Genomic DNA, 72,089 nt, shown 5'->3' on the forward strand with positions numbered 1-72,089 from the left:
ATTGGCAAATAGTTAATAGGCAAGTTTTTTTCCACTGTATCCTCCTGGTTTGAAAGGCAATGCCCAACTCTTGGATCTGCTTACCCTTGTTCTCTAATTAGACAAGGCTCCTACCCTAATGAGTAATTAGAGAATAATAGTTGCTCCTACCCTAATGGGGAATAATGGTTGGAAAAGGAGGGTCGAATTCGAGGCCATCCTTACTAATTTGTCCGGCCACTCAAAATAGCTAGATATAAAATAGTCAACATAGATCAGGGACAGAACTTTACCTTGAGCTATGTTAAATGATTTCTTCTCTTTTCTCTGCTCTGGTAAGGAAAAGAGTGATATTCTAATCAAATTTATGAAATTTTCTTCTTCACTACTTCATTTTCCCTCTCGGTTTTGGTTCCTCCTCACCCTCATTTTTTGGAAAGCAATCCTTCCAAGAAATAAATTTTCTAATATCAATGGAAATTTCTGTTAAGTTCTAGAATAATGATGGAAGGTGGTTATCGATATATGATAGGCTCCTAGATTAAATTGTTTTCAAATTTGAATATGCTTATGCCATGATCAAATCATGGACTCTTAGGTAGGACTCTTATGGAATTATTACATATAGCTCTTGCCCTCAGAGACAAAAGATATTCATGTTTATTCTTCTCAACCACTGAAATCAAGTATGCAGAATAAAGCAAATTATTAAGCAAGGAATGGTAAGCAGCATAATGCTTTTGAATCTTTGAATCAATGTTGCTAGAATAATTCTAAGAAATCAAAGCTAGAGCGAGACGCATTGCACAAAAATATTAAATAGCTCCTATATACATTCAATCAATGGCATTATGGCATTTGAGATGATAAACAATTTGTACACACATATGTATAAACATTCTCCCTAAACTGTAGTTGAAGGGACAAAATGTCGTATTTCTATCACAAGTATATCAAGACATTATTTAACTCCAAAAAAAAAAAAAAAAAGCTACTAACAGTGATGATTTCATGTGCTTGGAGACCTAATGCTCCCACAAAATTATTTTCCAGTGACCTTGGCTTGCAGATTTCTCTGCAAGTCCTCATTGCTGTTAATACCCACTATCTATTATCTATTAGGCCTGTGAAAACTTAAACATTCCAAACCAGGACTAGTTTATCAGCGCTAAAGACAGACCTTAAATTAAATTATAATATATAACCTGCTCACAAAACTTTAGCCCTGTGAATCACCAAAACCTGTGGAAACTTAAACATTCCAAACTAGGACTAATTTATCATCCGTAAAGACAGACCTTAAATTAAATTATAATATATAACCTGCTCACAAAACTTTAGCCCTGTGAATCACCAAAACCCTAGAAAATTGGGCCATGGGCTAGTTTGAGATTAGACCTTGCTTCCATCCCATTGTTATATGCCATATTATCACAGGCAGCTTTGGCAAGTGTTAGGTCCCTATAGTACTAGTGTAACCTCTTATTGTTATTAGTACAACCCCTTATTATATTGTTGTACCCATGTAGTCCCCATATTGTTATTATTGTGCCCCATAGAAACCTACTATTGTTATTTTTTTCCTAAGTAATATTATTCTATTGATCTGAAACAAAATAAAAATGCAGCGAAGCGCCGACGTCTACAGTGCTGAACAGAGTTTTGTCAAAAAATATCACAAGCCTAAACGTGACTACCCAATGAGGGGAGAAACCAGTCCGAGTGAACACAAGAAAAAGCCCACGCAGGGGTCTCGAGTTTTAACATAAAAATGCCCGCACAGGGGTCCTAGATTAAAAGAAAGCAGAACATACCAGAAGGAATGATAAAAAAACAAAAACATGAGAAAAACCTTAGACAACAGCTCTTGAAACCTTCAGCGAGCGGCAAAGCGACCCCTCGCAGCCAGGTCATCAGTCAGGATGGACCCCCTGGATGTCGTCTGGAGTGGGCTCTTCTACAATGCGACACGCGTACTCGTATCAGTCATCATCCTCTGCTGACGTGCCGCAAGATGCCACTAACTATTTGTATGCCTGCTGAGCTGCCATTGGCTGCATGCTTGCCTGACGTGTCGCCCAGGTCGCCACCAATTGCCTTCGTGCCACCCGCTCTATCGTCGGTGGCATGCTTGCTTCCAGCCAGCTCCTCGCCATGCAGAGTGCCAATTTTCTATACCATCTATTGTTTGCCTGGGTCTCGATCATCCTTGTTCCGCTGAGCGGCCCTTTGCTGCTCGTCGTTGTTCCTTGTCTGAGCTTCCTGCGGGTTGATTTCCTCGGCCCTTTGCTGCTCGTCGCTATTCCTTGTCTGAGCTTCCTGCGGGTTGATTTCCTCACTGAAGGTAATGGTAACAATGGCTATGATGACTGGCCGAGGCAGAGAACTATGGAAGCGGAATTGGGCCGTATGTTGAGAGGGATGAGGGGGGAGGGGAAGATTGGCAGTTTGGGTAGCAACATTCATTCTGCGGGCACCATGGGCCTGTGACTGTCCTCTGCCACTGCGAGTATCGAGGTATCTTCCAGAGAAGGGACCATGGGAATGAGTAGTAGAAGGGGAAGAGGAAGGAGAAGCAGGTTCAAGGCTGGGCGTAGCGGGGGGGCAAATGCTTCCGCCACGACTACCCCCTCTTCTGCTGCGCATTCGGTGGCGAGTGCACGCCATGACTGTATTAATTTCAGAGTTATCAATTGGGGAGGCAGATGTATTTCTCGGACTGGAGTGGTTGTTCAGAGGGAAAACAGAGGGATTCTAAGTGCAATTCAACTCACAATGAGTTGTTTTGGAGAAGTGATAACCATTTCCCAAATCCACATAGTTGAGTATCCAACAACGTCTGCCAGTGATGGTGCGAGAGCTCGGCTCCGCAGCTTGAGGGGGGCATGAGTAGTTTGGCAGGGGAGGGAAGGATGAATTGTGGCTTGTGAGGCTATAGCCTTATGCTTGCTGCAAATTTCTCAACTTGAGCACCAGAGTAATGGTCCCTGCAAGTCGACAATAATTTGCCATAAATTGGTCTGGAAGGGGATGCGGGTGGCCATGTGGCCAAGCCGCCTATCGTCCTTCAGTCTAATCTTCATTAATTGCATCATGATCACCCGCATCCGGGTGTGCCTCTTCACTCTGTACCAATTCATTGTAATCCTGTATCTGGGAAGTGGTGGCAATAGTGTTGAGCGAACCTGTATGTAGAGTCCATTCACTATCAACCCCTATATTAGCCAAGAGATCAGCCACTTTGTTGCCATCTCTTCGGATATGTTTGAAGGTGACTGCTCTGTTGGTGGAGAGCCATTGTTCGATGAGCTCTAATCTTTCTGCCAATCTCCAGCTGCTGACCACTTTGTATGTCGGGGTCCCCTGCAGAATCTGATTAACCATGTTAATGAGAATCTGAGAGTCGCCTTCAATTATTAGGGGGAAGAAACTGTGATGTTGAGCTAAAAGAAGCCCCTGCCATAGCCCTTCTAGCTCTACAGAATTGTTTGTATCCCAACCAATTGAGCCTAGGAAAATTAAAAGAGGTTTGCCTGTATGATCCCTGAATGCTCCTCTGTAGCCTGCTTTGCCTGGGTTACCTTTGGAAGCTCCATTGAAGTTTAATTGGATTACATTATGGGGCGGAGGGAGCCATTTTTTTGGTATATTGTGGTGTAAATAGAATTTACTATGTTTTGCCTGTACCTGGTTCAATCGAAGATTCCAGTTTGTCCATATGTTCTGCTCCTATGGAAGGGAAGGAAAGTCCTCTTCATACCAAGTTAGGAGCGTTAATGTTTCCTGAAGATTTTTGTAAACATTGTTGCATAGGACTTCTAATGGTGTAGATTGGCCTTTGAAGATGCAGCGGTTTCTTTCTTTCCACATAGTCCACATGAGAAGACCTAGGATGATTTTCCATAAAGAGTTTAACAGTTTACTCTTATACGGATTGATTGCCCAACTACGTATGATGTTGGTAATGTCCTCCTTAATTCTTCCTTCTTTTTGGCATCTAAAACTTGCTTTTTCCCAGAGTCTGTTTGCCAAAGCGCAGGAGTTCATGAAATGCAAAATGGTTTCTTCATGTTGTTTACAGTTGGGGCAAATGGAGGGCCTGTGGAAACTTCTTTTCCTTAGATTGTCCCAAGTGAGTATTTTGTTTTGACATAACAACCAGAGGAAAGTAGAGACTTTTGGCCATATGTTGGGGGACCATACTTTGTCCCATAGAGGATCCTTGATTGTTTGATTGCCAATTATTAGTTTCTAAGCCTCTTGAGTGGTGAAAATTCCTCGTGCATTATAACCCCATCGTATTATATCCTTCTTATCAGAAAAACGAATTTTTCTATTAAGAAGCTCTGCCTCCAAATTTTTTTGAATGGACTCTGTGCCTTGCATGATGATGTGGGTCGTGTTTATCCATTGTCGGTATCCCTGCATGAGAGTAGGCATCTAGTGCTTGCTAACCTTATCCATCTTATGCTCTTCCCATTCCTATATTTGGTGGGGTCTGATCAGCTCCCTCAGCTTGGGTCTTCGCTGCCATGATTCATCCCAAAAACGTGCATTGTTTCCATCCCTTATTTCCCAGAAACTATGTTGTTGGATTATATCTTTGTGCTGACTAACCGCATTCCAAATTAAGGACCCTTTGCCTACTTCTGTGAGTCGAATTAACTCACAGAAGGGATTTTATTTTGAGGGCTTCTTGAACCGAGGGATGGCCAAACAGCATGTTATCATCCACAAATTGTTGGTAGGTAAAAGCAGGGGTGTTGGGGAAGGAGAGACCTCTGAGCTACTCGGATTGAAGAGCTTTTTTGATACTTCGTCCAAGCCCTTCTGCCATTAAAACAAACAGAAAGGGGGAAAGAGGATCTCCTTGTCTAATTCCTCTAGAAGGATGAAAAGGAGTGGAAGGGATGCCATTGACCAGAATGGATAAAAAAGTGGAGGATATAAGACTCGTAACCCATCTAACCCAAGGAGGGGAGAATCCAAAGGCTATGAGCATCTTTTGAATGCAAGTCCAGCTTAATTTATCGACAGATTTTGAAAGGTCAATTTTTAGGAGCATACCTACTTTTTTGCGCTGCTTCAGGGAATGTATAATCTCATGGGTGAAAATGATGCCATCCGTGATTTTCCGACCTTCCACATACCCTGATTGCTCTGACGAGATGAGTAAAGGTAGCAACGACTTCAATCGAGAGGCAATAACTTTAGATATGACTTTGTAAATGACATTACAAAGAGCGATAGGTCTGAATTTGTCCGGAGTCAGAGAATGCGCTTCTTTGGGGATACGGGCAATAAAAGTCGCGTTCAGAGAGGGAAGCATCCATCGAGTAGTCCGATATTCCTCAATAACCTGCCAGACCTCCTCTTTAATGAGATCCTAGTAGTTGTGGAATAAATTAGAGGTAAAACCATCAGAGCCAGGCGCCTTTCCTTCCTTGAGTTATCGAATAGCATACTTGAAATTTCCTATAAAGATATCGGGCGAGGGAGGAGCTGATTGTGTTCTTCTGTTATGGTTTTCGGAATGTTCTTTATGATCTTCTCTATAGCTGGCTGTCGATCAACTTGTGGTTCTTGGTGCACCTGTTTGAAGTAAGTAAGAAGCTCTTGTTCTACGTCCTCATGGTTTTCCAAGCGTTCTCCTTGTTGATTATGAATGTAAGTGATGTTGTTGTGTATTCTTCTCTGTATAGTAGTGCGATGAAAAAAATTTGTATTTCTTTCTCCCTCCTTAAGCCATCCGACTCTGGATTTTTGTTTCCAGAGTATTTCCTCTTGCTTTTCTCTTTCTACTATTTGTGTCTGAAGGAGATTTTCCTGCTCTGAGAGTGCTTCGGTTCTTCCCTCAGTAATGATCCTCTGCTGGATTCTTTTCATTTCCTGATCTAGAGTGTTCTGAGCTTGGAAGATATTGCCAAAGGTCATTTGATTCCACTGCTTGATGTTCTTTTTGAGATGTTTGAGTTTTTGTTGGAATTGGTACATTTTTGAACCTTCCGGGGGGTTGAAGCTTTTCCAAACTGTATTTATCAGGTTGTTGAAGTCTGGATGCATCAACCAGAAAGCTTCGAAGCGAAAGGGTCTCCGTGTGTTGCTCCCGGGTCTTTGCCATTGGAGTGAGATAGGCCAGTGATATGAGCCTGTAAGAGGTAAGATCGAGGCAGAGAGATCTCCTCCAAGATGGATGGCATTGTCTGAAAGCAGAAATCTATCCAGTCGAGAGGCAATTTGTTGGGTGCCAGCTCTTCTGTTATTCCAAGTATAGATTCCATTATTGAATGGCATATCTATAAGCCAATTATTTTGGATGAAATTCTTTAAATGGATGCTTTCACTATCCAGTTTATTCCTGCCTCCGCTTTTTTCTTCCAGTTTTGTAATCATATTGAAGTCTCCTCCTATGATCCAGAGTGGATGTGTTCTGGTGGAGTTGATCAGAGATAATGTATTCATAATGTATATCTTATGCATTGCCTCCTGGGGAAAGTATACATTGGTTTGGTGACCATGCACATTTGTCCCTATTATATGAAAGGTGGCTTGAATGAAATGCTTACTCGCATGGATATTAGTAAGCGTGATAGCTCGTTCATCCCAGGCTATTGCTAGTCCTCCTGAAGCTCCTAAGGCATCCACTGCTATTGCTTGACTGCCTGGCCATGCTTTTGCAAAGGTTTGACCAAGTGTGGTAGAGTTACATTTTGCTTCTTGCATGAAGAAGATTTGGGGTTTCTCCTGCTGAATCATGTTTTTTATCATTCTGTATTTCCCAGGGTTGTTTAGCCTCTTATATTCCAAGATGTGAGCTTCATGTTTCATTATTGGGTAGGGGACTGTAATATTTTGTAAGCTTGGAATATCTTCCTGATTCCACCAGCATTTCCCCAATACGGATGGTTCTTTGGAGGTCTATTTTCCTCCCCCGTTTTTTATTGTCTTTAGGAATGTTTTTGCCATCCCATTGACTTCTGGGTTGAATGCCTAAAGATCTTTGTTGTTGTGCTCTGGAAAGGATGACTTTCAAGTTTTCCAGCTATCTTTCTGGGATCTTGTCAAATTCTTTTTTCCTGCAAGCTTGTTCCAATCCTAATATGTCCAGATCTCCTATGTCTATACTTTCAGGCTCTTCTTCCATATGCTTGGCCTCGCTACTTTCCTTTGCGAAGTCTGTTGCAACGGTGGTTTCTTGCTGCAAAATGTCTATATCCATGCCATGAGATTTCCAAATCGGTATTAGACTAGGTGAGGAAGTGGTTAGATCTATGGATTGCGAATGCTTTTGGGTTTTCCCTGAGCCTGAGGGGTTGAATTTGGATGGTGCCTTGAGAGGATCCTCAGAGGGTAAGGGGAACTCCTTGGTGGTCGACTCCGGTTGAGCTAAGATCTCAAAGCTATTACTGGTGGATGGCATTGAAGTGTTGGAAGAAGGTTTTTTAGGGTTTGATGGAGGTTTTTTGTGGTTCTTTTTGCGATTGTTAACCTTGGTGAAACCTTCATAATCAAGTTTTTTTGAGGAGGTATAAGTCGGGGGTTTCAGATTTAACGGACAATCACAAAAGAGATGGCCAAGGGCATGACATTTTCTGCATCGAAATGGGACATGTTCATAATCTATTCACTAAATCCACTCAAAATCATCATGATATAAACTTACCGCATCCGGAAGAGCTTTGCTTAGATGCATATAGACACAAATGCAGGCGTAGGAAGTATATCTTCTAAGTTTTGTCTCCTCCGCAATTTTAATGAACTCCCCCAATCCATTTCCAATATCTTTCAGTGAATCTTCATCCAATACTCCAATGGAAGGGAATAAAGACGAATCCATACTGGTGCCCAGCTTAGGTCTTCTTTGTCCGGGTTGAATCTCTCAATCCAGTCTCTCAGGTAAAGACCAGTTGCATTGAAGAAGTATGGTCCTCCGTCGATGACCCTATTTCGGTCTTCTATACAGTTGAAAACTGTCGTGAAAAAGCCCTTTGGTCCTAGCTGCAAGGTGATGTGCCCTTTTGGTTTCCATTTGGCTATGATCCAACCATACAAGGCTTTATTTGTGGGCCAGAAGCCGATAAATTTCCCTATTAAAGCATGATCCTTCATGTATTGGATTTGAGAGTTGATTTTTTGACTTGGTAGCTCAATCTTAGGTCTTTCAGCTGCAACAGGTTTATAGGTGGCCGATGTTGCTTTGGGAACCTCATTTCTTCCTGTATTATCTGTCTGTGCAAAAGGAATCCTTTCCGCCTCTCCCTGGGGCTTTTTCCCATCATTTTCCGTGTGCATCTGAGTATTTTCTTGATCATTGGGGGGAGGCGCTGTGTCTTACCCCTGGAGGTTATCCATGACTTGTACTCTATTCTTTGTCGTGTATCACTGCTCGTATCGCTGGAGAGTTGTTACAGTGATGTCGTGGTCTGTGCAGGTCTGTCGTTGCAAGGTCTAACAAAAACCCTATACCGCCATCGTTTCCTCTGCGATGAACCAAGATGCACCACTAGATTATCCTCAACCCACTATTGTTATTATTGTGCCCTTACATTATTATTGTTATGTAGACTCTGATTATATTATGACCCCTTAGACTCCTATATATAGAAAGGAGGTCTGTCATTTGTATCATCCAAGAATTTTTCATTTGTGTAATGTAAAGGACGTTTGCCCCTTGAAGAGGCTGAATTCTAAGGCGTTGATCTATCTTTTCTATCTTTTTGTGAGCTGGTTTCATAACATTTGGTATTAGAGCTTTGGATTCTAGGGTTTTGCTGCTCCAAACAGGTCATCGTGGAATTTTCGCTTCCCTTTTTTCTGTGACGTTTCAGACGCTGAAATAAAAACAAATTTGAGCCGAAATCGTTCTCAACCTCAGTTTGGAATTTCAGAGCTTGTCGCGCTATATTTTCGGAGATATGTTCCGAGGAAGTTAGGGTTTTGCAGACTCCCGAATTACATTCCAAACAAGTGACCTCAGGAAAATCGTCATAAATTTTGTTCTAAGCATCAGATTGAAATTTTGTAAGAAGTTTCAAAAAAAGGACGACCTGTAGTTTTCTCTATATCCGTTTCAGGGACTAAGGTCAAAACAGTGACACGTGGCACTTCATACACTTCGCTCTACTGAACTAGTCTATAATCAGGTCACCATGGGAGATTTGGCATAAATCTTCCTTGGAGAATCCAATCTTGATCAGACTTGTGGGGTTAGATAGAGGACTCAAAGGGCTACTGCAGGAAACGATTTTAGATATTCGATATCTACAGTTACAGAGATGCAACATATTCAATATCGAGCTCTTACAAAGTGAAAGACAAAAATGTGTAGTTTTTTTTAAATTTTGCATAAGGTTGGTTTGAAAAATTAGTTTGAAGGAATTCAAAGGGAATAATGAAGAATTATTAGCATTAATTGATGCCCTGAAGAAAGAAAATGGAAACATCTAGTAAACAACCTGAAAGTTCTAGCATAAATCGTGAAGAAGAGGAAGAAATGCAACATGATATATCAAAATTACAAGACCAAGTACAATAAATTTCACTCTCACAAAAGGTAACTGAAACCAAGATCAATGGCGTGGAAGCTAATATGAATGGCGTGCAAGTTAATATGGATGTCATGGAAGCTAAGATGGATGGCATGGATGCTAAGATGAATGGCATGGATGCTAAGATGGAAGAATTGAATATACATTTGAATAAGTTGTTACAAGAAATGGTTACTAATGGTGAAAGGGTAGTAAAGGAAACTCATGATGATAACAAAAGAAATGTTAATCATGATTTCATAGACTCTAATGTTGGATTGAAAACCCACCATGTTCCAAAAATCGATATGAGGAAGTTTGATGGCAAGGATCCCGGAACATGGATACTACAAATGGAGCAATGTTTCAATCTCCATAACGTGCAAAACACACAAAAGGTACGTATTGAAACTTTATATTTGGAACCAAATCAGTTTGTATGGTATCAATGGTTTTGCTCTCGTAAAAAAATTGTCACTTGGGCAATTTTTACGGAAGAAATGATAGCACATTATGAGGATACAAAAAGAAACACCTTTTTTAGCCAATTGATAAATCTCAAACAAAAGGGTTCAATGATGGAGCACATTTAGGACTTCCAAAAATTGAACACAAGAGTAAAAGATATTCTAAAGGATCATAGGATTGATGTGTTCATAAGGACTTTAAAGGATAATATCCAACATGAGGTTCACCTTTGTGAACCTGATTCATTAGAGCAGGCATTCAGGTTAGCAAGAAAAATGGAAAGCAAAATTATGGCAACGAGGAAGCCTACCACTCACAACTATAAAGATGGAAGTGTTGTTTCCCCTGGCCTTCCACAACCCACAAGGTTGACACCACAAAAATTAGAAGAAAAAAGAGCAAAAGGGCTTTGTTACAGCGGTGATAGAAAATACACTAAAGGTCATAAGTGTGTTGAGAAGAAATTATTCTACATAGATTGTGAAGAGGATATACTCCAGAAATGGAAGATAAGGAACAGGAAATGTCAAAAGAAGAGGATATACTCCAGGAACAAACCCTAGATAAAGAAGAAATGAATCCGACCATATCTTGTACTGCATTTGCTAGAATTTCCACTCCTCAAACTATCAAGATAGAAGGACATATCAAGAAGAAAAAGGTAATAGTGTTGATTGATTCGGGAAGTACCCATAATTTTATTGATTGTAAGATAGCCAAGGAATTGAATTTCTTCCTATATCCAGCACCAAAGTGTCAAGTGATGGTTGCAAGTGGAGGAACCATAAATTTCTCTGGAAAGTGCAATAATATCAAGCTATCCATGGGAGAATATGTATTGAATAGCCCAATTCTTTCCATTCCAATGGGTGGTGTTGATTTTGTACTAGGAGTCCAATGGCTACAATCCTTGGGTACAATAGCTTTTAATTTTCAAGAACTTTTCATGAAATTTTGTGTGGAAGGAAAGGAAGTTGAATTAAGGGGTATCGCTGGGAAATCAAGAAAAATAATCAACTCTAACAGTATGACAAAGCTTCTAAAGAAGGAACAACGAGGCGTAATTGCACAATTATGTTCGCTAGAGGTTCCCACATCGAAATCATCTATTTCTCTAGATCTCCAAAAAGTCTTGGACAATCATTCCAAGGTATTTGAGACTCCCAAATGCCTCCCACCTATTTGTGATCATGATCATGCTATTCATTTGATTCGAGGAAGTGTTCCTCCAAACATCAGGTCGTACAGATATCCCTATGCCCAAAAGAGTGAAATTGAACGTATGGTTGCAAAAATGCTAGAAGCTGGTATAATTCAACCTAGTCAAAGTTCTTTCTCTGCTCCAGTAGTATTGGTGCACAAGAAGGATGGGTCATGGCGCATGTGTCCGGATTATAGGGAGATCAACAAGCTCACTCTTAAAGATAAATTTCCCATTCCTGTCATTGATGAATTATTGGACGAATTGCATGGATCAATTTACTTCACCAAGTTGGATCTTCGTTCAGGATATCATCAAATCAGAATGAAGATTGAAGACATTCTGAAAACAGCATTTAGAACTCATGAGGGTCATTATGAATTTTTGGTCATGCCTTTTGGCCTTACCAATGCACCTTCTACATTTCAAGGTTTGATGAATTCCATTTTCAAACCCTTCCTTAGAAAATTTGTGTTAGTATTTTTTGTGATATACTAATCTACAACAAGTCTTCGAAGGATCATGTTCAACATGTTGACATGGTGCTCAACCTATTGGAGGAGAAACAATTATATGCAAAAAGCTCCAAATGTTTCTCTGGAGTACAAGAGGTGGAAAACCTGGGTCATATTGTATCTCATAAAGGTGTTAAGGTAGACCCTAGCAAAATTAAAGCCATTAAGGAATGGAAAATCCCCACATCCATAAAGCATATGCGAGGATTTCTCGGGTTGACAAGGGTACTATCGCAAGTTTGCTAAGAATTATGGGAGAATAACAACACCTCTAACAACATTATTAAAGAAATATGCATTTTCATGGAATCCAAAAGCAACAAAGGCCTTCGAACATTTTAAAGAGGCAATGTGCCAAGCACCGGTCTTAGCTACGTCGAACTTCATAAAAAACTTTATTGTGGAATGTGATGCTTCAGGAAATGGAATTGATGTTGTTTTAATGCAAGATGAAAGACCCATTTCTTTCGAAAGTCATCCAATGAAAGGAAAGTATTTACACAAAGCTATTTATGAGAAGGAAATGTTGGAATACTACATGCACTTAAGAAATGGTGACCTTACCTAATGGGAAGACACTTCAAGGTAAAAATGGATCATGATAGTCTTAAATACTTTTTAGAACAAATATTATCTTTAGAAGAATAAAAAAAATGAGTCACAAATATGTTGGGTTATGACTTTGAAATCATCTACAAAAAGGGGAATAAAAATGTTGTTGCAGATGCACTCTCAAGAAAGGATGAGGATGTGGAAGCATTGTTTTGTGCCATTTCTATTATCCAACCAGATTGGATAAACGAAGCAAGGGATGAATGGAAGAAGGACGAAGAAGTGTGGCCACTCATTCAAAAGTTGCAGAAGACCCCAGTTCAAACAATATTTCCAGAACTTGATGAGGAAGGAAAAATCATATTGGAACCCGAAGCAGTCACAGAAACAAGAACCCAACAGCTACGAAATCGATCAATTTCAAAGTATCTCATCAAGTGGAATAACTTACCCGCTGAAGATTCCACATGGAAGGAGAAAAATTTTATATAGAAGCATCAAGAACTACTAAAGCATTGAGGACAACACGTTTTGAAGGAGAGGGGCATGTTAGGTCCCTATACTACTAGTGTAACCCCTTAATGTTATTATTACAACCCCTTATTATATTGTTGTGCCCATGTAGTCGCCATATTGTTATTATTGTGCCCCATAGAAACCCACAATTGTTATTATTGTGCCCTTACATTATTATTGTTATGTCGGCTCTGATTATATTATGACCCCTTAGACTCCTATATAAGGAAAGGAGGTCTTGTCATTTGTATCATCAAAGAATTGTTCATTTGTGTAATGTAAAGGAGGTTGCCCCCATAAAGAGGCTGAATTCTAAGGCATTGATATATCTTTTCTATCTTTTTGTGAGTTGGTTTCATAACAACAAGACCTGGAGATTGTGTTGCTGCTGGGATAAGAAGTATAAGTTATTCCTTGCAAACTGCTCTGGAGGCATTAGCATGTTTCCATAAGTCAAGGATTTCGCAGCAGGTGATCCTTCTGAATTTTCACCGAAGATGACTACACTACAATCAGTTGGATTGGTCCTCGTTAGAACATTGAAGGCTAAAGCATTGGAGATACTGGTGTAAATTCCTGCAGTGGAGCTGCTAGAATTATTACTATTATTATTGACAGCAGATCCCAAGCTGATGAGGTTGTGTAGCTCATAAGTACTACCATTGGCCTGCAACTATTTATGTTGATTAACATTGTGCAATTGCATTTGGAGATCCTGATTGTATATTGGCACCTTTTGCAGCAGATGTTGTACCTGCAATGGTTTGATTTCTGCCGAAGAGGTATAAGAGGCAGCCACTCAGTTCTAGTTGCATTGCCAATATAACTAGTTGCCTCTGTCTGTGAACTCAATATACACTCCTTGTTGATACTGAGATCATTATTCAGTCGTCCATCCACAACTGACTCGACTTCATATTTGAGACGCTTTGCAGCTCCTATGGGCAATGTGCAGCTTTCAATAGTTTTCGAGCCATATTTACTCATGTCAAAGTTTGTCACACTTGGAAGATTTTGATCTTGGACCTCACCTAGATTACTCTGAAATGTCACTAATTCACCATGGTTTAAAAAAAAAAAAAAAATTGTGAACGCCACTAACTTGGTCAAGACAGTGGGTTTCCCATTGCAATTTCTTTATTAGAACTTTCTTGTGCCTTTACAGCGACTCTCGTGGAATCAGACTGGTCTGTTGGCTACTTGTTAAGCTTTCCATTCATGTCGCCAAGCTTTTGCTCAATCCCATATTAATCCCACATAAATCCTGAATTTTGTGGGTTAGATGTGGGGTAAATCTTGGTCTATAAATACAGAGTGCAGGAAACAACTGATGGGATGTTGGGTCCATGTTTACATTCTCCCATTATGCTTCCAGTTAATAATACAGTTGGCCTCGTTAATGTTTAATATCCTCAGATTTGGGCAAACCTTTGTGCCACCTTAATTATATATTTTCACTTGTGTTTCATTTAAAAAGTACCATGGTACTTTTTCAAGGGGGACAAGATAATATTTCATATGTTATCAAAGCTAGTCAACCAAAAGGAAATTATTCTTCAATTCCTTCTTATTTGATATGGGTTTTATCCTCATCTGGTTTGATTCAGATTATCTCCTAAAATCTATTGGAAAATATGGAGACTTGGTGATTATAACTTATTTTCATTGTCTTGATAATTACTTGTGATGTTAGTTGCTCTTTTATTACTTCTTTAGATCTGCTCATCAAGCAATTACCAAATACAATGAAGATCACAAAGAGAGAGTACACAAGATATAGGCTCCAAGCCAGGGAAAAACTCCTCCAAGGGGAAAACCCAAAAAAATGGTTCTCTTCTTCTTTAGAATCTGCTTACAAAAGATACTTGCAAGACCCAAAGACCCAAGCCATGCCCCAGCAAAATCCTCCTTGAAACAGCGTCTAGAACTTTGATACTGCAACTTCGACCCCTGCAACAAAATTTCAGCCCCCGTGCAACAACTACAAAATTTTGACCTCTTGCAACTGGAAACTTCACAAACCCTAGCAAGACAAGAGAAAATATTCCTTGGCAAATTTTGACTTTTTCTCCTCCTTTTCGTCCTCCCAACTACTCTTCTTCTCCTTCACTACTGTAGATCGAACTTTCTTGAGATGAGTGACCAAATGAGTCGAATTGCACTCCTTTATATGCCTTTCTAGGGTCAAATTCCCTCCTTTTAGGCCGACTTAGTCTTGGGCTTATCCATGGATTTTCTTGATAAAATAAACATTTTTCTTTATTACAACAAGTCCAAATGGGACTATAAGTCTATAACACATGACCAAAATTATTCTCTATGAGAAAAAGACCTAGAAAGACCTAGAAGACCTAAAAACACGAAGAACATGCTTTTGACTCAAACTTGAGTATGAAACCCATACTCCAAAAATAAAACATTTTTTTTTTTTTTTCTTTATAAAGAATATACAATTTCATGATTATCAATACATCATAGTGGTGACCGAACCTAGTTACGATTTTCAACACTCCCTCTTAACTAGGGGGGTATTCATGGTACAAGGTATCTCAATCTTGAAGCATTCTCATAAGAAAAGTCAAACTAATACGCCATCTTTGTCAGGCATCTTTTTATACATATCATAATCAACATTGTCCCTAAAGGCCTTAACTGGACAAGCTCATCTGTATTCATGAGCATTATGTTAGGAGGCTTTACGTGCGCTGCCACACTACCTCTCAAGGTACATACCCCATCTGGATGTCTACAAGGTATGTCCTTTTAGGACTATTCTTATCTTGGATTCTCAAACCTAGTTCCTCAAACAATATCGTTCCTCTTCAAATATGCTTATCCTGGATGCCCTACTTCATCCTCGAAGAGTATCGGTCATCAACTTCTTTCCCTAGATTCTCTAATCCTAGTCTAGTGCTTGACCCATAAAGACAAGAACTATCTGATATCACTCACTCTCAATTAGGGAGGAGATATCCACCAAACCAAGCTTACCTCTCAATTACTCAAGCTTCTTGGTTGGTAATGCTTTACTCATTATGTATGTGACCTGTTCATCTGTATGTAGATAGTGCAACTCCACAACCCTATCTCGTATCAAGCTTTTGATGTAGCGATACTTGTTGTTTATATGCTTAGTCTTAGTATGAAACACCAGGGCCTTTTTCAATATTATGCAACTCTCATTATCACAATGTATCCATGTAGGGCTAAGTGGTCCTTCTAACAAGTTTGATAGCAACTTTCTAAGCCAAACTGCTTCCCGACAAACTTCGCTTGCAGCAACATATTCAACCTTAGCACTGCTTAAAGCAATTGTATATTGCTTTCTACTCATCCACGAAACCATGGACGACCCAAGGCTGAAGCATCCACCTATTGTGCTTTTTCCAACATTCTCACTACCACCCCAATCTGAATTTGTATATCCCACAAGTTGCATTTAATTACCAGTATACATGAGGCAGTGATGTATAGTATCTCGGAAATATCTTAGGATATGCTTTGCTGCAATTCAATGATCATGTTTTGTCTCTATTTGAAACTGATTGAGGACATTTATTGCAAAACAAATGTTTGGTCCCCTGTTTACCGTTTACATCAAGGACCCAATCAGTTGTCTGTAGCAAGTAGGATCCACCAAACTAGATTATGAAATCCTTTAACTTATTCAAATTGGAAATCATAGGAGTCATCATAAGCTTGTAATCCATCATGTCGAACTTCTAAAGCATCTTGATCACATATTTTCCTTGAGCAAGATATATTTCTTTCGGCTTTTTCCACACATCTAGTCCCAAGTAATAATGCAAATTCCAAGATCCTCCATATCAAACTCGACTACTAACTGCCTCTTGCATTCCTGAATCCGATGTTCTACATCTATGACTAGTAGATCATCTGCACACAAGTGTATAATAACAGTGTTTTCCTAGACCACCTTGATGTATAGGTTTGGATCTACATAACTCTTGGTAAAACCAAGTCTTAAGAGGTATGCATCCATTCTAGCATACTAAGCCATATAGAGCTTTCTTCAACCTGCAGACACGAGTCTCCCTTTGATTTATTTCAAATCCTTGAGGCTGCTCAATGTAAACCTCTTCATCAATAGTCTCATTCAGGAAAGTTGTCTTGACATCCATTTGATGAACATTCCATCCCATAGAAGCAACCAACAAAACCAATGACCTTATTGTTGTATACCTAGCTATGGGAGCAAAGGTTTCCTAGTAATCAATCCCTTCCTTTTGTGAGAAGCCCCTTGCTACAAACCTTGCTTTGTATTTCCCAATGCCCCCATCTGCAGTGTGCTTTATCTTATAACTCCATTTTGAAGTGACTGTAGATTTGTCACTTGGCCCATGGACAATTTCCCATACATCATTCTTCATTATGGACTGGTATTCCTCCTGCATTGCACTCCCCCACTCTTGAAGCATGGCTACATCCTCATAGGAGGAAGGTTCTGCTTCAATCAGCTTTGTTATGTATGCAACATATCCAGAATACCCCTTTGGTATTTTACTCTCCCTTGATGTCCCTAATGTTGTATGTCCTTCTGCTTCTTGAAGAGTAGTTTTCAGCTAAACGGGCCTCTTCTGACTTTCTGGAACAATTACTTGTCGAAGAGGTTCACAAAGACCATAAACATATTCTTGACCATCATTATTTCTAGAGATATCTTCAAACATCGGTATCTCTTCTTCATCAGAGTCAACCGGAACATCCTTTGATTTCTTGTAAGATATACTTTCATCAAAGATGACATCCCTACTAACTTCAATTCGACGATCCTCCTTAATATAGATTCTATATGATTTTTATGAAGCACTATATCCCACAAAGATGCCCTTTAAATTGGTAGGATCTAGCTTCTTTCTCTTGTCCTTCGGTATATCAATATACACAAGATACCCAAATATTCAAGATGATCCATGCTTGGCTTCTTTCCTCTAAATGATTCTTGTGGAGTCATGTTGTTAAGGATCCTATGAGGACTTCAATTCTACAAGTAAACAATTGTCATGCATGCCTCTCCCCATAGGAATTGAGGGGGATCTTGATCATGGAGCATAACTCTGACACATTATTCAATAGTATGGTTCTTCCTTTCTGCCACAACATTTTGCTCAGGATTATTAGGAACAATGAGCTCCACCTAACTCAAGCTCCAATGATGTAGACCCAATGCCTTTCACTAGATAGCTTTTGTTGTCTCCAAGTTCGATGGACAAGATGAATTTCCTTTACACAATGTCTAGAGTTGACTCATTCTCCCGTCATATGTCTGGAGGCTCCACTATCAATGACCCAAAAATTCTCATCTTTGAAAGTACCAAATAGAGTAGAGAACAAACTTCCTTCTTTTACTAACCTAGAGATAATCTTTAACAAGCAACCCTTGATAGATGTGGCGAGTTTCTCAAGAAACTTGAAACCCTTCTTCATGACCCTTGTCATTGTACCAACTAAATTGTGATCTCCAGTCTCCTTCTTGAACCTTAGCTCTGATACCATGTTGGAAAATATGGAGACTTGATGGTTATGACTTATTTTCCTTATCTTGATAATTACTTGTGATGTTAGTTGGTCTTTTATTACTTTAAATCTGTTCATCAAGCAATTACCAAATATAATGAAGATCACAAAGAGATTGTACACAAATTATAGGCTCCAAGCCAAAGCAAAACCCCTCCAAAGGGAAATCCCAGGAAAATTCTTCTCTTCTTCTTTAGAATCTACTTACAAAAGAGACTTCCAAGACCCAAAGACCCAAGCCAAAAAATACTCCAAGCCCCAAGCCAACCCCTAGCAAGATCTTCCTTGAAACAACTTCTAGAACTTCAAAACTGCAACTCTACCACTGCAACTTCGACCCCTGCAACAAAATTTCGGCCCCCTGCAACAACTACAAAATTTCGACCTCTTGCAACTGTCAACATCACAAACCCTAGTGGGACAAGTAAAATTATTCCTTAGAAAATTTTGAATTTTGATCCTTTTCTTTGTCCTCCCAGCTACTCTTCTTCAACTTCACTACTGTAGATCGAACTTGCTTGAGATGAGTGACCAAATGAGTCGAATTGTGCTCCTTTATACAACGTTTCTTGAGGATCGAATTCCCTCCTTTTAGGCCAACTTGATCTGCTCCTTGGGCCGACTTGATCTTGGGCTTATCCATGGCTTTTTCTTGATAAAATAAACATCTTTCTTCAATACATTGAGACCAAATGGGACTATGACACATGACTAGAATTATTCTTTATCCTAAAATGACCTAGAAATACCTAGAAGACCTAAAAGCATGAAGAACATGCTTTTGACTCAAACTTGAGTATGAAACCCATACTCTAAAAATAAAATATAATTTATTTTTCTTTCATTATAAAGAATATACAATGTCATGATTACAATTACATAATAATGAAGACCGAACCTAGTTACAATTTTCAACAAGATCTACAAAATTCCCTCCTAGCTTTGTTCCTTGTTCATCTCTGAAGTTTTAAATATTCTAAAATCTCTATCTTCTAGCTTTCTCTATCTTCTAGATTAAGTGCATGATTTGCCACCCAATCTGTTAGTCATATGGTAGTGCTTCTATTAGTTGTTTTAAAAGCTTCCAATTTTGGGGATAGCCTTGCCTTTCTGGTGTTTATGATTATCTTAGAGTCCCCTTCTACTCCAATATCTTGGAAACCAAGCTTTTGCAAACTCTTATCTCTACAATCAAGGAATTGACTTTGGCTTGCTTGTTTGTATAACCCCTAATCCTTTCATTGAGATTGTTTTGAGCTGACCCTCGTGATCCAGAAGGAAGTCTCTTCCACAGCATGCTTTCTGGGGTTCTCTTTTGTTATCCCATTCAAATTGATCTTTATCTGCCCCTCCCTTGGAGGTTTCCAAGACTCCTTGGGAGTAGGCAGCTCTCCTTCATCAAGAAGGTACAAGCATAACATACCTTTTTTGGGCATCCAGGCTTGAAGTTTGAACCTTGTCATTGGCTAAGGCAGCTTGTATTTGTTAGTAATTTGTTTTTTCCTTTTCTTTTTTAATTTTGGGTGGGTTCCCTCTTCCTTTCACTCTAATTAGTCAACAAGGAAGTGCATTTTTATTGTACCTCTACATTACATGAAACTGAATGGGTTCTGTTTGCAGTTGCTTGCCATTGTTAAGTTGAGCTCCTCAAAAGGAATGGCAGATGCAACGGGCAAATGTCACGTGGATAGGGGAGATGTGAAGATGAAGGGAAAGTCTATTATAGGGGAACTTCCTGCACAAGACAAAATGGACAGTTCGCATTAGAACTGCCTTGCGACACTAGACATCTTTGCTGGATGTGGAGTTTTGTCACATGGATTGGAACAATTAGGTACCTATGGTTTACCCGTTATTTATGCAGGTTTTGAGCACACATGATATGCAACAATAGATTCAAATCAATCTAGGTAGCGACAATAAAGACTACAAATGATTGTTGTTGCCAATGGATTAAGATGCTTAGGCATGTTTGGCTGTAAAAATTATACAAGTGAAAGGACATAGTGATATAATTTATCCTCTGATGTCAAAAAGCATAGTCATGTGTGGGAGTATGTTATCAACTATTTGAATAATTTTAGTATATTTCATGATCTGTCTTTTCATCACTATTTTACAATTCTCGTAAACTGTTCTGGACTTCATAAAATGCAGATTGTAGATGGGGTCAATAGATATCATCTTTTGGAAAAAGTCATTCATAAACAGTTCTAGACCTATTATTGACTTTATTTTGCTTTAACACTACACAGCTGAATTTTTCTATGGTATTTTGTATGAGTGAACTTCACTAAGTGGACCATTGAGTATGAAGGTCCTACTCCGAAGGCGTTTAAGCTAAACCATCCAAAAGCAGAGGTTTTCTATGGTAATTGCAATGTTATGCTGAGGCAAATTATTATTGAAGTGTTAGTCTCATGCATACAGTGACTTTGGACTTGCAAACCACTGTTTGGTATAAATATAGTTTATAGCTTGATTAATCACACCAGGAAGCATGTTCATGATACCTTTTTCCTAGATTCATCTGACAAGAACTTAAACATGGTCATTGTGTCTCTTTCATATTAAATTATTTACCTTGTTTGTTCTCATGGCCCAAGCTCTTTTAGTGTTTAATAGTTTATAGATGATCCATTGGTAGGTCCATGTTGGAAAAGGGAGGGGATGAAGAGGATTGCATTTCTACAATAGAGATTGTTAAGCTAGCTGTAAAGCTAACTGATGAGAAACCTGCCTATGCCAATAGCCAGGGAAAATGGATTTTCTCAATGGTGGACCACCTTATTGTTGATTTCTGGTAGCATCAGATGTGATCTAAGTCTCAAATTTTGCAGGGAGGCTTGGACACATGTATTCCAAAGAACCCAGAAAGATTTATGAAAAACTCCACCCAGAAACAGTTTTATTAAAATAATTAATTATTTTTAAAGGGACCCTAAGTCTAAACTTGCGAAAATAAAATAATTAAAGGGTATTAATATAAACTGTGGGTGTAACTTCTAGAAGACGATGAAGATCAAGAAGAAATGATCTTAGCCATTTATTAGCTTCTAATCTAAGCCGTTGAATGTCAACGAGGAGATTATTTAAGGAGGCTTGAGGGTCATTTCGAAAAACACACAGAGAGTTTAGAAGTTCGATTTTCTAAAGCAAAGCAGAGGAGCTGCGGGGAGAATTTCGATAGTGAGCTTTTGCAGTGAGGGGAAAGGATAGTTGGGTTGGAGTATTTTCTCCAGAGCCCAAGATACGCAACAGAGAGGCAAAGAGACACCAAGAGGAGGCAACGCAGACCCAGGAGGGGTTGATGTTGGGCCAGAGGGCCCACGCAGTGCTTGACGCAAAGCCAGAAGGGCTCACGCAGAAGCAGTGCAGTCTTCTAGCATAATTCCTTGGTTTGTCGGGGAATTGACGTCTGAGCCAAGAGGGTTGACGTTAGAAATCCAAGAGGAAAGTAGACCCAGCACAGAGTTGACACAGAGCCTTTGAGGCTGACGCAGACAGGGCCTACGTAGGGCCAGCATAGAGATAGTCAGGGGCAATTGGTTTAGCTGCCGAATCAGCCGAGAATTGCCGAGTAGAGTGACATAATCTCACTAAGTTTTTCTTCCTGTTTATTTCTCTGTAACTAGATTGCCAAAAGGGTCAGGAGGTCTAGAGATGTATTCATAAACTATTGCTTAGTAATATAAAACCCTAAGAGCTTTTGCACCGGTTTTCCCGCATTGGGTTTCTCCGAGGACATTTGTCCAAAAAATATTGTGTCCCTTGTATGTATCTTTCTATATTGTTTTGTTCTTGTTTTGGGCATATAATTTAAATGGTGTAGGCTGCATTGTGTTAGCTTCAATATTTGATGTAGGACACAGTAAATAATTTGTTTCAAAAATTAACAAATAGGAGAATTTTATTCAGTTGTTGCAGTAGTTGATTCAGTTGGGATTCTCGAATTTTCACGTCGTATCAAAGCATTTCAGGTGAAGCAAGAAGAACCGTGCCAAAGAACCCAGCGCTGAGCAAAAGAGGGAGATCGAAAAAGCTGCATGAGGTAGTAGTTCGAAACCCCAGAGTGTTTGCACAATCCTAGCCAGATGGCTGATTTTTGAGGCAGTCTCTCTCCGAGTGAGTCTACAAAGAGGAAGGACTCCCAGTTCGAAATTTTGTTGGGGCAAAGGGAGCAGCGCTAACGCCTCAGCATGAAGAGACGCTGGTGGGACACAGTCCTTTCTGCATGCCGTTTTTGCTGGGCAGAGAGACATCAGAAAAGAAGGAAGAAGCACAGTTGAGGGAATTTCTTCCTAAGTAAGACTTCCCACCAAGAAGTTCGTTTTCTTATTGGCTAAGAAGCAGCAGCAAGAACCAGAGAGGAGATTTTGACATTTTTCAGTGTCAGAGATGGCAACCAGTGGATTGAGGGATCAGGATAGACTGGACAGAGCATCCAACTATGTCATCTAGAAGGAAAGGATGTCATTCCTTCTAGATGAGAATTCCCTCAAGCCATATGTCGACAACGTGGTGGTTGTGCCTGCAAATGCAGATCCGTTGAACAAGTATCGAGTTGAAATGACAAAGACAAAAAGAATGATCCTCGACAGAGTGAAGTATCATGTTTTCTGTCACATCGCTAGCAGAGGGACTGCTAAGGAGAAGTGGGATGCGTTGTCTACGCTATATCAGGGATCTTCTGAGCAACGGAAGATGTACTTGGAGCAGAAGCTAAGATCTGCTCAGATGCAGAAGGGGGAGCGTGTGGATCCATTCCTCTCAAAGCTTCAAAAGACCTGTGATGAGTTATCTATTGTGGGATCTACACCTCAAGACTCAAAGTTGGTTAGACTGGCCCTCAATTTTGTCTCAAATGAGTGGAAATTCTTTGTCCAGTGTATCATGGGCAGGGAAACTTTGTCGAGTTGGGATAAGATGTGGGCAGATCTCAAACAAGAGTGGTTGAGAAGAGACTTGGTCAAGTGCAAGCTTGACGGAAGCAGGAGCAGTGGTTCGAAGCCCAAGGAGGAGGAGGATAATGCAACCCTAACATCGAAGGGGCAATAAGAGAAGCGTAGATGTAAGGAGGACATCTCGAAGATAAATTGCTTTAGGTGTGATGAGATGGGTCACTACGCAACTTAGTGTCCTCTCAGAAAGAAGGACAAAGATGAGAAGCACGATCCGAAGGTTGCGCCCACGAAGATAGAGGAAGAAGAGTTCTCCATGACAACCAAGATACCTACAAGAGGGAGGTGGGCTGATTTGGAGTTGTAGTTCGAAAAAGCTACAAATGGGAAAGATCCTTGAGGAGACCACCTCTCGGATCAATTCCTTGCTACAGGAGCCCAGATCAGAAGTAGAAGGATGGACTAGTGTCGAATGGTGTCGATAAATGTCGAAGAGACAGTTGCAGTGGCTAGGAGCGCCAAAGACTAAGCAGCACAGAGCAAAGTTGGCAACAGTGCAGATGGCACAGAGCATTGGTCAACAACAGTGCATTAAATTCATAGGGTCTACGCAGAGACTAGTAGCAATCAGGTTCCAGCATTCACATGGTATCATATTGAACACAGTTAGTTCAGTAATTTGGGATGTTTTTCCATTGCCGATGGAGTAGCAGCAAAAGTTTGCAATGTAGTGGCAGTGCCAGCAGCAGCACAGATGCAGAATTTCAGAGGGAGTTGCAGTACGGATTTAGTGTTGACAGTGGTAGTGTCAGCAGCAGTACAGATGCAACATTTGCGCAGTGGTTGATGGACAGCAGGTCAGACATCAACAACGCAAAGGACGATGTTATAAAGTCAAAGTGATGTTTCAGTGGGAAGCATTGCTAGAGCACATTCCTCGCTAAGAGGGAGTGATGATTTCTGATAGCATCGGATGTTCTCTAAGTCTCAATTTTTGCAAGGACGCTTGAGCACATGTATTCCAAAGAACCCTAAGTCTAAACTTAAAAAATAAAATAATTAAAGGGTATTAATATAAACTGCGGGTGTAACTTCTAGAAGAAGACGAGGATCAAGCAAAAATGATCTTAGCCATTGATTAGCTTCTAATCAGGGTCGTTGAATGTCAATGAGGAGATTATTTAAGGAGGCTTGAGGGTCATTTGGAAAAACACACAGAGTTCAGAAATTCGATTTTCTGAAGCAAAGCAGAGGAGTTGCCGCGATGAGGAGCAGGGATAGTTGGGTTGGAGTATTTTCTCCACAGCCCAAGATACGCAGCAGAGAGGCAGAGATACACCATGAGGAGGCAACACAGACCCAAGAGGGTTTGACGCTGGGCCGGAAGGGCCCACACAAAGCCAGAAGGGCTCATGAAGAAGCAGCGCAATCTTCCAGCAGAAGTCCGAGATTTGTCAAGGAATTGACGTCTGAGGCGAGAGGGTTGACGTCAGAGCTCCAGGAGGCAAGTAGACCTAGCGCAGAGTTGGCGCAGAGCCTTTGAGGCTGACATAGGGCTAGCGCAGAGATAGTCGGGGACAATTCGTTCAGCTGCCGAATCAGCTGGGACTTGCCGGGTAAAGTGAGGTAATCTCACTAAGTTTTTCTGCCATTTTATTTCTCTATAAGTAGATTTCCAGGAGGTCCAGAGTTGTATTCAAAAACTACTTCTTAATAATATAAAACCCTCAAAGTTGCTGCACCAGTTTTCCAACATTGGGTTTTTCCAGGGACACTTGTCCAAAAAATATTGTGTCACTTGTGTGTATCTTTCTCTATTGTTTTGTTCTTGTTTTGGGCATATAATTTAAATGGTGTAGGTTGCAGTGTGTTGGCTTCAATATTTGTTGTAGGAAGTAGTAAATAATTTGTTTCAGAAATTAACAGATAGGAGAAATTTAACAAGTTGCTGCAATAGTTGATTCAGGTGGGATTGTCAAACTTTCACACTTATCAGGTAATTGGTTTGCCACTTCACTTTTGATTGAATTTGAGTGGAGTAATTTTGATGTTTAACTTTCCCATAAGCTTCTTCAATATCAAAATGATGCCTCAAATAGATTGTTGCACCAAGAGTAGTGAGGTGCTCTATAGCCTAGTATGGAGGAGAAGTTGTCACAAGTAAACAAATGAATGAACATAATGTTATATTAAAAAATTAAACCATACAAGTTTGTCAACCTGATGACAGTGTATGCACTGAACAAAAGAGGAAAGAGGCTTTAGATACTGATGAGGACTGGGAAAATGATCTCTCAACAAAGAAAGCCTGATCTTATCACCAATTTTAGACTGGTAAGGGGCATGATGTCCATCCTTTTGGTTGCCTATGTATGATCAAGATGTCTTTGACACTATGGTTTTGTTAATTTGAGTCATTATTGTAGATGGGGAAATTTTGATTTTTCCCACTCTGGATACATCTTGTTTAGGCATTAACAGGTCGGATTGGAATTGGCCTGATTCTTATTGACCGTAACACTTAAATATTAATATTAATTAATTGATGCGCAATAGACAAATAATACACAACATAGACTACCATTTGATAACTAAAATGAGCCTTGTTTGACTAATGGATTGTAGATCTCAAGATTCTACTGCCATAAAATTTAACAACATTAACCTAACTTGTAGTCATGCTCCAATATTATGACTTAAAATTTAGTTGAGAGTTTAACATGTAACTATCAAGGTAATGAACTCTGGTTTGGTTCCAAGTTGAGTTGGATCCAGACTATCTAGATCCCAAGATGGATTCAAAAGAGTGATACATGGAGGAGCTTATGTTATGTTGTTTAATTTAGGTTGCAGAGATTCTCGCACATTTTGGCTTTGCGATTGCCCAAGTGTGAATGTTATTACTACTTTCTCAACTGGAAATGGAGGAACAATTGAGATTTTATATATGCAGGTGAAATGAATTGTAATATGAGAGGTTTTTAGCCACATAAAATTTGTCAAGTGTTCATAAGTGTCTAATTTGAATGCTACTATTAATTGCAAATGTATGCAAAACCTACTTTAGCTTTTGCTTGAGATTTCTGGATGGGACAATCCCATGGATCCATATTGGCAAGAGACAAGTCCATATACATCTAAGTTATTTTCCAGAATAGAAAATTGGTTGGTAGACGTGCTCTTATCATAGTGCACTTACTCTACTTATGGAATCATTAAAGGATGATAACATAGGTTTGAATTTCTAGGCACTTCAACTTTCATGAAATGAAGAATGGAGATTGACTACAAATATTAAGAGACCCTTCGTGATGTTTAGAAGTACCCAAGGATCGGCCATTCAAAATGACCACAAATGAACAAGCTCGACATGATGCTTAGAAGCACCTTGAATCTCTCTTTCAAAATGGATTATATTGGGCAGTTACAAAATATACATCTCAGTTCTTTTCCAGAATAGAAAATTGACTAGTAGACGTGTTCTTAGGATAGTGCACTTTACTTACGGGATCATTGAAGGATAATAACATAGGTTTTAATTTCTAGGCACTTCAACTTTCATGAAATGAATAATGGAGATTAACTACAAATATTAAGAGGCCCTCCGTGATGTTTAGAAGTACCCTGGGCTTGAATCTCCAATTCAAAATGACCACAAATGAGCAAACCTTGCATGATGCTTAGAAGCACCTTGAATATCCCTTTCAAAATGTATTATATTGGGTAGTTGCAAAATAGATTTGTGCAACCCATGTTTCCTTTTCCATGCAAGACAAATCCCAAGAATGCTTTCCCTTAACAAAGTTGGAAGTTTTTTTGTTTTCCCTATCCTTAAGAGTAATTAATTGCTATAGTTTCACGAAGTCCTTCATTGAGAATTATGTAAACAGGATGTTCTTTAGGATTAAAACAATTTCTAAGCCCTTCAAAGATTTGTTCCTAAGTATAAATCCTGCACATTAGTCCATGACCATTAACACACGTCCATCCTCTTGAAAGTGTTGGTTATTCATATTCCTCAAAATGTTCTTTTGGTTTTGATTTTTGGTAGTTGCGCAAATTTTTGAAACCATGCTAGAAGCCCTGGAATGGTTGTTCTCTGCGTCCTGCAAAACGTTTGAACTTTCTATCTTAGCCATCATAAATTTAGGGAATAATACTTGTTGAGTACCTCTTGTGAAACTTGTTTTCATCATAATTTGTTGTAAGTACATACATCCTTCCTTTTGAAACCGTAGACTGGTTATATTTTCTAGAACCCTTTTTCTGGTATTCAATATTTTTGGTTCCATGAATTTCTATTAATTTTGAGTTAACATGTTCTCTGATAAGGCTAGTTACTTCATTATCTCATTTTCAGTTCCATTAGACCATAAACAGTCACTTTAAACATAAACATATGACAGTAACTAACAAAAGATCACATTAAATGTAAATGCAGTTGACAAGCCAAGACAATAGAACACAAAGATATGGCTCAAGCCAAGGAAAAACGCAAAGATGGGAAAACCCTTAATCAATTCTTATTATTATTATCAAATGTTCAGCAAAGGAATAGAGAGTACAATCATTGATTTTCCAATATGAAGATCAGTACTACTGTCCAAATTTCAAGGAAACTGTCGCTTAAAGTATGAGTCTTGGTTAGGTTTTACTTCATGCTGTTGTAACTCTCCTACTCATCTTTTCAGAGCAACAACTTCACTTCACAAAATTCTATGCACAACAATTAGCAGATCTAGGCTAATATAAGCCTTTCGGTCCACCTGATTCATGGAGACTAGGCCTACGGCCTAGCTATAATGTCAACCAACCTCTGGGCCTTCTTTGACAAGAGATACTAGCACTACAGCTTTCCTGAACCATGTTGTTAGGAGTGTGTCTTGTTGTTGGAGAGGAGACCCATACAAACATATACCAACAAACACCATCCAATAACCCTTAACAAGTGCGGCTCCCTTTTTGCTCTAATTCGATCCTGAAATGGATGATAAATGAGCGCAGAAACATTCATAGATTAACCCAGACTTCCTCCATACTGACCTCAGCTTCCTGACTGAGGACCTCTACCTCCTCCCTGAGGAACTCGACCCATGGAGGAGACTAAACAAATCCCAATCTTTGCCCTTATTACCTTCGCTAGAGATCTTCTCCTTCTGCGGCTATTTCAGAGAGAATAATGAGATATGGACATGTGTAAATGAGGTTGAACGCACCTCTATATATACAACTCGATGGGGACCAAGTGACATGACCATTGGGCTTGATGAGCCTACATAGAGGAGAGGTCGACTTTGATAATTTGCATGTGAGAGAATATAAATTAAAAAATCCATTTCTGCTTATCCAAATTTGACAATTCTTACGTCGATCTTGGTCATCTCAAAAAGAGGAATTCAATGCCATAATTATCTTCTTCGAAAGACCTACCTAGAGTGGAATTTGGCCTTAGTTTCCAATTTTACCACTCCCCCTCAACTAGGGAGAATTCCACATGCCAATCCATTTATTATCATGACATTCTGTCATCATGTGCCATCTCTGCATCTCGTCTCAACTTTGCTGAACACTAATATAGATAATGAAGAAGAATTGATCGAGAGTGAGTCACAAGACCTTACCACTCTCTACTGACAAAGGTCAGTCCACATAACCATGACATGATCCCAAGTGATCAAGTTGAATAAACATCATTCATCCTAGACATAGAAAGTACGATAGTACACGAAGCATCCATCGGTAATGCTATGGTTCCTATCCACTTTTCCCAACTCATTGGTCAGATGAGAGGTACTTCCCATGTGTCTCGAACTACATGTGTAGGATGATGCAGGAACACCAGCAGGGAAAAAATATATCCCATCCTGCTCACAATCACATGTAGGGAAAGGAGAAACCACATCCTACAAACATATGTCATAAACATACGTAGGGAAAGGATGAACCACATCCTACAAACACATGTCATAACCATGTTGAAAAGTGTAACTAGGTTTGGTCTTCATAATGACATGAAATTATGATTTTATGTAATGAGATGTAAAGAAGGAAAAATAAAATTATTGTATTGCTTGCTTCATGAGTTTCATGAGCAAGAGATTTTATTTTTGAGTCAAGACTCCCATTGCGAGTCTTTAGGAATTATTTGTCATCTAGTCATAAAATGACAGAGTCATTTTCATTTAATGAAGTCATGTTACATATTGTAAAAGGTCAAACTTTTCTATGTAAAAGTATCCTCCAAGACCTTCACTTATCATCTTCAAGTCGACCTACAACGAAGAAAGAACTTGCTAGAAGATGGAGGCCTTCCTACTTGTGATCATGTCGGCATAAGGGACACGAGATGATGTGTATAAGTAGCCACACTCGGCCTCACTTAGAGGCAAGAAATTCGATAAGCAATTCGGTGAAGAGAAGTGCGAAGAAAAGCCTCCAAGCAGAAGTGCAAAGAAGAGATAGCGAAGGAAGGATTCTTCTGGGGTTTGTCTTGGGTTATATACTCTCCCATGTGCAAAGGAAGAAGGAACGAAGGCATCACAAGAAGATCGAAGGAAGAACATATTACTACATTAGAGTAGCTTTTGATTGGGTATAGAATCTCGAAGAAGGAAGCCGAAGAGAAGCAATATAGATCTCTCTTAAGGAGACTAGGGGTCTGATCTAGGATAAACTTAAGAAACTGATATTCTCTGGGTGACCGAGATAGAGATCAAAATAGAGACCAAGATTCTCTAGAGGAGACCAATGAAAGCCTAGAGACTAAGATTTTCTAGAGAAAGCTAGTGAAAACATAGAGACCGAGATTCTCTAAAGGAAGCTAAGAAGAAGCAGTGTGAAGGATAGAGACCGAGTTTCACTAGAGGAAGCAAAGGAGATCAGTTCAAGATCAAGAAGGAATTTGATACAGGGTAGAGGCAAAACATCAAGGTTAGTAACAAGTTTCTTGGGAGGATACTAGATTCAAGGGTCTTTGTCGTGGTCTTGGTATTCATCAATTGAAGATCTATAAGAAGAATTTTGATCGGGTTTTCCCCTCAAGAGGTGAGAGGTTTTGGCCCTAGATGACAAGCCTACATACTGTGTCACTTGTCTTCTATTTTGGATATTGGTAATTGTCTTGATGAAAATAACACAATAATAATATAACAAAGAGAAGACTATAAGCTAAGAAGTAAAAGTATATCACAAGCAATTATCAAGCAAAGAAATCTTTTAACTCCTTATGCACTAGATTTCTTAACAACATGGAATCGGAGCTTAGGTGCTAAAGTCAAGAAGGTGCATTCAATCAAGAAGACATCAAGCCTCGAAGAAGTATCGTAGAAAATTCAAGGGCTACCAAGGTCAAGATCTTCAAAACCCTAGATCGAAGAAATTTTCACTAGCAAGAGTCTTGAAACCATCTTCAAGAAATAAGGAAGACTAAAACATTCAAGAAGGATTGTGAATCAAGCTCTCTCTCATCAATACCTCAAGAAGAAAATCCTCTATCAACATCAAAATTAAGGAGGAAGCAAACAGGAATCACTCAAGTAAGTCTATGGCTATATCTGATAATATCAAAATGTCTTTTTGCAAGGAAAGCAATAAATTGGTTGGGGATGCAAATTTCCTTGCATGGAAGAAAAGGACAGACCTAAATCTTATTGAGAATGAGGTCATGGATCACATCAAGGGGTCGATAACCCAACCTCCAAAGGAAGATACTCAAGCACATGCTAGATTCATGAAAGGAGAAGTGAGAACCCAGAGGATCCTTATAGAATCTATAAACGACTCTCTAATCCCATATGTATCAAAGTTGGAGACTACAAAAGCTATATATGACAAACTGGTAGAGTTATCTTTTGTAAGCACTACAGGAGAAGTAATCTCATTAAGGCAAGAACTCTACAAACTAAATATGTCCAAGGAATATGGAATAGCCTCATACTTCATGAGGATATCAGAAATTCGAGATCAACTACAAGAGCTGGGAGAAGTCATGTATGATAGAGAGATGACCACAGTGGTACTAAATGCACTACCGGAAGAATGGGGTAACTTCACTTCAAGTTTATACGATAAGAAAGAGACTAATCCATTTCAAGATTTATGGTCACTCCGTAAGATTGAAGAAACCAGACTGAAGGCAAAGTTGATGTAGGACCAAATGAGCAGAATCAAGGATATGTTGTTATGACAAGAAGAAAAGGGAAATTTGGAAAGTTTGGTCCTCAAAAGAAAGAGAAGAACATGGCTAAGGTTATGGATGTTAGGAATTTGGGCATTATAGAACAGATTGTCCTAAACAGAAGAAGGACAAGAGAGATAGGGAAGAAGCCCATATTACTTAAGTAGTGAAAGAACCTGAGACAAAGAAGCTTAAGAAGGAAGAAGTAAAAGATCTCTACTATGACTAAGATGACCTTCTTCACCAAAAGGTAATTTTCACTTGAAATTTATAGATAGGAAGCAATGTAAATTAGATAGGATGCATCAGATTAGAATAACATCGTGACAGAAGTATTAGAAGTAAGAGCTCGTGACATGGGAAGCAAAAAGAATGTCTGGAATAAATTCTCTTAATTACAAAGAATAAGAGCCCTTGGAAACCTCATTAAAATCTCAAGTGATACTTATAGAAAGAGGTAGCGGTCATCATCGACTAGGTTCATCATACCAAGGTTACTTGGGAGCAGAAGTGGAAGCGAGATCGGGAGCAACATTTTCAAAAGCTACCAGTTTGGGAGCGATTCGGGAGTGATTTTTTATATAATATATATTTTTATATTTTTTATATTTTGATGCATATATGTCAACAAAAGCATGTAGAATGATGAATTAGATATAAAAAACATAAAAATACGTAGATTGAACCACATAACAACAATCATCTAGAAGTTATTATCTTCATCAACCACATCTACAAGTTAGTAACATATTAACATACAACATATTGAGTCTCATGATTCATCAATCTTAAAGTTTCAAGCTTTAAAAATTAAAAATATAACATTTATCATCATTGATCACCAAAGTTGTGCTTGTAAGCTAAGTGTAACCATTACATCAAATAATATCTAACATGAAATGAAATGAAATGAAACAAATTTCACGAAGCATCATATTCATAATTCATTACTAATGAGTTAAAATTGCCAACTTCAAACTTCAAACTTAAATTGTCATATATTGTTTACAAAAAATATCATAATAAATATGAAAGAGTCAATAGTTATAAAAACTACTAGAAACTAGAAAAGACAAGTAAATCCATTATCTATTTCTAATGCTTGGGCCTCTTGCCGCCACGAGAAATGTCTAATTGTTAGTCTTGTTGGAAAATCGAGATCTTTGTCATTAATATCACCCTCTAAGCATTAATATCCAGAGTTATCTTTTCCATTACCTCTGGATCTGTATAGAGATATTTGTCATTAATATCGCCCTCTAAGCATTAACATAAGATAGAAAAAGCATAGCATGCCAAGTCAAGATTTTGTTTGAGTGATGCGTACATTTTTAGGAAGGTCATGATAGTGGAGTTCGACAACCAATATCACTAACATCAAGGTACATAGAGGAATTGGTGTTCTTAATTAAATACGAGTTCCATACCTTTATACATGACAAAATGCAATGGAAACATTGCAATCCCCCCAATCCTAAAAAATGGATAAGTTTGTTGGATTTTGAATGAGATCTAAAATTCTACTTTCTCCATACGAAATCCAATGAGGTCGGAACCACTCTCAAACATCCTAAGTCATTTCATGGTAATGTTAAAAATTTAAGTAAAAGGATGAAAATGAAGATTAAGGAGAATGTCACTTTTAATTTAAGAATTTAACATTACCATGAATCGCATATAAATACTAGGGCCATAGGCTTGATCATTAGGCTGCCCCACTCAAAAATTATTTGTTTCTTTGAAAACAAATTGCATTTGGAATGTTACTGCAAAAAAAAAATTGCAAAAAAGACTAACACTCCTGAAATACTAGGGAGCGTTTCTTTTTGCAAGGAGCACGCTCCCAAAATCGATCCCTCTTCAGGAAGGATTTTGGAAGCGCGCTCCCGACTAACTCCCGAATAGCTCCCGACTGGAGCGCAAATTCAGAGAGAGGACGTGAAGGGGGGCACTCCCCTGCAACCTTGCATCATACATTAGTCAATAAGGAAACATCTGCTAGGGAGGGATATGAAAGATCCTCAAGTTTCTCTGATGGAATCCTTATTAGAGGATTCACCGATCTAGAAAGGAAGCAAGTGTTTCATCAGGAATTCCAAATCATGGGATTCAATGGATGATGGTATGATGACATAACAGTGAAGCAAGTCTAAAGGGTAGAGCTCTTTAGTTCAAAGGAAGTTGTTGCAGGAAGTCTGGATAACCCAAAGGAAAGATGAGTTATGTATGCTCACATAGGTTATTATGAAAATCATGTCATATGGTTGCAGATAATATGGATCACTATTTCCATCTTGGGAAACATGATCAAAAGAAGAAGGGATCTCCTCCTTTGAAAGATTGTAGAAAGGCATTGTCGCACTAGATAAAGTCAACATAATATGTTCTCATATGAAACATGAGGGAGCTGACTACAATTGAGGAAATCTGATTGGAACCTCCTGAGAATGAAGTGTGTGAGAAAAGAAAGGAAGAGATCGTTAAAAAAAAAATATGCAAACAAAGGTAGAAGGCATTCAACATCCGGGAACAAGAAGAGTTGACTAGGATATCTCCCAAAAAGATATGAAGACTCTGATGGAAGTCGGAAAAAGTATGCAGGCCCTTGATAATGGATATCTTTAAGAGATGTGTCAACATATATGCAGGATGATGATACCTATATGATTTTTCATATAAATTGTTGCATGCATTTACTGCTTTAAACTGTATAATTTTGTATCTATTATAACATCTCTAAATGCATGGGCCGTGTAATGTGAACGAAATATCCTAAGGATAATTCTATCAATGAATTGAACTTGATAATCCATCTCCTTTGTGCATCGAAGTATAAAAGCTGCAAAATTGCTTCTCTTCAACCTAGAAGCCTAGTGAAGTAGTCTTGAGGTCTCCTTGACCAAGAACCAAAGGTCCTCACTCATATTCAACATAGACTCCATTCTCCCAAGACTAAGGCACTGATCTACCAAGAGGCAGTCACCTAAAATCACATCGTTTTCACCTTTTCACAGGTCTAGCCAAGTTGGGTCACCTAGGGCATCATTTTCCTGACAAACTATCCTTCCAAAAAGTTCGATCTCCCAGGGTCTCCTGTACTAGTGTCTCCTCAAGGCCTCCTCCAATTTTGAAGCCATTCCAACAGTAGAGTCAGGATAAAAGCCAAGCCCTAGCCCCGAGATCAAACTTTTCCCTAACATCCCCAAGGCTAGTACCTCATAGGATCAATTCAACACTTTCAAGTGAAAATTATTTCTTTGATCTTTTTCCTCACCTTGTTTAGGGTAAGAACATCATTGATTGCCATACTCTTTCCCCCAACCCTAGACTGGGTCCACTTGGTCCCATGTGGTCCCAATCTTTTAGAAAGACAATTCTTCAAGAACCATCTGGGATACCAATTTCAACAAGGATTTTAGTGATTAAGAAACTCCTTTACAAGTCATATCCCCTAAACCTAACCCTCAAATCCTCCCTTCCTTTCTCTAGAATACATTGTACCTTTCTTATAAAGCAAGCAAGCTCCATCCTTCAAGCTCTTCTGGGAAAGGGATTATTTGGGTCACTCGTATCCATTCATTGATTTATCCTTTTTCAATGACTCCATAACATATCGAGTCTCCTCCCATCAATGAAAGTCCATAAATATAAGGGAGCTTTAGCTAAGTTGACAGTGGGCTAAGTCTCCATGTGTTTCCCTTGGTCTAGCATTTGCCCTTTAGGGATCCCCTTTAAGTCCCCTGCTGGTTTGAGAGGCAACAAGCCCTGCTAGCTTCTTTTATGCATCCTCTTTCAAAGTAATTGACTTCATTCGTTAAAGGAGGACCTCAATAGATATAGCACTCACATGTGCCCTTTACTATTTACCATACAACCTGACCAACAACTCTAAGTAGTGCACTTTGGCTCATACTATCTAAATAAGAAGTAATTGGTAAATTGTCTTCATCATCATGTCAAACAATATCAATAGTTGTGTTCAACTTCATAGCTCCCTCTGAATATCGATAAGGGTAACATTTTTCCAAAACGTAATTATCGAACTATCTTCAATCTACTATTAATCTAGGGAATTTCAATTTTCCTCTAAAGCTTTGCTTCAATCATGAGTTTATTAGGAAGCTTCATGTCAAATAAGATCATTCAAAATTTCTTCTTCAACTAGGGAGACGAAATCGTCCCATGAGATTATTAGTTGAATGATCCTTCATAGCTAGATAATTGTTACTAGCGTATGAATTTACTCAATCCATGATACGGAAGAGTCTTTCACATTCAGGTATCCATGTCTATAAAACTATCCTTCATAAGATTCTGGCATAATGTAACCAAGAGCCAAAATCAAAATCTTTTGCACCTTGTGTTCAAGATATAAAAAAATATGTTTCTTTCTTCAAAGTATTTATGCTAAGAGAGGTTGATATAAAGATTTGATCTATAGTACCATGAACTTCTTCTTCTTTTCACTCCTTGGTTAACAGGCGATAATAAGGTTAATAACATATCTCTCACAAGAGTATTCGTCATCATTTCGATCTTGACACCATCCAAGATAGGACTGAAGTTCCCTTTTAGATGCCACAGATGACCGACAAAGTTCCTTCTGATGAATTGGAGTGTTGAATGTGCAGTCTTCCCAGACCTAAAAACAAAAACGAGAGTCGTGTATCGGTTTCATAATTGTGAGCAATATTATATGTACAAACTTGTCTTGTAAGGGAGGAGGCTAGGAACTTGATATTAATATTTTCAGTTTCAGTTTCCTGTAAGTTTGTTCGTGGGAGACTTGATGAGTCCAGCACAGATGCGGAAATGAGCAAGTCTTGTCAGCACAAACTTTTCGATAAGCCAACATCTATAATTAGAATCCTTTGGGATAACCATTCAAACTGGTTATTACTTTCTATGGTCACCGGCTGTTGTTGATCCACAAACAGGATTATATCTTAACACAATGTTCTTTAGCCAATGAGTAGATATCTTCTGAAATAAACCCCGTACTGCTTCGTCCAGTGATAGAAACCCCGGAAGAAGGAGAAGAAGAGTGATTATCCTACATCAGCCAGACTTGAATTTGGCTGCAAAATAGGCTTGACGAGACATTAAATAGTTTCCATGAAAGGCTTCTGTGAGGATGGGTAGAATAGTAAAACATTTGCACAAATGATCAAATGGCTCTGCATATTCCAATGGGATAAACATTATGAGAGGACTTGTTATTATTATTATTTTCCTTTGACTGCAGGTATCTTGATTTTGACTGGGGCATACTTGAGAACTTTATACAAGTCTAAAGTAAAGAATCGATTCACTGAGTTTTGAGCAGACTATTATATAAAGTCGATGTGAAAACATAATGAGCCACTGTCATGCCACCGAAGTGATTCATGATGATAAGCCACAAATCAAAGTAGAAGAGATATAGAGATGTCATTGTAAAAATATGGCTATGTTTGTAGCTTTGCCTATGCCATTATCATCAGACATAGGTACATCTGAAGTAGAACTATCACTGCGCCTTCCATCTAACTTCTTCTGAAAAGAAGTTGTCATAGGACTGTTGTCCAAAAACCTCAGGCAAAATCAAAAGTGGCCTTAAAATGTTCCCTCAAAAGAGAACGAAATTGTTCACTGAAGGATTTCAAATTAAGTCTTCAACGATTCCAAAACGAGATCAACATGCCTCAGATCTTGACATCACAATTTGAATGTATCCTTAAGTGGCCTTAATGCAATCTTAGAAACTAATTTTGAATATTTTATCAGAAAATGGGTGCTTGACGTGCTTCAAAAATTATGTTATAGAGAGCCAAGATCAGGCTTATAGGGCATCATAATTGTTGCCAAAAACAAGTCATACAAAGTGCAAGATAGTCATGAATTAACCAACGAATTGCCACAGAGAAATGAGCCACATAACAACCCTTTCAATACCCTGTAACAAAGGTCTGAATATCCTCATATTTATGTCCTGAAAGGAGTCCAATAAAGGTCTTGAGATAGGTCCGAGAACAACCCTTAATGGTAGCTTTAAAGCAGTCTCAATTTATCCGAAATGAGTCTCAGGAAAAGAGATCTGAGCCTCAAGAAACCTCCTCAAAAAGACATTAGAGCAAGTGCGAACAACTTTAGGAGAACAGGTTCGAACTTCAGGCAAACATCAAGGATTAACCCTTTGAGTAGTGCGAGATAAATCACAGAATTGCAATGTTTATCCAGCGAAGAACCTCCAGGAAAGATGATAGATTATGCCCCAAAAACTCAGTGTAACATACCTCAAAATAGACTCGGATCAACACAGAAGAGAATGGCAATTCAGCCCAGGTATGCCTGATTGTTCATGCCTCAAAATATATTCAGGTCGTCACAGAAGAAGATAGCAACTAAGCCCAGAAATGATTTCTGAAATTCTACCTCCTTCATAAGAGTAATCATTTTGCGCCTGACTCAGAAGATAACTTCATAAGATCTGCATGACAGAGTGATTGCTTTCTTCCACTTTCCACTCTCTTGCTTGGGCTTGTCCTCATCCGAGCTCTGATACCATGTTAATTTTGAGTTGACATGTTCTCTTCTAAGGTTAGTTACTTCATTATCTTATTATCAGTTCCATTAGACCATAAACAGTCATTTTAACCATCAAAGTATGACAATAACTAATGAAAGAATAAATGCAGAAGACAAGCCAACACAATAGAACACAAAGATATGGCTCAAGACAAGGAAAAACCCCAAGATGGGGAAAACCCATGATCAATTCTTATTATTATTATCAAATGTTCAACATAGGAAGAGAGAGTACAATCATCGACTTGCCAATACGAAGATCAGTACTACTGTCCAAATTTCAAGGAAACTATCCCTTCAAGTCCGAGTCATGGTTAGATTTTACTTCATGTTGTTGTAACTCTCCTACTCATCTTCTCAGAGCATTGACTTCTCTTCACAAGATTTTGTGCACATCAATTAGCAGATCTAGACTAATATAAGCCTTCTAGTCCACATGATTCATGGAAACTAGGCTACCACCAAGCTGTAATGTCAACCAACCTCTCGGCCTTCTGTGACAAGAGATACTAGCACTGGGACTTACCTGAACCATGTTGTTAGGAGTGCAACTTGTTGTTGGAGAGGAGACCCATGCAAACATATACTGACAAACACCATCCAATAACCCTTGACAAGTGCGACTCCCTTTCTGCTCTAACTCGGTCCTCAAATGGATGATAAATGAGCGCAGAAACATTCATAGATAAATCCAGACTTCCTCCATACTAACCTCGGCCTCCTTCTTGAGGAACTCGGCCCATGAAGAAGACTAAACAAATCCCAATCTTTGCCCTTATTACCTTCACTAGAGATCTTCCCCCTCTGCAGCTATTTCAGAGAGAATAATGATATGGATGTGTGAAAATGAGGGTGAACGCACCTCTAAATATACAACTCGATGTGGAACAAATGACGTAACAATTGGGGTTGATGAGCGGACATAGAGGAGAGGTCGAAGTTGATAATTTGCATGTGAGAGAAGATAAATTCAAAAATCCATTTCTCCTTACCCAAATTTAACGATCTTTAGGTCGATTTTGGTCTTCTCGAAAAGAGGAATTTAATGCCATAATTATCTTCTTCGAAAGACCTACTAGAGTGGAATTTGGCCCTAGTTACCAATTTTAACAATTTTTGACACCAGACAACCAGCATGAGCATGTTTTTTGTTTGTATCCTGAAAAAAACCTCAATTTTCTACAATAGGCGTCATATATTCACACAAGTAACTACTAGTAGTTGTTGAGTACCGCTTGGGAATCTTGCTTTCATTATAATTTGTTGCACATACAACAACACCTCTCATGTTAGATGTGTTAGTAAATGTTTGGATGGAAGATCAGGCCTAACCATTTGACATTTTATGCTTCTTTCTTGGCTTAAAAAAAACCCACAATGTCTCATACCAAACATTTTGTTGTTTCTGGGAGCATTTGGCTTAAAAATATCAGGAGGACAAGTTGATTCAATTCCTTTTGGTATGCATCTGCTCATATTCTGATAGGTACGCACTCTCTACAGGATACTTGTTGAGCCCCTTGACATTGCTAATCATAATTCTATAAAGAGTGCTAGCTCAATGGAAAAGTACTTGCCTTATCAATCTTATAGGCTGCAGATTGGTGGTTCGATTCCACTATGCCCTAACATGAATTAATCAATGATATTGTTTATTTTTTTATTAAATACTTTTATATATTTATTTATTTTATTTATTTCAATGGTGACACATATTTATTTGTCATTTTTTGTCTGTAAAGAGATAAAAGTGAAAAGCGATATTATATTGTCTAAAGAGAAAAAAGTGGTATTGTATTATCTAAAGAAAGAAAAGTGATATTGTATTGTCTAAAGAGAGAACCATGATATTGTATTGTCTAAAGAGAGAAAAGTGATATTGTTTTGTCTTTAAATATAATTTTTTATTGTCTAGAGAGAGAATAGTTAGGATTTGGATTTGGATTGCACTTCCATAGTGTTATCCCCTTCCTCGGATCCGCAATCGAGAAGGGATCCTTTTAACATCGACACTACATTCACCATTGGGCAGATATCTATAACAAATTTCCATGGTTCATGGGTCCTTAGAGGGGATACACCCGAAAACGGGGTTCCGCCATGACCATTATCTCCTTTAATGTCAGGGGGCTGGGAACGCCCCATAAAATACGCTCTCTTTGGGGTTTGGTTAGATCGCATCAACCTTCTATGATTTCAGATCTGAAGCCAAACAATTATTGTAACAAGGATTGGGATTGGCTGGTAGAGAGGTTTCATAAGAAACTTGACTGCTGGAAACACAGATGGTTGACAATGGGGGGTAGGATGATCATGTTAAAAGCAGTACTCCAAAATATAGCAGTATATTGGATGCACCTTTTTCTACTTCCTAAGGAAGTTATTAAAAGGATACAATTGATCATGCAACACTTTATCTGTGCTGGGACACTACTTTCTGGGTAGTTTCACTTGGTAAAATGGTCCCTCATTTCTAGACTTATTGAGGAAGGTGGATGGGGCATCATAGATCCCACAAAATTCCCACATGGAACTGATCGTTAAAAACATGTGGAGGGCAGAATCTGGTTTAGGAATATAGTCTCAAATTATCAAAGAAAAATATATGTTTGGGCAAACTTTCACACCATGGATTATTGGAGGGGCCAAGATGAAATCTATTTCATCATACATCTGGAGAAGTATGATGAAAAAATTAACTGGCTCTTGGGGTTGGTACGGTGGGAGGTAGGAGATGGCTCCAGGATCATGATCAAATTGGATGCAATCAAAGGTGTGGTGGGAAACCACTCTTTATCATTTCAGATCCTCAATTTCCTTCATGAGAAAGAGATTTTTTTCCTTAAACAAATATTCTATCATAATGTACTTTGTATTGACAGACAATCATGGACAAGAGTTGGAGATATACAGATGCCTGGGGAGTGTATATGTGAATGGGAAGTATATATTGCAAATCCCAGAAATGCGGGTATATCACTTAATGATCAAGAGGACTAGATGACATTGGGGGTAACCTAAAAAAGGGGCTTCCGATGGTTAAGGACATATATATGTCATTGCAAAAGAAAGAGAAAGGGAACCAAGCACCATCGTGGGTTTAGGTCATCTGGAAAGGGAAACTACCTAACAAGATCAAATATTTTGCTAGCTGGCTATCCTGGACAAAACATTGACATGGAATAACCTTCAGCGTAGAGGGTACTCAGGCCCAGGAATTTGTCTACTTTGTAAGAACAACACTGAGAATAATGCTCATCTTTTTCTTCACTGCTCTTACGCGAAAGCTCTTTGGGAAGGGGTCTCGGACATTTTCGGCATTGTATCTCCTCATCATCATACATCATGAGGCATTGTTTGAGAATTTGGTTCAAAACACATGACAGGTACAAATTTATCCCATTATATATTTTATGGTCCATCTGGTGAAGCCGTAATGCACTTATTTTTTATAATAAGCTTCCGGTTGTGAGGGAGGATATCATCAAAACTGTTGCATATTTTAATGAATATGCACCATATAAGAATAGCAGCAAACCCATAATTATCAAGTGCAAAGATAGTTGACAAACATATTCGGTGGGAATTTTCGATGGTGCTTGCTCGAGGAGAAGATGTGGATGTGGTGCCTACATAGTCATAGAACTAGGGAAATTCTTTCACTTCTGGTGGGAAGGGGGAAAGGCACAAATAGTAAAGTAGAGATTATTGCACTATGGGGAGTATTGATCGCTGCAAAATGGCTAGGATTGGATCACATGCAAATCTGCGGTGATGCAAAGGGAATCGTAGATTGGGTGAAAGGATGTAATAATTTCAATCCTCCCATATTAACCAATTGGATGAAACGCATCATGACATTGGTAAGCACATATCATCATATAAATTCTGATTACATTTACAAGGAACAGAACTGGACAACAAACTTGCTATCAAAGAGAGGTATTGATAAGGAACACGGTAAGTTTTTCTTTTCAGCGTATGAACAAGGAGCCATGATAAATGATGTCAGCATAGATATTTCATAAAGCATGGAGGTATGATCACCTGTAGTTTTTTTTGGATAATGCAAGGAATTACAAGGCAATGGAATGAGGAGAACACTCCTGACATTTTGTAAGTTAAAAAATAGTTTTTTTGTACTTTGGACATTAGAAGGAAACATGTAAGATCCATAGGATTAAATAGTAAAAAAGGTATTGTATTTTGGAAAAAGGTTCGAGTATAGACAGAATAAAAAACTATGTAAAACTTACTATCAATTTTTATTAATATAAATTCAAAAGCGTTTTTCTTCCTCTTAAAAAAGAATAGAATCTCTTTAATTCCAACTATTGTCTCTGGTCTCTGGCTTGTGTTATATACAATGTTCCACCGAGTTTCAGGGATGGGGAAACACGGGAGCGGGGATACGCACAAGGGGGACGTATGTAAGCAAACCCAAAATTTAGGGAATTTTCGGGGAAACTGGGGGACAGCAAAGTCATAAAAATTATAAAATTATAAATTATTAAAAATTTAATATATAAAAATAAAATCTCAAAAATATGTCAATATCTAAATAGAAGATCTTAATAATTATGAAATATACATCTAAAGGCTAAATATGATCATCATTACATATTAGACTATTATCAACTACGAATTATCAATGATCATTTGACATTTCTACATTGTAAATCTAAAAGTAAATTACTAAATTGAATCCATCATTTGACATTATGCAATGTTCCATCTAAATTCATCATTTGGCATGATGCAAGGTACATCTAAGTTGAATTAATAAATTCATTATTCATCCTTTGACAATTGAAATTATGCAATGCACATCAAATTTTCAAAAATGATAAAAAGTAAATTCATTATATGACAATGACAATGACATTATGTTGAAGTTTAATATATCCATAGAATACTAAACTAAAAGTAAACATAAAGAGCAGGGAGCAATGAAATACTAGTAAATTTCTCCAAAAGTACTAAATAATATTAATAAATTTTAAGTTTTAATATATTTTTTTGTTATTGTTTTTAATTTTTTCTAAGTTTTAAATTTTAATATAATATAATTTTTTTGTTTTTCATTCAAGTTTTGATAAATTTTGAGTTTTAATACAGTTTCATTTTTTTTTCATATATTTAAATTTTTATTTTTATTTTTTAGGTGTCCCCCTTGCGTCCCCTTGGTGTCCCGCCAGAGTAGCTTTTCCTCACCAGAAAAACGTCCCCCAGAGTTTCCCAGAGTTTCCCCAAACAAGGGACATGGGGAAACCTTTCCCCAAGAGTTTCTCCATCCCAGAGTCCCCCACCCTGCATCCCCCCTAGAACACTGGTTATATATTAAGACACTAATTTAAGATTTTGGACAATACTGGATGGTTCAAAACACAAAACTCTGATGATGTGATTTTTACAGAATATTATTTTCTTACTTTTCACACAAACAATTTTTAAGACAATAATTTTGAGACATTGCATAAAGACAATATTTAAAAAAATAAACAAAATTTTCACATTTACCTAATACAATTGTTAAATTGCTATATAAATTATTAATATAACAAATGACTTCCTATAAATCCACATTTTACCTTATTTTTAAATTTACCTGATACAATAAAAAATTACCATATAATACACTAAAAATTTATCATACAAACTAATACAATAAAAAAATTTACCATACAAACTATGACAGAAAATTAATGTTAATCCAAAAATCGCATCCAAGCTGTATAGAAAGAACCATAGAAAGCAATTCTCAGTTTTCCCGCAATTAGATTCGTCCGGAAACACAGCGCAAGCCAAAAAGTGGTTAGGCCACTTGATATAGTGGCGGAAGGCAAAAAGCATAACCATTGAAACATGCATCGCAAATAATCAGGAGCGTAAAATTGGCCTTACCAGATAAAACATGCTGCTCACTCGTAGTCGCACTAGTCCAGGAAGCCTCTCGAGCAGATTATCAACGAGAACAACCATCTGGTTTTGGCGTCCCCACCCGTCATTGATGTCGAGCTTCTTCAATGTTTTGAAATCCCCCATTATCTCAAGAACTCTCTCTACTGAAACTTGAAATGTCGCCGCATAACCAAAATCCAACCACAATTCAGCAACATTGCTCCCACACTGCATTTTAATTTTAGAGACTATATATGAAAGTTCGTGAAACAACACTCCATTTATTCTCAGACGACGTATCATCTCCACCTCCATATCCAGAGTTGTAAGCTTCGGACAGTTTAACGTTAAAACCTCTACATCCACACAAAAGGCTTCGTTATACATAGATAAATGTGTAAGATTGGGAGCGGAGATAACAGGCTTCCTTAGGCCAACGTAGTGTAATAAGCTAAGATTCTCAAGGAACGGGGTATGAGAGATAAAGCCGGCGAGAGAATTATCTGTGAACTCCATGTCTGTGAAGGAGCACGTAATGAGATGGTTGAATCCAGAGAAATGGGCCGGAAGATGCGTAAGGTTGTAGTTCGAAAGCTTGAGAGTAATGAGACGAGCGCATGAAAAAAAGGCAGGCGGGATTTGCCTATCGGCAGGGGAATCATAGGGATCGTCAGGGTCATCAGGGTAAGTACAGAGAGTCAGGTGTTGGACATTCCTACAGGCTGCGTATCTCACCCATTGCCATACCCTTTCCCGAGTAAACTGCAGACACTGATTAATGGTAATGTTTTGGAACAAATGAAAAGCCTCAAGATCTGGCGAATGCAACAGAAGGAGGCTGGAGATTATTTGCTCCACCCTGGCAACAGAGAGTGGATCTGGATCTGGAGAGAGGTTAATATTGGGCAGAAGAAGAATGGGAGAGAGAGTGAGTTGGGGAATTTGGGTGTAGAGGAATCGCCATCTCTTCGACAGAATGGAGCATTGGACGGCTTTTCTGATTGGAATTTTAGAAAGGATGAGACCAAGCAATGGGTCTGGAAGGGTTGAAAGTATATCTGCAGCAGGCGGCATGATTGCAATTGACAAACCTAAGAGCAAGTAGAAATGAAGGGGATTTCATGAACAGGTAAGAGGAAGTAGAAATGAAGTTGCAGAAGGACAGAAGGAAACGTGTCGTTTACTGTTAATGCATGCATTCGATTTTCTGAAAAAGGAAGATGGATTACCTAATCAATTTGCAAATGCTTACACGCTATGAAGATGTCAAATCAACGTATACGATACGATATACGATGTTGATTGCTAAACAATACAATACTGTATGCATTAATGTCCGGTTCATTTGAACTCAACGTTTGAGTTTTTGGTAAATCCGCCCAGTGGAGTTAGTAGATGTATTTTGAATTTTTGCAGTGGGAAGATCTAATTAATTAGAAAGCAAGTTTTATCAGGGTTTTGGTGTTTGGAATAGATTTACAAGATTTTTACTAAATGTTGTTAATGAGTGTGTTTTTGCAAACTTTAATATAAAGTTTTTGTTTTTTTTAATAAACAAATTTATAATTAAAGTTTTTTTGTTTTTTTTAATAAACAAATTTATAATTAAAGTTTTTTGTTTTCCTTAATAAATAAATTTCCTTTTTTCCTTGAATTTAAGGGAGATATATATAATACAACATATTTCATATTTCAAGATAACGTCGTCATTAGCTAGGACTTTATCATTAAACCCTCCAATCATTTGGAATACACTCAATTGACCTCTGTCTATGTTTTTTTAAGTCTATATGATGGGGAAGGTGAATATGTGATTAGTTATTTAACTTTGAAAATTAAAGCTAGCATACCTTAAGTGGGGACGGTAGCATACCTTAAGTGGGGACGGGAACATACAAGATAAGATAATAGAAGTTTGATATGTTATAAAAGAATAATGGGGTATTTTTTTGGATAGTATCCTGTGGTTTATTATATTTTATTGATAATGTAGGGTTTAATTATGTTTTATAAATGTTTTGGAGTTTAGATCTTTCATGGATGTACCTTTTATTTATGGTTTTTTAACTTAACTAATTTTTTCACTTTAATATTTCTTTCTGGTTATAGTTATTAGTAGAGTAGAGGAAGAGAGAATACAAGAGAACCATTAAGATTTAAGTAGTTCCATGTAGCTCCATGTATGTGCAACTTGCAACCTTACAACAAAGTAATGTCACTGGTTCTTCCTTCTACTATAATGTATAAAGTAATGTTTGAAACTTAAAAGAAGAGACATTAATGGTCCCTCCTTATTATAACTAGATGTTTTTCATGTTGGGGTGTGTGTCATTGAATCAAAACTAACTTTGGATCCAACATATAAGAATATGAAAAAAATTTAATACTATATAGTAGGATGTTTATTACTTACTGATCAATAACCTAATATGTCAATTATAAGAAAATACTAACCTAATTTACAAGAAAAGACACACATTTTGCTTCCCAATTAGACTAAAATTATGTTTTTATAAGAAGAAGGATAATTAGGTTTAAGTATTATATATTGAAATAATATATGCAGCTTTGAAATTAGTGGATACCTTAGAACTTGTTTTTTCAAAGGAACTTAGATATAAAAAGAGGTTGAATTTATGCATTAGTATTTGCATGAGATGTATGCATTTGAGTGATCACTCTTCCCTTTAGCCATATGCTTTCTTCAAGCAATAATTTGTCTTAAAATATCCACAAAATTAAGGATCCCCACTCATATATCATATTATTTTAAACTTGCAAAAAGTCTATCACATGTTCGTTTATATGTCTATGAACAAAACAATATAATTTGAAGTTATATGGTTTTTACCATTTTCAACTAATTTCTAATAAATAAGATAGAAAAATAACTTTTAATAAATTAGATAAATAAATAAAAAATAAAGAATTCAAGAAATGATAATTATATTAAAAAAATAAAAATACCTATTATTATTTAATAAAAAATTATAAAATATAATTTAAAATTATATGATTTATATTATTTTTAACTAAAATGTAATAATAAATGAGATATAAAATAAGAAATAATTAAAAACAAAACAAAACAAATCTAAAGATTTAGAAAATATTACATCCATACCAAAAAAGCAAAAATAAATGTGGTTTCAAACTTGCATCATTATTAGTGATGAAATTACATAACTTTAAACTAAACTTCATCATATTGAAAATATGGTTATGGATAATATTAATCTTGTATGTAGAGGTGTGAAAACAACTCCATGATATATGGGTGAGTAGTATAAAAAATTTGGAAAATTTGATAGCTAAAATTTTTAAATTTAAATAAATAAAAAATTTGATAGTGAAATAAATAAAAATTCAATAAAATTTAATGATTTAAAATTTTAAGTTTTTTTTTTTTGTTTTTTTCTTATTTTATTTTTCATAAATAACTTTAATGTAAAAAAATTCTTTACATTTTATATTTCATTTTCAAACTTCAATTTTTATGCTCAAAATTAATAAATTTATATTAATGGCCTTAATGTGAAAAACCCTTTACTCTTTTATTTCACTTTCAAATTCAATTTATTTTCCCAATTCTATCGTTCAAAGAATAGTGGGTTTACATTAAAATGCATATTTCTTAATAACATTTTTCAGAGAGAAAAATCATCATGGATTATATTAAGAGAATATAAAGATCTAAATACATGATTGTCGTTATGTGGACAAGGGCGGAAAATTACAGATTGTACCAAATACTTCCACCGATAACCCGACAGCATATTGACCAGAGAAAAACAACACATAATACACCTCCAGGGAAGGCGAAAGTGAAAACCATCTATCGAGATAGATCTAAAATGAACAGGATCAACATAAGCCGCGAAGAAGAAGACGCATGAGACCAAAAAGAACATGCTAAAAAAAACAGACCATAGATCTGAGATTAATCCGGAGGAGGCATGAAGGCCGATATTGAAACCAGGATAGAGGCAAGGGGTATCCTGGAGTCCTGAAAAATGCGTTCATTTCTCCATCTCCATAAAAACCAGCAAGTGAGAATGAATAATGAACGCCAGATAGGACGCTGAACAATATTTCTTAATAACTTTATGCACATAGTAATTGATGTCATTATTCAATAAAATGAAAATATGGTAATGCTAGCATGTTCTTTTGAGTAGGTAAAGGTTGAGTTACCAAATAGTATAGTATAGTTTATTGAATTTTTTCATATTTAAATTAATTTATTAGTTAAAATTTAAAATATTTTTATAAAAAAAAATATAGATAGACATTAATCAAACTTATATGTGAATTTATGATAAAAAGGCGATAGAGTGGAGTTAGATAGGATGTTGTTTTGTAATTAAATAGTTGTAGAAATTATGTATTATATTCCTTTCATCAAAGTGCCCTGCAACCTTGGAGGTGTGAGTCTCTCTAATTAGTTGTAGTTGTTCACCTTTAGGAATGTGTAACTTATCTAGCCTAGATAAACCATCTTGGAGATGGTAGTCAACTTTGTTGTCACCATCATGCACATGATTATGGCTCTGCAACCATTGAAACACCCCCTTGAATTCTTCATCCTCTAGATTTGCCCCTCTGTATGCATCATGCGTGAATGAATCCATGTGCATCAGAGTTCCTAAAGCTATGATATATGATGTGGATGGCCTTGAAAGAATTTTGACCAACTTGCTTGTATTTCCCTTCTTGTACTTGATCACTAAATGAGACTATTTAGAAACCCCATCCACTTGTAATGTTTGCTTTGCTATAGCTTACTTTGGGCTTATAGGTACTATAGTGGCTAGTGATCTATGTGGATTACTGTGTCCTTTCCCATCAGATAGTCTTTTCACTTCTTCATAGCTTGCACCAAGGCATACAGCTCCTTGTTGTAGGTAAGGTAGTTGAGCACTGAACCATGAATCACTTTAGAATGGTAGCATATAGGTCTTCCTCCATTCATCAAGACCACTCCCATATCATACCCACTCACATATTTCTCCACTTTGAAGGGCTACTGCAAGTTCAGTAATACTAGAACTAGTGCTTGACTGCTCTTCTTCTTAACTCCTCAAAATCCTTCTATTAACCCTTTCCCCGCTAGAAACTCTTGCCACTCAATATTATGGCTTGGAGTGGTGTCGCAACCGCTAAAAACAAGGCTATAAATTTCCTTAGGTATTTTGCTACCCCAATGACATTCATATCCTCAAAATCATTAGTAGGCACCAACCACTTCATGATGGCCTCCATCTTGGTAGCGTTTATATTCAACTATCTTCCACCTATCACATACCTCAGATACACCAAAGTCTACTATGCAAACTCACACTTCTTGATATTTTCTAGAAGCCAATGCTTCTTTAATGCCTCTAGGACCTACCCCAGATGTGAGATGTAGTCCTCCCAGGTAGCAATGTATACGGGTATCATCTGTGAAATTTTTGTAACGCCTCACCCCATATCTACCCACTTTTACAAGCTCTCTAGGGTAAACATGAGATAAGTGTCGCTATGATATGACCCAGCTTCTAAGTTCCAGTTATGGAAGTGGGCCCTACAAACCATAAAATTATTTCCATCCCACAGAGACTACAAATCACCCAGGAGCTTGACAACCACTCCAGGTGATCAATCCCTAAGCTGGAACTCTTTCTCACTGACTTAGATCTAACCCCACACCCTTAACACACTGTTCATGCAGTTATGAGGCTCCAACCGCACCCACAAATCTGCCTACCAATGGTTATGACCCAAATCCCTGACTTTTGTGCCATCAACTGTGAGATCTGTGCCACTATTTCAGGCTAGCCTCGAGACCCTTGCCCATAATTGCTTATAACTTTCCAGAATCATAATTAAGATGATAACAAAGCTAAACAATAAAAACTTGAGCAAGGTTTTGACCTAGACATGCCCAATACATGATAGACATTTCATCAAACATATGGTAAACATGAAGGCTACATGTCATGAATGCATATCTGATCATAAACTTTTGAACTTCATCTGAGAATCACCAAGAAGGCTTAATGCCCTCTCAATCTAACTGCAACAATACTTGTTAGCCCATACATTCATCAACCATTGATAACCCATCAAATATTGAACAAGATTCATAGTGAGAACGCCTCATATATCCATGCATATAACCATAATAGAAACCATGAAAAATCAGCCATAATATCAACATAATAACTAGTACATGTGATCATAAATCACAATAGGGAAAATAACTCATATTAACATATGCAAATGCCAACCAAGTCAGGGACTTCCTCATACCACTTGACCATAAATTGGACTTAACCAAATCTCTCTTTCAGCCAATCGCCCCTGCGCCATATTCCACGCATGAATATGGAATCATATGGGTTAAACCAAAATATAACCAACAAGGGCTTCTAGAGGCCAAACCACCTCAACCCTCAATCAAAGTGATTTCACCTAACTGGTCCAAAAATCACTAATACCAACCAGATTTGTCTCTTCCCAAGTTGTCCAGGGATTTAGGGACTCTTATCTCAACCCATACCCTTCAGGGACCCAAGTTGTTACAAGGCTCCAAAGAACTACCTTCTCAACCCACAAACTCTAGGGACCCAAGTTGTTTTAGGGCTCCAAATATTCTATCCCAACCCACAGCCATAAGGAACCTGATAACCAACCAAAAATCCAAATGGGAAACCCACTACATCATGGCTATCCAGGAAACGGCAAGGCAAGGTTGAAACCACTGTCAATTCAGGCAAATATACAAGCCAATGACAACACATAACCAAGGAACCACAAGCATGTACCATGCATCCAAAAATCATCAAGGAAATCACACATGCAACATGTTACCTACAAATTCTTCCTTCTTGTAGTTGTTGATCCAAGCTTCTCTTCCGCTACCCACCAATTCCTTGTTTGTCCTTGCTTGCTTTCTCCCAATCCAAGTGAATGCTAGAATGCTCTAAGTGTGCAAGAGTGTAAGAGTGTCTAAGGAGAGAACCAAAACTGAACTGACAAAAGCTGTGAATTGTTTCTCTGATGCCTTTTTATCATTGAGGTCCCATTTTCTTTCATTTTCCTTCATTTTTTTCCTCTAATTTTCCTTGCACGCATATTTGTGTCTCTTCACCTTCCTTTTCTCCTATTTTGCTTTATTTCTCATCATTAAATGCCAATTATTGTCTCTTTATCTTTTCCAATGCCTTTGCCAATTTCCATAGCCATTAATAAACCACAAGTATGCCCATTATAATGTTTACCTGACATTCAACTTGGAATATGTGTCCCATGACCTTGGTTTTATTTTATTTACATGGAAAATCAATTAGTTTTTATTACAAACCCCTCCCCATTGGGGGAACATATTCCTCAGTGTTTTATGATGCTTATAACCAACAAAATCATGTTTCCCATGGAGCTTTATAACACAACTCAATGCAACATGCCAACTACTGAGAAATCATGACCATCATATTACTTATTGTAGCTTTATAACACAATTCATTGCAATATTTACAACATACTATTTATTGGAGCTTTATAACACAGCTCATTGCAGTATTTAGAATACACACACACACACACATATATCTATATATAAAATACATATATCAAACACAATTTCTCAACCAGCAGACAAGAAATCATACAAAAACTGCATCTGATCAACCATCTCCCATGTAGCTTCATCGGGCCCTAAGTGCTTCCACTACACTTTAACTTGCTCTATTACTCGATTCCAGAGCATGAGTTGTTTCTGCTACAAAATGCACTGAGTTTATGGCTAGAACTTTCCCTCTCGTGCCACCTACAATATAGACCAATCAATCACATGATCAACATCCCAGACATATATCTTAAGCAATGAAACATGGAAAACATCATCGACTTTCATTGTTGGCAGAAATGCAAGTATGTAGGCCACTGGTCCAATCCTCTCAAGGATCTTAAAAGGCCCATAATATCGAGGTGTCAGTTTGGCACATGATCCAATCCTCAAGGAGCTCCTCTTGGGCTTGATGCGCAAGTACACATGCTCCTCAACTTGAAACTCCTTGAATTCTCTGTGTTGATCTGCATAAATCTTCTACCTGTCCTGAGATGCCTTTAAATTCCTTCTAATAACCTACATTTCTTACTCCATCTCAACCAACATATATGATCCAATCAACACCATGTTCATAAATCACTCCAGCTGATGGGAGTGTTACAACTTTGCCCGTAAAGAGCCTCAAATGGATTCATCTACAAGGATTCCTAATACCCATTATTATATGCAAACTCTACCAGTGGAATATACTCCTTTCACTTCCTCTGTTGGTGCATGACATACATCCTCAAAATATCCTCGAGAATATTATTAACGCTCTTAATGATCCAAGCCCCTAAAAAATATGCTCAAAGATCAAAGTGCTCAAATTCTCTCGAAACTAGTGCCAAATCATAGATATCATTGTTCTAATTCCAACGACGCTTAAATCATAGATATCACGTTCTGAAGTTTTTGGCAAATAGTAAAAAAATCAACTTATAGGTTTGACTTGGTAGGTACGAATGCCATGTGGAATTTCGTACGCTGACATGGTGCTGACATTAACAGGGTGACTGTGCAGTATGATTGTCAAACAAGCCAATCCCGTGAGGACAGAGTTTCTATTGGTTGGTGGTGATTGTGGTTGGGCCAACCACAAGCCACCACGTGGCCAATTAAGGGCTGCCATGTGGCTCTATGGAAGGTCACAATGTGGCTTAGTTTTCGGCGTCAAAATTTTTGTTTATGGACTCACCGACCTCCCCGAGGTTTAACCCTGTGACCTCCGGCAGCAGAAACCTTCATTCCACCACTACACCATGTGTTGGTTCTTATTATACATAGGCTAACATTTTTATTTAAAGGTATATGTTGTCATTGTGTCGCCATCTCAGCCCCGAGTCTTATGGCATATCACACGACCATGGAAAAAGGAGAGAGGGGTGCGGCGCAAAGCCCTAGCCCTGGGTTCCCCTAATTAACATGTAACCAAAAACAACAAGTGCAGAGATGTCCGCATTGAACTCACAATCTCATTAACTATCATATGACCTACAGCGGGGACCGACGGGGTGTGTGGCCTCTGGCCCGCGCTCCCCAATTACATGGTTGCCATACAACCCACTCAGGGGCAGAAAAATAGGACGTGTGACCCCATTGGTGCAACTAATCATCCGAAAATTTGCACCATAATCGGTGGGTTTCGTGGCTGATCCCGCCACCTTGTTTTTCGAAATTGTTGTTGTGCAAGGCCGCCAAAGCCCGTATTCATTGCCAATTTTGACAAAAGGTCGATTTTGCAAAACAATTAGCAGAGAAATGAAGGAGACCTAACTTGGTCATTTTTCAACCTTTTTGAGCCCAAGAAGAGCCTACACAGGGGGTTTTTGCATGTTTTGGATACATTAGCAGTGTTATTTTTGCAATTTGAGCATTGTATGTTGATGTAATTTGAGATTTGAGCATATAATTTAAGGATCCAACATTGGAAGCTGGACCCGGAGATGTAGCCTAGGAGGGGTGAACTTCGTCATCAAATTGTTGTTTTATGATGTTGCTTCTTGTTTATTTTTCACTATTTAAATATGCAAAACTTAACTTAGTTTATATGCTTTTGCAATCGATTCATTGCCCATAAGACATAAATTAGCTTGCAAAACTTTACAAGAAACCTTCAATTTTAATTTCAGATCAATTTAGTATTAGAGCATGGTTGTTTTGAAGGTTTGACAGTTTTTGAGGAGTTTTCTTGAATGATTACAAGGTCTAAATTGAGAAGAGGAGGAGTGTTTGAAGAACCAAACCCTCAAATTGGTTCAAGGAGGTCACAAACTCCACAAACTCCGCTAGTCATGGCACATGAAGAAGGATAGGAGATATTGTCTCAGGATGAGAGAGCTTTTAGAAAGGCTTTCTATGATATGTCTGAGATGGTGAAAGTGTTGTACAACGAGAGGACAACAAGGTTGTAAGGAGAAAGTTCTAATCATCTAAAAGGTAATGGTGGTGATGGGAGAAAGCTTCCACCTCCACCTCCTCCTTCACCTCCATCTACACCTCCATCCTCACCTCCTTCTTCACTTCCTTCTTCACATCTAGATTACTTCTCTTCACTTGGAAAGTGCAACCCTCATCTAATGGGAGGCCAGAACTTAAGAAGATTTGAACAAAAGCAGTAAAATTATCTCTTACTGGAATGATTTTATAGCTACATTAAGAAGGAAATTTTATCGATTAGCTTACTTGCAAAAAGAAATTATGGATTGGAAAAATTTTAGACAAGCTAAAGGTTAGAGTGTCCAAAGCTACACACAAGAATTTAAAAGAAGAGCTTTAATTTTGGGTGTTGATTTGTCTTCACAATATACTCTCTTTAGATACATAGGTGGATTTCATAGTTATTTGAGACATACTGTACTTATGTTTAATCCCACCAATCTAGATGAAGTATGTGTTCAAACAACTCATTTAGAATCAAGAGGCAAGAATGTTCCTCAAGAGACTAGCAAGAAACCTTCCAAATCTAGAGACAAAGGAAAGGGGAAGTTTAAAGGCAAAGGCAAAAAGAATGCTACAATCAAGAAAGAGGGAGACAAAATTACCTGTGAACATTGTTTAAAAGAAGGCCATGATGAAGACCATTGTTGGAAATTACATCTAGAGATGAGACCAAAGAAGTTCAATAACAAGGGGAAACAAAATACTGTTACTACAAACTCAACAAAATCTAGGGTTTGATTTATGTGACGAAACCAAAATCACAACCATGGGAATGAAAGATATAACTTCTAATGCAAGTACTATTTCTTCTAGTAAGCCTATTGAATCTCAAAATGATAAAGAAAGAAGTGAGCTTTTTCATATCAGGGTCATTACAAAACATACAAAAGTTGATACATTGTTTGATAGTGGATCCTGAGTCAATCTTATCTCTGAAGCACTTATCAAGAAACTTAATCTAGAAACTACACCTCATACTAAAACCTACCCTTTGGGTTGGGTATGTGATGACGCCAAATTACAAGTGACTAGAATGTGTAAACTCAAATTCATAATCACTACAAATTTTATAGATGAGGTAGAGCTTTATGTTATACCACCTAATATTTGTGGGATTGTTTTAGGGAGTCCATACTTGTATGAATGAAAAGCCATATTCTATCGTCATGAGAACAAATATCATCTTTTTAAAGATGGAGTTGAGCATATTGTTAGAGCACATCGCAAGAAGATGAATTATCTCTTGTTAGTGTTGGTCATATGAAAAGGCTTATAAATGATAGAAAGAATTTTGTGTTGTTGATGATTAAAGCTAAAGATATTGTTGAATCTAAAGCTTTCATAGGATGTGATTCTAAACTCAAGCATGAATTGGTTGAAGTTGTTAACACTTATGACAAGATGTTTCAGGAACCTGAAAGGTTGCCTCCAAAAAGAGGAATCCAACATGAGATTCGCTTGCAGTAGGATGCACCACTTCCAAATATTGGCATGTATAGAATGTCAGCTTTAGAGAATACAGAGATCAAGAAGCAAATTCAAGAATTGCTTAACAAAGGGGTCATCAGGCCTAGCACATCTCCTTGTGTGTCTCTTATTTTCTTGATTCCAAAGAAATATGGTATATGACACATGTGTGTGGATTTCCGAGCTTTGAACAAGATCACGGTAAAGAATCACTATCCTCTTCCTTACATTGATGATTTTATAGATCAATTAAAGGAAGTTGTTTACTTCACTAACTTATATTTGAGAATCGGTTAACATCAGACAAGGATTGCTGAAAATAATATTTGGAAACTTCTTTCAAGACAAAACAAGGTTTGTTTAAATGGTTAGTTATGTCGTTTGGGCTTTGCAATGCACTTGCAACATTCATGAGAGTTATGAATGATGTGTTGCGACCATTCCTTGATGATTTTTTCATAGTTTACTTATATGATATTTTGATTTTCAGTAAGACTCGTGAAGAGCATGTCAAACACGTGAAACAAGTTTTAGATGTCTTGAAAAAGGAAAATTTGTATTTGAAGATGTCTGCATGTGAATTTGGGAAAACCTCTTTGGTTTATTTGGGTCATATTGTAGGAGGGGGTGAATTGAAGATTGATCCCTCAAAAGTAGATGTCATTGTGAACTAGCCTAAACTCAACAACGCAACAAAAGTCAGGAGCTTTTTGGGAGCAGCCCAATATTGGAGAAAAAATATCGCTAACTTCTCACTCATTATAACACCATTACATTCTTTGACAAGTGTGAAACATGTCTTTCAATGGGGAGGCAAGCAATAGAAAGCCTTCAATATTTTTAAAGAGAAAATCAGTACAGCACCAGTTCTAGCGCTTCCAGATCTTAAGAAGCCATTTGAGATTCAAACTGATGCAAATGATTATGCTATGGGAGCAGTTTTGATGCAGCATGGTAAGCCAAATTATTATCATTCTGAAACCTTTACCAATGTAGTAATTAACTATCTAACTTATGATAAAGAGTTGTATGCTTTGGTACAAAGCGTGAAGAAATGGAAGCATTATTTGATGGGTAAATAAATGATTATTCATACTGACCATCAACCTTTGCAATATTTACAATCGCAGACTAAGCTACAACCAGCCAGACATTTCAGATGGATGGGATTCCTACAACAATTTCATTTGGTAATCAGGTGTAAGAAAGGTATATACAACAAAGTTGTAGATATGTTGTCAAGGCGTTAATGCATTTGTTATTCTTTAGCATAACTCAATCATGCATGAAGGTTATATTGAATAGTATGATGAAGATGAAGATTTTAAAGATGTTTATGCAACTTTGAGTCAAGGCAATCATGTTGAAGAGTTGGATTACCATGTTCATAACAAGTTGTTGTATCATCTTGGCAAGTTATATGTTCCACAGGGTGAAAGAATCAATGTCATAAGGGAAGCCCACATTTTTCTTATTGCTAGTCACTTTGGTGTAGTCAAAACAGTTGCTCAAATTCAGAGGTATTGTTATTGGCCTCGCATGAATGAAACTGTTTCAAAATATGCGAGAGGATATTCCATGTGTGCTACTAGCAAGACAAGTAATAGGAAATTGGGTTTGTACACTCCACTTCCTATTCCTTCTCGTCCTTGGGAAAGTATTTCTATGGATTTTGTTGGGGGACTACCAATGTTTAGGAAAGGTCATGATTATCTATATGTTGTTGTGGATCATTTCAGCAAAATGTGTGTGTTGATGCCATGTAAGAAACAAGTTACAACTGAACAAACCACAAAGATGTTCTTCCAAAATGTATGGGTTCACTTTGGGTTACCCACTTCTATTATTTTTTATCGAGATTCTCGATTTTTCAAGAAGTTTTGGTTAAGTTTATGGAAACTCATGGACACAAATTTCAAGAAGAGCACCGCATTTCATCCACCGAAGTAGAGTAGTTAGATCGCTCTATTATGGTGCCTCTTAAAAAAACATGTTATGTTTCTATATCTCTACAAGCAGGCTAGGCTTTTGGACTTACCAGGATTTGATCACCAATCGATGTTGATCCTCTTCTTCATCCTTGTGACGTTCTGTTTTGTTCAGGATTACAGTTTTGTGATTATAGTTCAGTAAGCTCAACCTACACAGAGAATGGAGAATGGAGAATCAATTTGGAGAATAGTTTAGTAAGCTCGACGTGTAGGGAAAATGGAGAATCGGTTTGGAAGCAACAACAGTGGTTTGCAAGTTGAAGGTGCACGAGAATGGTTTTTTCCTTCATGGGCTCGTAGTAATTCACCCACCCACCACCCACTCCATTAATGTGTAGCGGACGGATGGAGACGAACGTCACATCAAATCTCAAGTGAATCCCTAGATACTAACATACGAAACTTGATCGTCGCATCTGACCAAGAATTTTGACGTTGTGATTACCGGTGGTTGGAGTCAAAAGTTTTTCCAGATGGCAAACATTCCTGGACAACTTTGTCGCTTGGGTAGGCTGCTCCTTATAGCCCACATTAACCTTTTTTTTTTTGAAATGTGATATATCAACTCCATGTTAAGAATGGAATAAATTACACATCTCTCTCACAATAAGATAGAAATTGAAAATATAATAACATTTTTAATGTAAACTACCTTTTTTTTCTACATAAAGTTGATACATAATTATCTTGTGTATACCACACTTGTTGGTTTGAAAGGCATCGGCCAAAAATTTCTTTTATATGATTTCTACCCAAAGACTTTACTTAATACATAATTATCTTATTTAATATGAATATTAAAACATTTTATTTATAAATAACACTAAAATATTTTTTTTGTTTTAAATATTACATCTCTATTAAATATCTTATAATATCAATAATATTATTTTAACATATTAATTATATAAATCTCTTATAATAAAAAAAATTAATTTTATAATAAAAAATATTTAAAATAATTTTATTTTCATTTATTTTATTTTTATGTAAAAAAATATAAAAATCTCATGCTGTTATTTGCAGAGAACTAGGACTCGCATATCTAAGTTGAACTTGTCAGGTTCCAAAAAGGAAATAAATAAACAAATATGTATCGTCGTTGTTTCTGTTGGAATTAGTAATATTTATGCAGACTCTTTCCAATTCAATATCTGAGCATCGCTTTCAGTGCAGCAGCATTGTGAAGAGCTATGCTGAATTAGTTGTCCAATATCGCAAAGGGATTTTACTCTCATGGGAAGATTACTTAGGTTTGGTCAGTAGACATGACCTATGAAAAATTGATGTAAACTTAAAATGGAAATCGAAAATTTTATTTATAATTAACATTGATTTTTATTTTATTTTAATCTTTTAATATAAGTGTTATTTATTATTTATAAATAAAATATTATATGATAATATTATAGTTATTTTCTGATTTTTTTTAAAATTTGGTAGGAATTTATTGAAATTATAAGTTTGATGAGTTACTTTTTTCACAATCAAAACATTTTAGGGGTTTTTAAAGATGTTTAATCTATATATAATATAAAAAATTAATTTAAATAACACAAATCAAAATTTGACTTCAAATTTTCTTACTAAATTCTAATATCAAAATACAAAAAATCACACTAAAAACAACTCTAATAACATCTATATAATATTAAAATTTTCCACCTCATAAATAATCTATTACATATTCACACCAGCCAGAAAACATAATCCACCCTCTATGTTCACGTCCTCGCTAAACTGCTTTATAAATTCAAACTTCGAATTTGAAAAACTTGTAGTGAATAAGTTTGAGTGGGTTTTCAAATTTAAACTTTGAATTCAAATGAGCATGCCATAAATTCGTACCGTATTGTTTAGAAATCCACATCATATTTTGTATCATTATTTTGGTCCGGTGGGTGATTATTAATTTGCGTGGGAGTTTACAGAAATTAGATCTGGAAAATTTAATGATTTAAGAAAAATATTAATATTATAAATATTTGTAGTTTTAATAATACATTGGATATTATTTATTAAATTTAATTGAGCATAAAATCTAATAATTGAAATATACTTCCTGGTCTATTACTCCATGAATATTGATTGGCATCGATATCAAGGAGTACGTGGTGGAAACTCTTATTTCCAACCCCATAGAAAAGTAAATGCTCCCTGACATGCAAGGCAAATAGCTTTTGCCCTCTCTCTCCACACTGCTATCTCGATTCGCGTGCTGTCACTCAGACGGCGAAAGCTATTTGCCTCGCATGTCAGACAGCATTTACTTCCCTATGAGATTGGAAATAGGAGTTGCCGTGTGGCGGGGGGATAGATGACCTTTGACGGACACTATACACCCCCTTGCCTCCCATGTCAGAGAGCATTTACTTCCCTATGAGATTGGAAATAGGAGTTGCCATGTGGCGGGGGGATAGATGACCTTTGACGGACACTGTACACCCCCTTGCAGAGTTTGCGGGGTGGAAATCTCAAGAGAAGTACGTCCATTTAGTGTGGACGGTTCTTGAAACATCAACATCATATAAGTGGAGGTGCGCGCTGAGGGTTTGGCCGCCGCCGCCATTTCACAACGCCTTCTGACAGACTCGTTCAAGTTGGAGTACGAATGACAAAGTTCGCTAAGAGTATCAGTTGCCGTATTATGTAGTATTTACTTTAAATAATTAATTCGAGTTTGAAGCCATAACATTTTACCACGTGTCATGATTTTGCAACCTAGGCTCTCAAGAAACATTGGAAGAAATGATTAAAAAAAGATTCGAAACATCACAAAATCAAAGATTATATTTGAAAACATCGCCAACTAGCCACTTGGTAGTTGATCCCAAGGTTATAAATGAATGGGATAACAATAAAATATCAATTATTTACCATAACCAGCTGGAGCTCGTCAGGCCCCTTTTCTCTCATGTCCTTAGGTTAGTGAGTGATCTTTTATTCCCCTCCCTATAAATTTCAACATCACTACATATACACACTCAATAATTTTTTTACTTCAAAATTTTCTTTCAGCATTCCTTTTTAGCATTGTACCTTTTATCACCCTCTTATATATATACCAGTATACATATGGACATATTAATATGTTAATATATGCCTGTATATATACTAACATACTATGTTCATAGTACTTTATATATATAGTCAGTGAATATGTCAATACATATAATGCGTAGTCCTTAATTTTTTTTGTTAGAGTTATGAATGATAAGGAAATTAAAACTTTTAAGGATTAAGGGCTACCAACACTCTAATTAAGATTTAAGTAATAGTATTTTAATATGACGATGGATTAGTAATTTTAATGGTGAAAGATTTATAATGATTGGTTATTAACAATCGGATACTTTGGAAAATAAGGGTGAAATCATTATGCTCAAGAATTTTAGAAGAATAAGAGATTTTATAGTTGTCCTCTGATAATTAAGGGTTATAGTATTTTGAATACAAAAGTTAGAGTTATAAAGACTAAGATTTATGTTATAGATTATGAGGTTTATTAGATTGAGGTCAAGAATCATATAAGGTATTATTATTTAGGGGATAGATGTAAGTGATAAAGTGTTAGAAGATGATATACATAATCGATTAAGACTGAAAAGTTGTGATCATATTTAAGGGTAAAAGATTAAGCTAAGTATATTTGTTCGTATATGTGTCCATATATATATTAGAATATATACCAATATATTATGCTAGTATATATTGTATATACCGAAATATTATGTAGGTATACATATATCATGATATCATGTTGGGATATATACTAATATATGTTTTATATATTGACATATTATGTTGGTACATGTGCATATATATATTGAATATATTTGATGTCAGATCTTAGATTTTTGTGATACATATTACAAATGAAAATGTTTTTCGGATTAATCACATCATTAGGATTTGGTCGACATTTCAAACCAATTAATGTGGCTCATCCTCAGGACAAAGGTGAAAAAAATCAACCAATCCTACATAATAAATAGCAAGGATACATCAAGGTCCATAGTCAGCCGTTAGGAATTAGTTATTAAATTAATTAAAATAATATTTCGTTATAAACTAACTGTTAAGAATTAGCATAGAGATTTAATTCTTATATATATATATATATATATATATATATATGAGAATTAAATCAATAACATTATAAGGGGTTAAATTGTATAGAAAATGTTAGAACTAGAAAATCATAATAAGAATATTCATTAGAATAAGTTTAATATTCTATTAAATATTAAAATAAATTAATTCATTAATTAAAAAAATTATATTAATAATTTAGAATAAGAAAATTTATTAAAATAAGCTTAATATTCTTATTGAAATTGAATTAAGATAAAATAAATTAATTAATTTAAATTTAAAGTTATGTTAAGAATTTATCAATTATAATTATATATATATATATATATATATATATATATATATATATAAAAGAGGAGGGGAACAAGGAAGTGAAATCAAGAAGAGATGGTCAGAATCCAGCTTCTACTTAATTTCCAACCATCATCCCTGTTGAGATTGATTACATGCTTCTCAATCTAAATAGCCTCTCTTAGCTTCCTATGGTGGAAGTGATCAACCCTAGTGATGACTCTAGAATCCTCAATGCAGACATGGTGCTTGGATTTCTCCGACATTTCTCCGCATGTTCAACTAAAGTTGATGAGTTGGAACGATTGTGCTTAATGACTGTTGTGTGCTCTGGGATTCTCTGGTTAATGGAGCGACTAATTTCTCCAATGTAGGGGATCCCACAGGAACAATGGATCAAGTAGACTCCTTTCACGTCTTTATGGTCTACAAAGTCCTTAACAAATTTAAGAGAATTTCTAATGGTATTAAGGGGTTTGAACGAAGCAAAAAAATTGTTCTTTTTAAGAATATGGGAAATCCTGTTAGTTTGAATCTTAATTGGAGAAGATTGGAAGATGACAAAACAAAAATTAATCATAATTCAATTAATAGGAAAATGGAAGCATAAGTTTGAAGCATTTCACATGTTTTGAAAATAAACGTGTAGTTGATAAATTAAAATAAATTTATATTAAGTACTTGTTTTCTCCTATCTTCAAAACATGTGAAATGCTTAAGAATTAATGTGTACATTTTCCTCTTAATTGACTTAGGAATAGTACAATTTTCAGGATGGCCCAATGATGACCCACACTAATATATTGACATGTAAAAAGTATATGTTGGTATCTATACAAATATATATACCCACGTAATATGTTAGTATATATATTTAGTGTATACCTATAATATGTTTGCATATATATTAGTATATCTTTTGGTATATGCAATAACACATAAACCCTCCCCCCCCCCACATATATATATTATGTTGGTATATATTTTATTTTCCAATTTGTCTGCACGAGGAAAATCCCCTAGTACTTCCCCTCATTTTGACGATGGTACCCATGGTGAATCATAGAATCTTTAAGACAGAAGGTCGATCATTAATAAGGCTTGAAACCATTAACATAATGTTACTACTTGCTAAGAGCTTAGCAAGTCACTTATGGGAAATTGAAATCGAGTGATGGGAATAACAATGCTCCTCCCAACCACTCGAATAAGGGTGGTATATATACAAGCATATATACCAACATAATATGTTGGGGGTGATAGCATGGAGTTGGGTTATACTTTTTGGCAAGAGAGGGCGCATTTAGGTGGAAAAAAAGAGGGCTCGATTGAGCAATTTAAGTGCTCGATCGAGCCATTATTAAGTGCTCAATTGAGCTCCTCGAGAGCTAAAAAACAACTCGATCGAGGGTTAAAAACAAACCCTCCATAGAGCTCTAGCGCTCGATCAAGCATTATTGCTCGATTGAGCCTTTATTATTATTATTATTATTATTTAAATGCTTTCCTGCGGTTTGCACATACCGCATGACAAATAATAGCTCGAACGAGCATATTTGAGCGGCTCGACCTAGAGTATTGGAGCTCGATCAAGAAATTGGAGTATGGGGTGATCCAACCAACCTCGCCAACGACCACGCCAATGTCCTAGAGGCTCAAACGAAGGTAGGCATTCTATACATTTAGGCTTTTTTTTTTTTTTTTTTTTTTTTGCAAAATTAAATGAATTAAATTGAAAAAAATACTTACCATCCAAAAACCATGAAACCACAAAAATCATCAAAGAAACCCTTCAAAACAACTTAGAAAATGATCCAGGTGGATATTGCTGGCCACCCGCCTATTCCACTTGGACCCCCACCATTGTACAATTATTTCTTTCAGTTTCTGTAATTGTAGCACAATTTACTATTTTTGGCAGTTTTTCGAGTCCTGAACATCTAGATCCATTTTGAGGCCCTAAACAATGTTTTGTTGGAAAACTGGAAAACATGAGTCTTTGAATGATGTTTGCAGTGGAAATTCGTAGTTCTCGAATATATATTTCTAACGAGGTATCGTGCATGTCAAACATAGATCGTATACCAAAGTTACGACCCTGGGAAATTGATGTACCAATTTCCCAACGGGGCCCATAATTTTGGCGCTTCATCTCCTAGGGTTAGGTTTTTGGATGTTTAAGGTTTTCCATTGTTTCTCAATAATAAATAGGCCTTCGAGCCTCATTGTAACATAGTTCAGAGGCATGCAACCACCACATCTATTCTCAGAGATAAACTACCATCGCTTGAGCTAGTCTATTTCCATTCTTTAGGTAAGCATCTTTCAGTTCTTTGATTTTAATGAAATGAAGATTTATTTATATTTCATCTCTTTGTTTATGTTTATATATGTATTATGTTTCATTCCTGTATAACTCTGGATCAGTGGTATCAGAGCGGTCTACTCTTTCTCTTTTTTTCTTTGCATGTCCCTAACAAGGTCAAGGTATAAGGAGTTAGGGCTCGAACTGGTTGAACCTTTGTAGGATCGGCCTCGTAAAACCCAATGGCCTCCCATGGCAGAAGAAAAGAAAGATGAGGGAGAAGGAGATCCTTTCAAAATACTACTTGAAGAAGCCCTCGAGCGAAAAAGGAACGCGATGATGGACAACTTTGCCCAAATCCTTCAGCGGATGCCCAAATGCGATGCATATTCATCTGACAACCACTCTAGAGGCACCACTCCCTTCAAGGTACAAGTTAACTTTGACATTCCCATATTTGAAGGCTAGATAGATGCATTCGTCGTAGATAGATGGTTAAATCTATTGGAAGGATATTTTTCAGTTCATGTTTTTTCCAATAGGGAAAATATTACTTTTGCACTCCTTAAAGCTTCCCCCCACGTCAAGGACTGGTGGGAAACCTACTGTGAGTAGAGGGATGAGAGGGAACCCTCACTATTTTCAGTCGCACCAACTTGGAACTCTTTCCGAGATGCCATCAAAGAGCAGTATTACCCTGTCGGGAGCTATGAAGATAAGTACATAAAGTGGACCACGCTACGACAGGGAAGGGACCAAGACGTGTCAGAGTTCACAAATATTTTTCACACCCTTAGCACAAAGTTGGGTATTAAGGATTCTAAGTAGCATCTGGTACTCAAGTACTGCGGTTGTCTACACAAATACATCCAAGAAGAGATGGAGTTCCTAGACATCTCCTCGCTTAGCGCCACCTACTGATACGCTGTCAAGATCGAGTAGAAGTTTAAACAAAAGAAGCGAGACTTTGGATTTGAGAATTTGAAGCAAGGGAAAGGTGCCCCCAAACCTAAGAACAAAGGACAAAGCCAAGGCAGGGTGACCCAGGACAACCCATCGAAGCCGCAAGCAAAGAAAAACACCATGAAAATAAAGAAGGACATAGGAAAGTGGTGGGAGTTCCATAAGAGTCCCACTCACAACATAAGTGAGTGTCGAACCAAACATTCATTGGTGGCTAAGCTGAAGGCTTCAAAATCAGATGCTTGTTCCGAATTTGAGTTAGAACTTGACAAGAGGAATGAAAAAGGGAAACAGATTATTGATGCGGAGCCCAGCGCCATTGTTGTCACCACCAAGAACCAAAAGAATGAGCCTGAAGATCCAGAGGAGGGGGAGCATCTCTTTTACTCATAGATGTGGGTGAAGGGTTCACCGCTGCAATTCATTGTCGATAGTGGGAGCCAAAATAACCTCATTTCAACAAATACCGTGAAGAGGTTGGGCCTACCGACCACACCACACCCACAACCATACACCATCAGATGACTTCACCAAGGATGAGATCTCTGTGTCAGCCAACAATGTCATCTTCCCTACAACATCAAGAACATGGTTACCGATCAAACAAGAAAATGACTTAGTACTCGTTTTTTTGAGGTAGCAAAAATTCACTCGATTTTGAAAAGTGGTGATTCAGAATAAACATTTTTTTTTGGAGCATATTTTTGGCACTTTAAATTTTCTTATGTATCAAGTATGAACATTTTTTTTTAATGTTAGTGATTTTAATGTTGATTTTGAAAAGTGTTGATGCAACATCAAGACAATTTTTTTTAGAGGGCTTATTTTCGACACTTTAAATTTTTTATGTATCTAGTATGAACATTTTTTTTTTGTTATTGATTTTCATGCTGATTTTGAAAAGTGTTGATGCAGCATCAACACAAATTTTTTTAAAGGGCTTATTTATGACACTTCAACTTTTTTTTATGTATCTAGTATGAACATTTTTTTTTTGCTAGTGATTTACATCTTGATTTTGGAAAGTGCTAATGCAATATTAACCCTTTTCGTTTAGAGGGCTTATTTTTTACACTTGAAATTTTCTAATGTGTTAAGTGTAGTTTAGTTGTTGTTATTGTTGTTGTGTTTTTTTTTTGTTAATGTTGGTGATTTTCATGTTGATAATAAAACATAAAAAAATAACATGACAAAAAAAATCAAATCTAAAAAAATATATAAAAAAAGAAAAAAAAAACCAAAAAACCAAAAAACAAAAAACAAAAAACAAAATTAATTTGTAAAAAGAACCTAAAAAAAAAAAACAAAAACACAAAAAATAATACAAGTAATGAAACATAAAATTAAAAATTAAAAACATGAAAAAAAATTCAAATATAAAAAATTTATAAAAAGACAAAAAAAAACTATAAAATGTAAAAAAAATTAGTCGTAAAATTTAAACAAAAAAAATAAAAAAATAAAAAATAAAAGGTAAAATATTTAAAAAATACAACACAATTTAAGAAAAATAAAAAAAGAAACAAAAAAATAAAAAACAATTTTTTTTTAAGTTAAGAAAATAAAATAAAATAAAAATAATTGAAAAAAAAATAATGAAAAAAAAATAATAAAATTAAAATTAAAAAGAAAAAAAAAAAAAACATTAAAATAAAAAATATTTAAAAAACAAAAGTTAAATATTAAACAGAAAAAATAGAATATAAATCATTTAAAAAAAAAACATAAAAAAAAAAAAAATGAAAAAAAAAAAACAGGAAAAAAGGCCCTGGGGTGGCAGGGGCTGACCTGCCACCCCAGGGCCTGTTGGGCACTTCACAAAGGATTTTTCTTAACGACTGAGAAAAGCTTCTAGGGTTGGTTAGCTTTCCCTTTCAGATAGAAAATATGCCACTCTCAGTAAAATTTATTTCCCTTTCAGATAGAAAATATGCCACTCTCAGTAAACTTTCCCTTTGAGATGAAAAAATATGTGATTCCCAATCCTAATGGATCTAGAAGATAACACACGATATTTCAAAATCAAAACATCTGCAAAAAATAAAGTGACTAGAATCGAACAATAAACACCCTCTGTATCATGGTGGCATGTATATCGTTGTATACATAGTAATTTCACGTCCAACCTTATAGAACCCACCATACGTAACTTCAAATATCTCCATAAAAATAGATTGCGAACTTGCTACAGATACTATGCATAGGCACAAGAATCTGTATAACTTGGCAAAGGAAATGATACAGTGTAATGTTAGCATGAACGCAAGACAAAATTAAAAAAATGGAACATGAAATTTGTCCATATATCATTGTCATGACGATGGAATCCATATGACGTTGCAAAGAAAATGCTACGGATTAATGTCAGTCTGAACCCATAACATAATTAACATAAAACACATAAACTTCACGTGCAAACAATTAAGCAGTTTTTTTGAAAACACATAAACTTCATACATTCTTGAGTGTTTAAATTACAGATTTTCTTGAGTGGTTAAATTATAGATTTACTGGCAGAGGGAGGCAATGGCCATATCGATTTGCAAAATCTTTCTCAGATTTCTTACATATCTATGAAATATGGCTTTTCTTTGACTTTTTATGGATACTTTTCTTTATTTCTTAGTTTATTACTAAAAAAATAAATGCAGGGGAACTTGTACCAAATGAAATTGTTGATTCTGATTTCACGAATAAATTTCTTTTTTTGTAACCATTTTTGACTATTCAGTAATATTAATTTGATTTAACATGTTGCTATTTGAGAAAAATAGAAAAAAAGTAATTAATAATTTTTTTTGTCCAAGAGAGAGAGTTTTAGATGCAGTTCAATTTGAACCAAATAAAAGATGACATTTATGGAAAATTTACCCAATGCCAAAAACCACAAAATTGTTGTTCCTTTGACAGAATCCCAAAGAAATACTGATGAGAACCAACTTTTATCGAGCACTCGATGATGACAACTGAATAGTCCCATCTCCCTTAACTTCTTCAATTTCATTTGGTTGTCATGGATATGGAGTATTACTTAACTCTGCTACATTATTTAAGCTATTTGGTTAGACCAATGTTATTTTGCGATAGTTCTCATAAAAAGTAAAAAATAGTAAGAAAAGTACGTGAATTTCACCAAATTTTCTATGGATATGTGATTTTTTTTTGAAATTCAAGGCCTGCTTGCAACGAACCCTTGATCAAAACAGTTTGTCGTTGAGTTAGTGTGTCATTAGGCAGAATGTGTTTATTTAGCAACATCGCTTCTATATACCAGACGTGGCCTTAGTCTTGCGGACCACATACGAGCTCTTTAGCTGAACCTCGTCTTGGTTAACCGTCCATCTACCTGTCTTAAGTGGGATCAATATTTTACTTCTCGAACCATAAACGTCAGATACAATGTTCTAAGGGTGACACAATGATCAATGGTAAAGTGCTTAGAGAGATCATCATGAAATCCACCATGAGGTTGCTCCAAAATGTGTCTAATACATCAACACCTTTGCATAAGGCATTTGGCTCCTCCTTTGGGGTGGGAGGATTTCCAAAACTATGGGAATAGAATGCCAGTACACCTACTATGCAAGGAGAATCCATAAACACGACACATGGTTAGGAAAATATCATGATAAGTAGTATTGCAAACTGTTTATTATGGAAAAGTGGAATGTGTAGAGTTGATAAGTAATATTTTGAAGCACAATACATTAGTAATACTAAAATTTGAATAGAAATATTAAATAAAAAAAAATTAAAGAAATTTTAGTAGATATATGAAAATATTAAATGAATAAAATTTATCAAATTAAAATATGTATTAAATTTTGTTGACTAGCTAAAATATATTTGTGAGGTCTAATAGTTGTCCATGGTTGAAATTTAAGAAATAGGCCACAAGTTACTCATTTGGTAGACGAGTGAAAGGAAAGAGAAGTTGCCTAGTTGTTGCATAGGTGAATATAGGGCATGTATTTCATACTTAACATCGTGTTCATTTTTAGCACTCCCCCTTAAGCTTGAATTCACTAAAATAATGGTAATTTCATGAGGTATGGTTGCAAAGAAACTTCAAGGTTGCAAGACTGAAGTGTTATCTATGGTATCAATCAAGTATTTGTTAATGGTAATTTCATGAGGTATGGTTGCAAAGAAACTTCAGGGTTGCAAGACTGAAGTGTTATCTATGGTATCATTCAAGTATTTGTTGAAATCAATCATTCTCAAATCTTCTCTTAGTTACTCAAAATTCTCCTTTGATAATGATTCTGTGAATATGTCTGCAAGTTTCTCCTCTAACTTTCAAAGTTCCAACTTTATTTCTCATGCCTTAAATAATTCCCTTTTGAAATGGTATCTTAAGGCAATGTATTTATTGCATCTATAAAATATTGATTGTTTTAGAGAGACATAGAGGATTAGTTATGAAAAATATTGTTGTTCCCTCTTGTTTCTCTTAATTCAAATCTAATTGTATCCTTATTAACCATATATCTTGAACATCTCTTTCATTTGTTCCCACATACTCTACTCCTTCTTTGGAAAGTGACAAAATGGGTTGTTTCTTTGAATCTTATGAGTTAGCTCTTGACCTAATTCAGAACACATATCCAAATATGCACTTTTTATCATCTATATTTCTCCCAAATCACTTTCTATGTAGCCAACTAACTAAGTAGTCCTCTCTCCCCAGGCTTCCTAAATTTTGTTATTGTTTTTATTTTCATTTTCATTTTTTTTTTTTAACTTAAAAAAAGAAAGAAAAAAAAGAAAAGAAAAGAGTCTTTTATTTTTATTTTTGTTTTTGCTTAAATTATGTTAAAGTTTTGAAATATTTTCCAATTTATTTATTTATTTTTTTTGTTTAAATTTTCAAGTTTTACTGGTAAATTTTATTTTATTTATTTATTTATTTTTCTACAAGTTTGTTTGTTTGTTTGTTTGTTTTTTTTTTTTACACTTGTTATTATTATTTTTTAAATTTTGTGTTTTTATTTTTTTTCCATATTTGAAAATTAACCCTGAAAAAAAAGATGTTATTCTAGCATCAATTTTTTTTTTTTTTTTTTTTTTTTTTTTTTAATTTTTATTTTTTTAGGGTGTTTTTTTCACACAAACATTTCGTTAAAATTTTGTTTTTACTGCCATTTTTAAAAAATGTTGAAAATGTACCAAAAAAAAAGTTATTCCAGCATCAACACTTTTTGTTTTCAGCCTGTTTTTTCATGTTTTTTGAGGGTTTTTGGGCTAGAGTACCCGTTTTGAGGTAATAGTTCTCATTTGATTGGTAGCTATGTTCAAGCCCTTCACGAACGAGGTATTGTGTGATGTTGTTCCTCTTGAAGTTTGTGATGTATTATTAGGCCAACCATACTCGTGGAAGCATCATGTTGTGTATGAGTCGAGGCCTCACACTATTATTATTTATTTGGGAAATAAGTTATACATGATACCAAAGGTAGCCCCGCCTACCGTCATCTCTTTGATCTCTGCTAAGAAATGCAGTAAGATCATCTCCCAGACTAGGAAATTTATTTTCTTTCTGATTCGCTCCCAAAGTAAGGAGAAGATCGTGGCCACATCCATGGACCCCGGGAAGGGTTCCTCCACGCAGCAGAAGCAGGTGGGTAAGGTCGTGGAAGAATACAAGGACATCTTCTCCACACCCACAGGGGTACCCTTGAACTGTTAGGTCAAACATTCAATCAATCTGACTCCCAGAGCAGCTCTACCCAACGGGCTGATATATCACCTCTCCATTCTAAAAAATGAAGAGATCAAGCGGAAAATCTAGGATTTGCTGCAAAAAGGGCACATCTGACCAAGTTCCTCACCTTATGGGAGCTCGATTGTACTTGTACAAAAGAAGGATGGGACTTGGAGGCTCTCCATTGATTATCAGGCACTAAACAAAATCACTGTCAGGAATGGGTATCTAATCCCATGGATTAATGACCTTCTGGACCAACTCAAGGGAGCCAAGTATTTAAGCAAGATCAATCTGAAGTCTAGCTATCACCAAGTTCCAATAGAGCCCATAGATGTATGGAAGACTACCTTCAAATCCAAGGAAGGCCTTTTTAAATGGTTGGTTATGCCCTTCGAGTTGACAAATGCCCCTGCTACTTTTATGAGGCTAATGGATGACATCTTGTGGCCCTTCACAAACTCATTCATGGTTGTTTATCTAGATGACATCCTCATCTTCAGTAAGAGTTGGGAAGAACACTTGCAACAGATTTGACAGGTCCTTCAAACCCTGCGACAACATAAACTGTGTTGCAACTTGGAGAAATGCACCTTTGGCATGAGCCAGGTCCAATATCTGGGTTACATCATAGATAAGTGAGGTGTGCATGTGGATCCAACTAAGATCCAAGTCATTCATGATTGGCCAACCCTGACCAGTCTAATAGAGCTTCACAACTTTTTGAGCCTTGCAATTTTTTATTGGAGGTTCATGTTGGGATTTGCTATAGGATAAAATTCACGGTGTATGGAGAATGGAGATACCCTCAAGGGTCTTCCCGGGACCCTTGGCAGACTATAAGATTATCTGCAACCATCACAAAGTTACATGCATGTCCATAAAAATTAACTAACTATCAAAGCAAAACAGATGGATTACCTCAAGCCTCCGTGTAGATTTGTTGGAGAGCACAATGTAGCTAGGTGGAAATCCCCCGAGCCGGCTCCAGATCAAGTCTTGCACATAAAAGAGACAAGCATAATCACAACATACAACCTTGATAACTAATACATGAATACATAAAAGACATCTAGTTACACATAACTAAGCTTCTCATGCTAAAAGGTATTGGACAAATAAACAAATGAATGATAGTACCAACACCACGGAGTAGACAGTATAACTGCAGTTCTATATTAATGTCGGAAGAGTGATTACAACCATTTGCTGCATCAACCTTCCCTTACCCCTCCAGCTTCTCTCTCTCTCTCTCCCTTCTTACCAACTTCTTATGATTTGAGACAATGCTCGACAATCAAGTATGTTATCCTTTCAAATGATATGACCTCTATCACCATAGCCCTAGCTTTTCTTATGTAACAATTGAGTTAGGGTTGCCAAGTTCCTCCATGAG

General features: G+C 36.8%; 1 protein-coding gene across 1 annotated transcript; it reads right to left on the minus strand.

Moving 5' to 3' along the window:
* Window positions 1-43,820: 43,820 nt before the first annotated feature.
* On the minus strand, window positions 43,821-44,915 carry LOC149144662 (F-box/FBD/LRR-repeat protein At5g56420-like). Its single transcript, XM_089452222.1, has one exon. The coding sequence runs from the start codon at window positions 44,913-44,915 to the stop codon at window positions 43,821-43,823; it is 1,095 nt and encodes a 364-aa protein (XP_089308348.1).
* Between the last annotated feature and the right edge of the window lie 27,174 nt (window positions 44,916-72,089).

Source organism: Pinus tabuliformis, chromosome X (genome assembly GCF_031772625.1).
Source record: "Pinus tabuliformis cultivar Carrire ecotype Pingquan chromosome X, CPIR1, whole genome shotgun sequence".
Lineage (NCBI taxonomy): Eukaryota > Viridiplantae > Streptophyta > Pinopsida > Pinales > Pinaceae > Pinus > Pinus tabuliformis.

Coding starts and splice junctions, on each gene's coding strand:
- LOC149144662 (XM_089452222.1), bottom strand. CDS start 44,915: ATGCCGCCTGCTGCAGATATACTTTCAACCCTTCCAGACCCATTGCTT.